We start from the raw sequence: 72,089 nt of genomic DNA, 5'->3' as shown, positions 1-72,089 counted from the left end.
ATATGCTTCGATAGATAACCTTATATGAAGATAATTTTTTTCATATTTTGGTATTTGGTAGTATAAAAAGAAATGAGTCAAAGTAAGAGTATTTCTTGATTTCCCTTATTTAGCTTAGTGTGAGATACAATTGTTTTTCATAAAATTATGAAAACAATTTTATCTTACAATAAACTAAATAAGGAAAGTCAAGAGATAGTTTTCCAACTTATTTTAAGAACGCTTACAAACATAGAAAAATAAGATAATTTTCTACAAGATTCTTATAAAAAATCATTAACTTTCCAAAAAAAAATTTATGTCAAAACAAACAAATTGTAAGAAGAGAATGGAATTGAAAATGATAACAAAAACAAGTTATTCATTTGTGGTTTTTTAATTGATATAGACATAATGCTAAAAAAAAAAGTAAGAACTAAATTTGTTAACAGCAATCGACTTTAGGGTTTTTTTAAAGATCTTCTCCCAAAATTTGTATGAAGATCAATGATAGTCCTCACAGTTGAAAATTTATAAAATTTAGTATTATTTTAGATATGATTCTCAATTTATTTTCATTCATATTTAAATAAAATAAAAATCAAAACCTTATACCATGCTCATTTTAGTTCCTATAATTAAAAATCTTAACAATTTTAAATTTTACCTAAAGAAATATTTTCAATTGTTGCACAAAAGATGAGGGAGGGGTTTAACCTATTTTTTGTTGAGTTTTGTAACTTAATTAGTTAGCACCTTCTGGTGTTTTTAAAAAAGATATTAAAGATTCAAATTCCTCTTTCTCCAACTATTGAATTATTAAAAAAATAAAAAATTTATTATCGACATAACTCATCCTAGCAAGAGTTATCTCCACCAAAGACGGTAGGTTGTCAAATAAAATATAAGTATATACAAGAAAATCTTCATGCTTGGCAAGTAAATCAACACATTAGTTAACTTCTTGGCATATGTGCTTAATTAAAATGTTGAGAAAGTCATATGATAGGGTCCTGCAACCACAAAGGAGAGGTTTCAAGAAGTGGAAAACAATTTCTTAATCATCTTTGATTTTAAAATGTTACTTATCTTTGATTTTAAATGTGCTTTATAATATGCTAAGCAACAAAATTTTTTATTTTTATAAATAGAAAAAGTATATTCCTTTAGTATCCAAGGCTTTATTTTCCCTTAATTATTAAAAAAAATGTTACAAGTCAGTTTCAAATACAATGAAAATACTAAGCAATACATATTACTTAAAAATACTTGTAATTCCTAAAGAGACAAATATTTTTAGTTAAAAAAAAAAAAAAAAACCTATTACGTAGTATGTTATAAAATTGCATTTCATAAGACGGCTATAACCTTAGATATTTTTTCATCATGAATCTGTGTTAGCGAATTTTTCACAGCCTATTATTTCGCCATTAGCTACCTAGATAATCTATGCAAAATAATAAGGGCACCAACAACCAAAATAATTGACCAAAATACCTTTGATAATTTAAAAAATTATATATGAATGTCACTGTAACTTTAAAAGGTGGTTTTAGACATTGAGGCTACTAGCAAAAAAATTATAAAAAAAAAAGGGAAAAAAAAAGTTAAGAATTTATGATGAGGATTACAAGATCAAGCCAACTTGGCTCACTCTAGAATGGACCTATTAAAAAAAAAACAAAGAGGCCTAGTTAATTTCAATGAAGAGCCTTTTATTCTAAAATAATAATATTTTGATAAAGAAAACAGAACCTTTAAAAAAAAATATCGAAGAAAACAAAAGCTCTTACGGCATCCGTAAGTTTAGAGCATTGTTAATTACACATTGGTTTAGTGTGTACGGTTTGTATGCGATATATTAATTAAAACCTTGGATTCATAATACGATTTTAACTAAGTTCTATAATTGTGTTTATTATTTTAAATTTATAAATGGAATCTTGTTTTAAACAGTGTTGTGTGTATTGTGTGCACAACAACAATTTCTCAAAAGTTTAAGTCTTTAAAAGAAGTAAAGAAAAAAAAAATTCTTATCAAAGTATTAACTATTGTATTATATTGTTTGAAAATGATATACATGAATGCACGTGGAGATGGATAGCTTAGACTTAGAGAGGAGAAGATGTACATAAATAGGAAATGAAATAAATTTTGTCACCAGAAATAGAATGGGTGAATGAATATGAATTGGGACAATTATGCGGCCTCACCGTCGTCACGTCATTACCAACTGCTTTTATAAATTCGTCTAATAACATGACAGATGGCAATAACGTGCTGTCTAATGTTGCACTTTTCAAAAAAAAAAAAAAAATTCACTTTTCAGCTTTCGCTTTTTCCATTTTTGTTAGTGGATTACTAATATTTTTTTTACAAAAATTGCATTCTATATATAAAATAAAATAAAAAAGCATGTTAACATATGTTTTTAAGATAATTACTAATAAAAAAATTTATGAAAATTTTGATACTACTTTTATAAAAAATAATTGCTTTATTATTTTTTTATAATTTTTTAAAAAAAAATAGTTCATAAACCATTAGTGTTCTTAGGCATCCGTTAATATATTTGATATAAAATTATTAATTATGTATCATATATGCTGAAGAAATGTTTAGGGTATAGCTCACTTAAGGTGTTATTTAGTCCTCACTCCTCACCTTAAATCAATGAAATTAGAGAATTAATAGAAAATTATATTTTCGTACTTATTCATTTCTTTTCACCTTCCTTCTCATTAAAGCGAGGGCATTCTTCACTTTTCTCTATTTTCTTAAAAGAATATGAAGACCTGTGTTTATTGGTGAAGACGTAAGAATGTGATGTCATAATGAGAATATTCATTTCGCATTTTTATTAATTTAATAATATATTTAATTATTACATCTAACAAATTATTCAACACTCTAACTACTATGAAAAATAGTAATTATTCAACACTCTAACTACTTTGAAAAATAGTACTTGATAATTACTTGTTATATTTGTAAGTGCACAATTGCATCTGGACCCAAAGAAGACTATGGGCTCAGGCCCAATGAGCCTTAAACAATAAAATTTGTAGAGTGTGGGCTTGAAATCTAGGTTAAAAGTACTGAGAACTTGACAACAGCCTGAGAGTTACAAACACTTGTGAATAACAATTGTTAATTGCAAATAGGCCTCCTCGGATGTAAGCCGATGACCAATTCTGTATTATTTCTCTTTCTTTCTTACAGGTTACAATCCTTAATTTCTTTTCTTTTTCTTTAGAGAGAGAGAGTAAGCGAGAGCGAGAAAGAGAGAGATTCCCCATTCTTTTGCATTCCTCCCCCTTAAATACCCCTTTTTCAGATGCCTTTTGGGACCCTGACTAGAAGTTTCTGCCCTACTGTTCAAGGGTCACTTCCTCATTAATGCGGCCAGGGAGGTAGGTGCAGAGTCTTTAATGCGGAGGTGGCAGCCTTTGCTCTAGATATTTCCTTAACACTGGTGTATCGAGAAGGTTCAGGGTTTCCCCCTTTAACCATTAGTCTTTCTAGAGTTGTGCTTTGACCTTCATAATGAAACTTTGAATTCTCTTAGGCTTGTCCGAGGAGAAGCTCGTCCTCTGCTGCACCCTTGGACCCTCGGCGTATTGGTCAATTCGTAGAGTTCAATTCTGGGGCAGGTCGGCCCTCCATGCTACAGTCCAAAGGCTCATATGCCCATTTGGGTCCTTTTACTCCCCACAATAGCCCCTCAAAACTCTATTTTTCATCATCCGAGGAGAAAAATAGGGTTTTGATCCAACGAAAACTTTCCCCACACGTTCCGTAAATAACTACGCGTGTGAAGACCGTTTCGCGTCCCAGAGGATGCCACTTGGCAGTTTCATTTTCAAAAACGCGCGCATTTATTACCGTAAGTTATACCTTGTCTCCCACGTTCAACGGTGAGATGAGCATCCAACGGTTCTTGTTACTCCATGAAAATTTGGGCGGGACAAATGTAATTTCGAGGCCGCTTCCCGCACGTCGTGATGCTTCGGGAACCTGCGCCTTCATTTATTTCTCCAGAGGCTAATCCCATCAAAACATCTGTAATCACCTTTTGTCTGCAGAAATCCGTGGAAATTTGCACAACTCGAAATTTGTAAGTTCTCATTTCTTTTCTCTTAACCCTTTCTCCTCGGACCCTGTCCTCGGCTACCCTTATAACAGTTCTCACCCTTAGAACTTAGTTTTTTTGTTTCTTTCTGATGGGAAAGTTCAAGTGTCTAGTTGATATCGCCGCTGGGATGGAAGGCTTTAGAGCCAAGTACCATATTCCCAGCGACGTAGGTTTAGAATACTGCCCGGCGGAAGCCGTGGCCGGTTCTAGGAAAACCGGAGAGGTCATCATCCCTATGGTCGCCTTTGTAGAAGGTGGGATGACCCTTCCAATGAAACCCGTAACTAGGGAATACCTCTGCAACCATCGGTTGTGTCCCGATCAGTGCACTCCAAACGTTTTTAGAGTTTTAGGTAGCGTCGACACTCTAAATGAGCAAATGGGTCTGAACCTCACCTGGCATGACGTCGTCTTTATGTACGAATGCCACAAACTCACTGGAGTAGGTTACTACATCAAATCCCGCTCCAGCGTAGTTAGGTTGATCTCCTATTTGCCCAAGTCCAATAAAGGCATGAAGGATGACTACCTCATCGTCTCTGGCAACTGGCACGACGGCCCCCACTGCCCAGTTGAGTGGGGAGATCCAGGTTCAACACCTTTAGGATTTAACTTCCCATCCCATAACTCCTTGAATCATCTAGGAATGTGCATTTGCAATTTCTTAAGCGTCTACCTTTAATTTGTTATATGTTTTGCGCCTCTGACCATGTTTATTTATTTGGATGTTTTTCTTTGCAAATAAGCAAAACGTACGCCCACGCTTGAGCCACTGCAACGTTGCAGATTTGAATAGAGTGCTACGTTCCGAGGTGTTCATTAGCAGAGACTTACAACTTAGGGCGGCCCACTTGATTCTGGGGTACAATCCCGTCTCCTCGGACTTCCAGGAGATCGAGAACGCGATAATCGCGGGTGACCGAAGGCGTAGGAAAATTAACGTAGCCAGACCCCACTTTCTGGCCGACCACGACATCCTTGACGCCCCAAACACAGTGTTGTACGCACAGGCCATAGCGGTAGTTCCCCTCGCTGTGCACCTTCAGGCAATTGCTGTCCCAGAGGAGCGGGTGTCTTCCTCGAACACGTTGGACGAGGAGATAGACCAGTTTCGGCTAGAGGACTCCCTACGACCTCGCGGAAACCCGTTTGTTATCCTTTCCGACGAGGAAGAAGAAGAAGCTGAAGCCTCTGGGATTGCTGGTCTAGTGATAGCGCGTCCAGACGACAGTTCTGTTGAAGAAGAGATGGACAAGCTGAAGGACCTTATGACTGATAGATGCGCTCGAGTGGCAAAGAAGGGAGCAAGAGGGTCCCAAGCTCCCCCTGCCTTGCCACTACCCCCTCCTCCAGCCGAGCCAAAACCTCCCATTGACGATTCTAAGAAGAAAAGAAAAGTGGATGCCGAGGGGGCTGGTGGCGAGAAGCCAAAAAAGCTGAAACAACAGCCGCCGCCGGCACAACAGCCAAAGCTGGACAAGGGTAAAGGGCACGCCCGCTCAGTTGAAAGTGGGGAGATCAGGGACGTGGCTGAGGTGCGCCAAGCACCAGCCACCTGGTCTCCTGACTTGAGGCTAGACGGTGCCCCTATTCCCTGCCACTCCAGCATCAGGGCAGTCCAACAAGGCCACGCCCACTACTTAGCCGAGGTGTTGGAGCGTCCTCTTCTGCTGCCCAGGGACATAGAGTCCTTGGAGAAGATGGGACAGCCGCAGCTGTTCCTCTCGTTAAAAAAGGGCTTAGCTCTGGTAAGTTCCATCTTACACTTATATTCTATATTTATTTGTAAGCACTTCACTGCTTTTAACCTCCTAACATATTTGCAGTCCATCCAAGAGGTTTTCGCGGCCGAGAAGTTCGTGGAGGATTCTCGGAAGCGCACTGGGATGGAGCAAGAGCTAAGACAAGAGACAGAAAGATCCCTAGGCCAGGCCTTAGCAGAGAACGGGAAGATCACGTCAGAGCTGGCTGACTTGAAAAGAGAAAGAGATGGTGACAAGGCCAGCCTGAAGACGATGGAGGGACAAGTGGAGGGGCAGCATAAGCTTCTCCGCCAAAAGGATGACGAGCTTGCCCAAGTCCAACGGGCACGCTCTGACCTAGAAAAGGAGCTTACGCGTGCAAAGGATGAAGCTCACGCCCACAAGCAAACCCTGGAGGCCGCGAAGAAGGCCAGTTATTAGGAGGGGGTGACTAGAACACAAGAAGAGCTGACAGAGGCTTTTGTGGCCTTGTGCCGAGAGTACTATCAGCTGGTCTAGGGAGAGGCCATGAATGCGGCAGGGGTTCCTCAAACTTCTGAGCTGAGGAAGCCCGAGAACATTTGGCTCCCCCTAGACATACAGGAAATTGAAGACCCTCTTGTGGCTGCCTCTCCTGCCCTTCCTCCTGTGGTGCAAGAGCTTGTCTCTGCTCCTACAGAACCTGAAGGTTCCCATAAAGAGAAGGACGAGTGCGGTGGTGCCGAGAAGGAGCAGATCCAAAGCGTGGAGCCCCTCATTCCTTCTACAGACAAAGGGAAACAAGTCTTGTCCACCTTTGAGCTGGAATTGAAGAGTACTGAGGCTGGCAGCAGCTCCCTTCAAGATCCCCCTTCCCTAGTTTAGGGCCTAGTATAGGAACTTTCTGTACTTCCCTTCTTTGTATATAATTAATGAAGAAAATTTTTATTCAACTTTCGTTCATGTTGTCTTTATTTTACTTTATTCTTTTTGTGCTTGCCATAAAAGTTTTTAATTACAAATAGTTAAAGGGAAAACAGTATAAATAAGTATAACGCCACTATGCAAACCACTATGACTTCAAAACAGCCACATAACTTAATTCAGACCTCAAATAATGTCATACTTAGACAACTCACATGACGGTTAAACCTTTGTAATCTGACATATTGCTTTCAGTAGGATGCAAGGTCCGAAGGCCATTCCTTACAAAAATTTGTTTAACACTTAAAAATGAAGAACTTGATATCCAAATTAATGAATGGTGAGATAATGATTTCCACAAAACGGGTGATAAGAATAAAAACAGTAACAAGATATTAAGAACAGTAACAAGGTTTGTGGTCCGAGGACTATACTTAATCAAGTTTCTGTTTGATTTTTAAGAATAGTAACTTCAAATGTTAATTTCCCCAAAGTAGGAGGTCCGAGGACCCGGCATAACTAAGGGTCAGTTTAACAAATGACAAGACATCAATTTCCACAAGGTTTGTGGTCCGAGGACTACACTTAACCAAGTTTCTGTTTGATTCTTAAGAATAGTAACTTCAAATGTTAATTTTCCCAAAGTAGGAGGTCCGAGGACCCGGCATAACTAAGGTTCTGTTCAACAAATGACAAGACATCAATTTCCACAAGGTTTGTGGTCCGAGGACTACACTTAACCAAGTTTCTATTTGATTCTTAAGAATAGTAACTTCAAATGTTAATTTCCCCAAAGTAGGAGGTCCGAGGACCCGGCATAACTAAGGTTCTGTTCAACAAATGACAAGACATCAATTTCCACAAGGTTTGTGGTCCGAGGACTACACTTAACCAAGTTTCTATTTGATTCTTAAGAACAGTAACTTCAAATGTTAATTTTCCCAAAGTAGGAGGTCCGAGGACTCGGCATAACTAAGGTTCTGTTCAACAAATGACAAGACATCAATTTCCACAAGGTTTATGGTCCGAGGGCTACACTTAACCAAGTTTCTGTTTGATTCTTAAGAACAGTAACTTCAAATGTTAATTTCCCCAAAGTAGGAGGTCCGAGGACCCGGCATAACTAAGGTTCTGTTCAACAAATGACAAGACATCAATTTCCACAAGGTTTGTGGTCCGAGGACTACACTTAACCAAGTTTCTGTTTGATTCTTAAGAACAGTAACTTCAAATGTTAATTTCCCCAAAGTAGGAGGTTCGAGGACCCGGCATAACTAAGGTTCTGTTCAACAAATGACAAGACATCAATTTCCACAAGGTTTGTGGTCCGAGGACTACACTTAACCAAGTTTTTATTTGATTCTTAAGAGTAGTAACTTCAAACGTCAGAGGTACTTATAACTTTGAAATGTTAACTGACAAAAGCACATTTTATTAATAATAATACCTTCTAAGATTATTTACATTCCATGGGCGTGGCACAATTCTTTCATCTAGGTCAGCTAGCCGAAATGACCCTATGCCTGCTACTGAAACAATGCAATAGGGGCCTTCCCAGTTGGGTCCTAGCTTACCCCAAGCTGGGTTCTTAGAAGTCCCTACAACTTTTCTTAGTACAAGATTATCAGGTGCAAGTGGCCTTAGCTTCACATGGGCATCATATCCCCGTTTTAGCTTCTGTTGATAGTAAGCCATTTGGACCATAGCTGCCTCGCGTCGTTCCTCAAGTAAATCAAGAACTTTCTCCAGGAGTCCATTGTTATTCTCCGGGCTAAAAGAGCTCTTCTTTAGGGTGGGAAAACCAGATTCCAGAGGTATCACCGCCTCGGCTCCATAAGTCATAGAGAATGGCGTTTCTCCCGTGGACCTGCGCGGTGTGGTCTGATACGTCCATTAAACATGAGGGAGCTTTTCTACCCATCTGCCTTTCGCATCGTCCAACCTTTTCTTAAGCCCACTGACTATGACCTTGTTGACGGCCTCGGCTTGCCCATTTTCCTAAGGATAAGCTGGGGTGGAGTATCTGTTTATGATACCCATGTCACCATTATATTGCCTAAAGGCCTTGCTGTCAAATTGAACGCCATTGTCGGAGATAAGTGTGTGTGGTATACCGAATCTAGTGACAATATTTTTCCAGACAAACTTCTTGGAATCAACATCTCTGATATTTGCTAAGGGCTCGGCCTCAACCCATTTGGTGAAATAGTCTGTTCCACAAGAAACCATCTTTTATTTCCTGCTGCTCTCGAAAATGGCCCCACTATGTCCAATCCCCACTGCGCAAAATCCAAGGACTGGAGAGAGGGTTGAGAACCCCTCCAGGTTGATGAATATTAGGGGCGAACCTCTGGCATTGATCACATTTTCTGGCATAGTCCTGAGCCTCCCTCTGCATGTTGGGCCACCAATAACCCTGAGTCAGAGCCCTATGGGCTAAGGACCTTCCCCCAGTGTGGCTTCCACAAATCCCTTCATGCAGTTCCTCGAGAAGTGCTTCCGTTGATTCAGGGTGCACACACAACAAGTACGGTCCTGAGAAGGATCGTTTGTACAGTTTTTAGTCATCGGATAACCAAAAACGTGGCGCCTTTCGACGCACCTTCTCTGCTTCAGACTTGTCCTCAGGAAGGATGTCGTTCTTAAGAAAAGATATGACCGGGTCCATCCAACTAGGTCCAAGCCTTATTAGATGGATGCGAGCCGCCTTGGCGGGGATAAGAGTTGGCTCTAGCAAATCCTCCACAAGGATAATCCTGGGCAAATCCTGAGCCGAGGACGTTGCTAACATAGCCAAAGAATCGGCGTGGGTGTTTCCACTCCTAGAGATGTGAGCTAAGACAAAGGAGTCAAATTCTGCTTGCTGACGCTTGACCTGGGCCAAATATTCTTGCATTCTTGGGTCCCTAGCCTCCATGGTCCCCATGACCTGGCCAACCACCAACTGAGAGTCTGAAAATGCATGGACTTCCTTTCCACCCATCTTATGTAACATGTTCATGCCTACCAAAACGGCTTCGTACTCAGCTTCATTATTAGTAGCCGAGAATGACAGCCTTAGAGATTTTTCGAAGATAATTCCCTCAGGGGATATCAGAACAAGTCCGACACCAGACCCTCTCTGATTAGCTGCCCCATCCACATACAGCTTCCAAGTCGAAGGCACTGCGGCTGTGATCACACCAACTGATTTTTCATCCATGTGTGCTTCTTTTAGAGTTTCTTCTAGCAATGGTTCAGTAAACTCTGCCACCAAGTCAGCAAGGACCTGGCCCTTCACCGAGGTGCGAGGCTTGTATTTAACGTCAAAAGCTCCTAAAATGGTTCCCCACTTTGCCACCCTACCAAAGTAGTTGGCGCTGCGTAACACTGCCTTGAGAGGCAATTGGGTCAAAACCACTACAGTGTGAGATTGGAAATAATGAGGAAGCTTGCGCGTGGCGTGAACTATGGCCAGAAGCGCTTTCTCCAACAGCAGATAGCGCACCTCGGCCTCATTCAAAGACTTACTAACATAGTAGACCGGTCTTTGCACCCCGCTGTCATTCCTTATAAGGACCAGGCTGACCGCGTGGACGGCCACTGCCAGATAAGCAAACAAGACCTCGTCCACCTCAGGGCGAGACAAGATGGGTGGCCGAGAAAGATATTGCTTAAGCTGCTGGAAAGCTAATACGCAGTCCTCGGTCCATTGAAACCCTTTCCACTTATTCAACAATTGGAAGAAAGGACGACATCGGTCAGCTGACCGAGAGATAAATCTATTCAATGCAACAATCATTCCGGTTAATTTCTGGATCTCTTTTGGGTTCCGAGGCGGCTGTAAATCCTAAATAGCCTTGACCTGTGCCGGGTTCACCTCTATGCCTCTGTGAGTAATCATGTATCCCAAAAACTTTCCGGACCCCACGCCAAAAGAGCACTTTGAGGCGTTAAGGCGCAGCTTGTACTTTCTTAGCACTTGGAAGGTGTCGGCTAGATCTTTGACGTGTGAAGGTATCGTTTTGCTCTTTACCACCATATCGTCTACATACACCTCAATAGTCTTCCCCAATTGCTGTTCGAACATCCTGGTCATCATTCTTTGGTAAGTAGCCCCAGCATTTTTCAACCCGAATGGCATGACCTTATAGTGGTAGTTCCCCATTGGAGTAATGAAAGCCGTCTTCTCTTGATCCTCCACCGCCAAGGGAATCTGATGGTAACCCTGGAAGGCATCCAAAAAACTCATCCGAGGATGTCCGACAGTGGCGTCCACCAGTTGATCAATACGCGACATTGGGAACGAATCCTTGGGGCAGGCCTTGTTCAAATCCGTGAAGTCCACACATACTCTCCACGTTCCATTCTTCTTTTTAACTACAACCGTGTGCGCCAGCCACTCAGGGTAGAAAACTTCTTTAATAGCCCCAGCCCTCTTAAGTTTGAGCACCTTTTCCTTTACAGCCTCGGAATGTTCTTTGGAAGAACGTCGAGGTGGCTGCCTTCTCGGAACAATGGCAAGGTTGACATTCAAACGATGGCAAATGAAGCTCGGATCTACACCTGGAGCCTCATACGGGTCCCACGCAAAAACATCAATATTGTCCTTCAGAAATTCCAATAACTCCATTTTCTCCTGGTGAGGCAAACGTATGCCGACTTGGAAGAACCTCTCCGGATCATCGGCTATCAAAAACTTCTCTAACTCCTCACAATGAGCCTCCTCTCCTGTCATCATTCCAGATGCATCAGGAGCTGTTAATTGCTATAAGTCTTTGGTGATCAAAGCCAAAGACTTAGCTTCTGTCTGGTGCAGCACTGCAGCCGATATGCATTGCCTGGCGACCGATTGGCTGCCGAGAACTTCCTCAACATATTCCCCCGAAGGGAATTTAACTTTAACATGCAAGGTAGAGGAGACAGCTCCCAGAGCGTGCAACCAAGGCCTGGCGAGGATGGCTGTGTATGGAGAGTACGCGTCAACCACAATGAAATCCACTTCAACCGTTTCTGAGTCGGATTGAACGGGCAAACGAATCTGTCCCTTCGGCACAACGGCCCTCCCTTTGAAGCTTATAAGTGGCGAGTCATAAGGAGTAAGATCTTCCAGCTTTAATCTTAACCCCTTAAATAGATTAGGGTACATGATATCTGTACCGCTGCCCTGATCTATCATAACCCTCCTCACATCATAGTTCCCTATCCTAAGCGTAACTACAAGAGCATCGTCATGGGGTTGGATAGTCCCTACCTTGTCCTCCTTGGAAAATCCCAAGACGGGCAAATTTAGCTTCAACCTCTTCAGCCTGCAGCCCGACTCCTCGGCCTGAGGATGTGAAACTGTCATCACCCTGGTGGGAGCCGAGCCGGTCCTGCCAGGTGCAGCAAAAATAACATTAATTGTTCCTAACGCCGGCCGAGATGAATTATTCCTCTGATTGTTTGAACCAGATTGACTGCCCTGTCCGCTAGGTTGGCACAGGTGCTGCTTCAGTTTTCCTTCACTGACAAGCTGCTCCAAGTGGTTCCAAAGGGTCCTACAGTTCTCAGTAGTGTGGCCCACATCCTGGTGGTACTGGCAAAAGAGGTTCTGATTCCTCTTCACAGGGTCTCCTGCCATCTTATCAGGCCATCTAAAGAAGGGCTCCTTATGAACTTTCTCCAGCAACTGATGTACTGGTTCTCGGAACACAGTGTTCACTGCCTGAGGTGCTGCCGAGCCGGACTGCCCAACGTAATCTCGCCTCGGCTTGTTATTGTGGTACCTGTCCGACCTGAAATCCCTTTTCTCCTGCGGGATAACCTTCTCCTTACCCTTTCCTTGCTGTTGGTCTTCCTCCACTCTCTTGTACTCGTCAATTCGGTCCATGAGGCGACGTACGCTGCGGACGGGCTTTTTAGTCAAAGACTTTTTCAGGTCGTGATCAGTAGGAAGACCTACCTTAAAGGTATTGAGCGCCACCTCATCAAAGTCGCCATCTATTTCATTAAACATCTCCCAGTAACGGTCAGAGTATGCTTTCAACGTCTCTCCTTCCCTCATAGTTATGGATAACAGCGAGTCCAATGGCCGAGGTACTCTGCTACACGTGATGAACCGCGAAGCGAATGCTCTAGTGAACTCTCCAAACGAACCTATAGACCCCGATTTAAGGTCGTTGAACCACCTCATAGCAACAGGTCCCAAGCTAGAGGGGAAAACTTTACACATCAGAGCCTCATTATGAGAGTGCACCGCCATCCTCTGGTTAAAGTGACTCACGTGCTCCACCGGATCAGTCCCGCCATTGTAGATGGTAAAGGTGGGTTGAGTAAACCTCTTAGGAAGTCTCCCCTTCTCTATCCTCCGTGAAAACGGAGATTTGGAGAGTTGATGCAACGCCTGGCTCATAGCATCGTTCCCTAAGCCCCTAGAAGGAAACTTCTTGCGTCTGCGAGCTGGTTGGTCGTCCTCCTCGCTAGAGGACATTGCACTGGGGGGTGAGCATGACCTTGAGCTGTAGCTACCTCCCCGTACCTCCTCTGAGGAAGGATTAGATGAGGACGGTGAAGACCTGCGTCTGGCGCGGCGTAACTTTCTTTTCAGACGACCAATCTCCCTCTGCATGGCCCTAGCACCATCCTCGTGGGTGGTGCTACCCCCGCCCTGAGTATGGCTAGCCTCGGGGTATTCTGTATGGACACTTCCCTCACGATCCCTTTGACGCTCAAGGCACTCGAAATGATCCTCCGGTTGTGATCCCTGTGACTCTGCATGGTGAGAACCTAGGCCTGCCATGGTATCTCAACCTTTTCTAGACTAGATTTCCCACAGACGGCGCCAATTGTAAGTGCACAATTGCACCTGGACCCAAAGAAGATTATGGGCTCAGACCCAATGAGCCTTAAACAATAAAATTTGTAGAGTGTGGGCTTGAAATCTAGGTTAAAGGTACTGAGAACTTGACAACAGCCTGAGAGTTACAAACACTTGTGAATAACAATTGTTAATTGCAAATAGGCCTCCTCGGATGTAAGCCGAGGACCAATTCTGTATTATTTCTCTTTCTTTCTTACAGGTTACAATCCTTAATTTCTTTTCTTTTTCTTTAGAGAGAGAGAGAGTAAGCGAGAGCGAGAAAGAGAGAGATCCCCCATTTTTTGCATTCCTCCCCTTTAAATACCCATTTTTCAGATGCCTTTTGGGACCCTGACTAGAAGTTTCTGCCCTACTGTTCAGGGGTCATTTCCCCATTAATGCGGCCAGGGAGGTAGGTGCAGAGTCTTTAATGCGGAGGTGACAGCCTTTGCTCTAGATATTTCCTTAACACTGGTGTATCGAGAAGGTTCAGGGTTTCCCCCTTTAACCATTAGTCTTTCTAGAGTTGTGCTTTGACCTTTATAATGAAGCTTTGAATTCTCTTGGGCTTGCCGAGGAGAAGCTCGTCCTCGGCTGCACCCTTAGACCCTCGGCGTATTGGCCAATTCGTAGAGTTCAATTCTGGGGCAGGTCGGCCCTCCATTCTACAGTCCAAAGGCCCATATGCCCATTTGGGTCCTTTTACTCCCCACAATATTTATGGGTTTTTCTTATTATTACTATATTTTTTTTAAGGGAGGGTTTTCCAATCTTTATGATATAAATAAATTAATAAAAAAATATAAAAGTAATGTTACAATAAATATGATCATTATGAGCTTCACTTTTGCTTAATTGACTTCATTCATTCATTTACTTTATTATAAGGGCAAATCCCCTTATTATATGACTTAGTTATTATTTTAATTGGCTTGAATTATCTTTTAGTTACGAGGGAGCAAATGCCTTGTTGCGGGAACCTGCTACAATTTCTTTCTCTTCTCCCATCTTTTCTAAGCTAAATTTTATACAAAATAAAATGAAGAACATGATCATGATCATGATCATTATTATTATTATTATTATTTTCGTACCATGTGACCTGTGTCAAAGCAAAATCGCATAATGACACATTATTTGTTTTTTCATTGATTTTTCCTTTATGCTTTTGGCGATGCATGCACAACTTCAGTTTTAATTGATAATGACTAATTGTTTGATTGTAAGACATTTAGATCTTTTGCTAGAATTAGCACAGGATTATATTCATCATTTCCAAAGACTATCATGTAATCTATACACGGTACTCACCTTGTACTGTTGTAAAATTATTGTATGGTTCTACTCTTTGTCCTTTCTCTGCATGTATGTATAAAGGCACTCCATGTATAATTCTTATACACAGATTAGCCATTTCATTAGTATCAGAGTCTAGGCTTAAAAAAAAAAAAAAACCTCATATTTTTCTAGTGTCCTTCCTCATCAATGTGATAGGTCCTGCTCCTGGTGAAATCACCTTTCGTATTCCTTGGTACTATGAAAGATGTTCACTTTTAAAAAAATATATCATATAGGAAAACAAGAATAAGGGAAGACATCAGATTATTGTTGTTTCAACCTATTTCTTGTTAAATTCCCAATTGTATGAATAGCCTCAATTGTAATTTGAGTAGTAATTTTAGAACATATGCTGCTAATATTTTCTTGAATCGTGACAATTAATACCTAGAAAATACTCCAAATCATTCTCAATCGAGAAAAGCCACATAACCACCAAGGGATTCAATACTCAGTGTTCATTATATTCATCACACACAAGGATATACCAAATATACATGCATTTTAGTAAAACTTTGCAATTATAAAACTTTTGTATAGGACAATCATAATCATAGTTATCTTTCAACTTGTCAAAAATATTTTCTTAACTATACAACACAAGCATAGCAAAATTTGGGCTAGAATACCAAATCAAATAGCAATGGAGTCATTAACTCTACCATCGTGAATTAATTTAATGGAGTCCTCAACTCTACCAATTCAAACGTTGGAGTTCTTGACTTTACCAAATCAAATACATCAATGGAGTCCTTGACTCCACTATTATGAATTAAATTAATAAAGTCTTTGACTCTCCCATTTTAAATTAAATTAATGGAGTCATTGACTCTACCATTATGAATTAATTTAATTCAGTCTTTGACTCTATAAATTAAACAAACAAATAGAGTTCTTGACTCTACCATTTTATATTAAATTAATGGAATCCTTGATTCTACTATTATGGATTAATTCAATGGAGTTCTTGACTTTACCAATTTAAATATTAGAGTCTTTGACTCTTCAACAATATTTAAAAAGTTAATGGAATCTTTGGCTCCACCACTGTAAATTATTTTATTAATGGAGTAGAGTTTCCAGTTGCTTAAAATTAATTCAAAGGAGTTATTGATTCCACCAACTAAACAACTTGGAGTTCTTGACTTCAGGAGTATAAAATAATATCATTCAATGGAGTTCTTGACTTCACAAATTTAAAATAATTTGATCCAATAGAGTTCGTGACATCCCAAATTATTTTAAATAAGAGTGGAGTTTTTAACTCCTTCAAATTAATTCAATGGAGTATTTGAGATGCTCAATTCCTCAACCAAAATTGGAACTTTGAATTCTCAAAATAAAATGATCATAAAATTAATTTGAGAGAAATTTACAATTCTCAATCTCTAAAAATGTTCATAAAAATAAAATTACTTCAAAGGAGTTTTCTTTCCCTTAATTAATTTTAGGGACTTCAATCAAAATTATCATTACTTGTTAAAAATTCCTACAAAGAAGCAAATGAAAGAAGGAGAAATTTGTTTGGACATTCAATTTCTCAAAAAGAGGGTCTTTGGATCAATTTCCATAAAAACATGGGTCCTTGACTAATCCTTGAGATTAAAATAAATTATCTCACTAAAAATAAAATCAAGTCAATACTTAATTAAATACCAAGTATTTTACTTAAATGTCTATTATTCAAAGTGGACAAAATCATATTTGAGGATTTTAAATCTAAAACCACGATTTGAGAACTATGAATTAGCTTGATTCCCACCAAGGGTACGTAAGTAACCTAAATACATTATTAGGTGCCAACACAAATAAATAAAAAGTTAAAAACATTTCATTTGAAAAGTTACTAATTTCTCTCAAACCCAAAGTAGTTTAACCAAACGAAAAAAAAAAAAATCAAGTAAAGAGCTATTGATGAAACTAAAAGGAAAGCAAGAAAGTAAGAGAGAAACTGAAAGGGAGGGAGAAAGTGTAAGAAAACAAAGTAATTCTGACAGAGAAAAAGGGCAAAATTTGCTGAACAACATCTTGATAGAAAATTATTATAAATTATTAGATAAATAGCACGTGGTTAAAAGTATTTAGTAAGTTGGACTCTTTTTTGGAACCCAAGTTTGTGAAACTCGAATTCCAACCTAAAATCGAGTTTCACAAACTCAATTTACTCTTGGATATATTTGGCCTGGATTTAAAAATAAAAAATAAAAAATACATGTAACTCGAGTTTGGTATACTCGAGTTCCTCTTATATTTTTTTTTCCCAGCTTGGAACTCGAGTTCCTTGCAACTAATTTTTTTTGGGATAATTACAGTAAACCCACCTGTGGTATGACCCGATTTCACTTTGCCTACCCGTGGTTCAATCATTTACATTTAGCCCACCTAAACTTCAATCTGTTACCCATCTGTTACCCACCTCTGTTAAAATTAGGGGTAAAAATGTATTTTATCTTCACTTTATGTCTCTCTCCTCTAAAAACAAAAAAAAAACTCAAACAAACAAGATCAGAGAGGGGGGTTTTGTAGCTTGGATTCAAGAACACACTTGCTTTTGGTATGAACAATCTTGAGCCAATCAATCCAAATAAAATTTTCATATTCGCACAAAACCTAAAAAACATTTACAAAAATCCTACAGTCAAAAGTGCTCTACTCCAATTTCACAAAAATCCTTTCAAACAATTTCAATTATTTACAAAAATCATACACGGCTTCACCTTAGTTCCCTCTCAAATCTCAAACCAAAGCAAACCCCTCTTCAAAACCCATACCCACTACACCCACAGCAAAGAAAATAAGATAGCAGAGAGAGAGAGGCGAATTGAAGTCACAGTCGGAGCCAAACTCAACGTGAAGGAACCCATAGCCAAAGCTAAAACTTGCACTACTGCAATATTCGTTTGTCATTGCTCCGTTCACCGCCACCATTGCTCCGTTCACTGCTGCTACATTGGTCTGATTCATTCGTCTTCCTCAACTAGCCGCTCACACTCACCCAAGCGCTCTATTTGGTCAACCATCTTTGTTCCTTCTCGCCGACCCATCTCTCTCCTAGTCACCCTCTTGCCAAGCCATCTTGCCCACAACGCAATCTTCAAACTCAACGGAGAGGAACGAAATTGAAATTTTCGCTGCAACCACTAACTACAATGGCATCGTTTTTGGTTGATGGTGGATTGTGGGTGATGCCGTGAGTGGGTTGGGTTTGAAGAGAGGGAGAAGTCAGAGAAATAAGGATGAAGAGGGAGAAATAATAATAAATAAATGAAGGAGTTGGGTCTGGAAGCTATTGGATTTTTTAATTTATATTTGATTTGTATTCCTCCAATTTATTCTCCTAGAAGTTATTCAGCAATCAAAAACCCTACCTTTTTTATTCTTGTTATATTTGTTTTTGCCAAAAAATGTGTTTTTCTAACGGCAAACGGAGAGGTGGGTTACGGAAGGCTAATGGAACTAGCCTCAGGTGAGCAAAGTGTAAATGATTGAACCACGAGTAGGCAAAGTGAAAACGGGCCATACCACAGGTGGATTTACTGTAATTATCATTTTTTTATAAATGAAACTCAAGTTTACTACACTCAAGTTCCAAGTGGTTTTTTTTTTAATTTTTATTTTTCAATCTACGTCAGATGAATCCAAGCGTAAATTGAGTTTCCAAACTCAATTTTGGGTTGGAACTCGAACTTGACAAACTCGAGTTCTAAAAATTGTCAAACTAACTAAATAACTTCAAACGCGTGATAGTCACCAAATTTTTCCCAAAAAATATACTATTTACCAAATTTTGCCAAGAAAAAGTTTAGAGAGGGAAAATTGAAAAATGTTAATGTATTTATAGAATCACTCCAAGATATTTAATAATTAGTTACCAAAACCCAAAACTAATATCCAAATTATGCGGAGAGTAATTACTAATTACTGATCCCAAACTGTATACACAATGACGTTGTCATAACTCATATTAGTATTCTTTACACAAAAACGGTGTCGTTGTTAAACGTGTGTCTCTAAAGTGTCTTTGAATGGAATGACATCGTCTTAATTAAATACTATTTCTATGAGTCGTCAATTGTATGAGTTGCTGGCGTACACTTATATATATTGTAAAATAATATTTTGATCCCTAACATTTACCAAAATTGTGTTTCTTATCCTTAAATTTTAAAAAGTTCATTTTTCGTATTAAAATGATTAAAAATTTTGTTTTTGTTCCTAAATTATTTAAAATGTTTTTGTTTCTTAAACTTTACCAAAAGCTTATTTTTCATCTCTATTTTTGTCTCTAAACTTTAAAAAAAAAAAAATTTAAAATTTAGGGATGAAAAACAAACTTTTAGTAAAATTTCAGGACCAAAATAATATTTTACCTTTTATTTTGAGTAATACAAGTTACTTTCGTGGTTTCACCAACCTTTTTAGTTAGTTAGTTAGTTTTTTTTTTTTAATATTTATTTTCCATTAATTTAGAGTTTTTTTTTTTAAAAAGAAATAGTTGCTTGGGAAGAGTAATTAATTCTTTTCCCCCAACTAATTCATAGAAAATGATTATAATAATAAAAAAAAAGATTCAAAAATTAATATAATCTTGGAAGACAGGGGAGTCCTATATTTTTGTTTAGTATTTCAGTTAAAAACACTTCTTGTAAGGTGGAGCAGAATGAGTGAAATAAATAAAATTTGGAATTGAAATTGGTTAAAAAAAAGATTATAGAAATCCACAAAGAAATTCATGTCAGGAAGAACTAGAAAGGGAGAAGAATGGTGCAATTAAGAAGTAGGTTTCAGTTAACTTAAGAATGGTGCATATTAACCAACTGTGACATTTATTTCTCATTAGTACCATTATAATGCATGGGGGTAGAAGCAACACAGCATCATTCACCCAAGCGTCCTTCTCTTTCTTAGCCGGCGAATCCAGTAACACAGTTTACACTAACTACATCCAAAGGAAAGGTGCTTTGAATTTCCAGGTTGAATTAGACATGATATGAACAATGCCAATGATTGAACTGGGCTACATGTGATGAAGGTAAATAAACGGAATACCCTGTGAACTCAAGTCTCACCTATATGACATGCTCAAAATGCATCTCATAAATAATATGGATTTGCATGCTATTTTCATTTGCATAAGAAAGTCGAGAGTTACTGAAAATGACTACAGCAAAAGAAACTATATAGATGTAATATTTAATCCAAATTAGCATAGTTTAGAATTGAGTTCATTCCAACACAGTGGTCATACATATGTCTGGCAATGTCATTGGCACAGGAAGCTGGGGAGTATCCAAAAGTGATGCAAAATATTTATGAAGATCTTGCAAATTGATGTGGCAAATAGAAGTTGATAATCCTCGTAGATTCTACCTACAATGTAGGCAGAAGAAACTTTAAGAATAAAGAAAAACAAATAGGAAAAATAAAAGTAAAAACACGGCAGCCCAACCAATTATTCATGTATTTTTTCAGGAAACTTTCAAAGGAAATCAAATTAAAAAGAAAGGAGGCCCTTTTATCTTGAGAAGCTCAGTCTACATTTTTATATAAACCAAGTAAACTAAACCCAGACAAATTGAAAACAGTGTTTACATTCCATAACTTAGGATCCAGAATTCATGCCTTGAAACCTTTGTCATGAAGATTAAACCAAAAACACAAAGACAAGAAAATGAATAACTTACCTTTACAACCCAAATGTCATGTTTTCCATCACCATTGGTGTAGTGTTGTTATGCATGGTACAAGATTTATGACGTAAATAATTAAAATTCATCAATCATGCACACATTTTCAACTACAACTGTGATTACATATGCTGTCAAAATAAAAGCAACTTTTTATCTCACTGTAATTACTGCAGGAAGCACTTAAATCAAATAGCAAGCTGATGAAAATCCTCCAGAGGATTAAAAAGATAAAATTGTTTGCTACAAATGTTAAAAATTGGCAACAGAGTTGATGCAACTTACAGGAAGACTCTAACAAGGAAGAGTTCATCTTCATAAATAGGTTGTTCCCCAATTGTAAAACTTGTTGTGCACCTATGTGTCATGGGGGTTTGGGGATAAAGAAGATGATGATATTTAATCAGGCTCTCTTAGGTAAGTGGCTACGGTGCTATGAAATTGAAGTTACATCATTAAGGAGACAGTTTATAAAATCTAAATATGGTGTCAATGGAGGGTACAGGTGTACAGGCATTATGGATGCCGGGGGGGGGGGGGGGGGGGTATAGTGGAGACTACTTTTAAGTTGAAACATCCCCACTTATTTTTACTAGGGAGAAACAACAAAGGCACAATGGTAGGTTATATGGAGATTCTTCAAGGTCAGTGTTCTTGGAATCCTGTGTTAAATCGAGCAATACAAGACTGGGAAGTGGAATCTGTGATCCAGTTGTTCGAGGATCTTTATGACACTAAGGTTAGTCTTGGGGAGGTAGGTGAATTGGTGTGAACGCCTTTGCCCTCTACAAGCTTTCAAATGAGGAGCTTCTATAAGGTTTTGAAAGAGGGGGAGGGGGGGAGTGCAGTGTTTCGGTGGAGAAGCATTTGGAAAGTTTGGGTTCCACTGAGAGTGGCTCTCTTTTCATGGTGTGGCTCTAGGGAGGGTCTTAACTATGAAGTGGTGTTATATGTGTAAGAAGTAGTCTATGTTGTTTGGTATCTTTAGTGTCTCCTGGGCAAGGCCTAAGTCAGTGTATGATTTGCTTGCATGTTGGAGAGGGTGGATAGGAAGGTATAGGGTTGGTGGGATTTGGCAAGCAGCTCCCTTGTGTCTCATGTGGCGTCTTTGGGGAGAGCTTAATGCTTGTTGCTTTGAGGGAATGGAGTCGAGTGTGGGGAAGTTGAAGTAGTATTATCTGCTGAAGACTCTTTATGAATGGACTTCATCATCTATGGCATTTTCTATTGAGGGGATCCGAGATTCCTTGGATTCTTTGAGATATTATTAGCTTTGTATATTCTGTCTTTTGTTTTATTTTATGCTCTTGTTGCTCCAGGTATAGACATCTAGTGTAACCTGGTTTTTGATCTTTTTTCAATATTAATATGATAAAAAGTTTGTTGCCTACAGTAAATTCTATTAAACCAAAATTATTACGTTGTTAACATATTCACAATCTTCATTATGCCTGTATACATTTATACTAACCCAAATCCTGTCTACCAAAAATAGCTTCAAGCTCAGCTAGCCCTCTAACATGTATCCCTTCCACCAAAATAGTTCAAGGTTGGCATCAAATAAAACAAAATGGGAATACATACATACATACATACATATACATATACATATACATATATATATATATATATATATATACATATATATATAGTACAAATAATTTCATGCTTGAAGCATATGGTAAGCTCATTTCAGGATTTACAGTCCATGCAAATATGTCTGGATAAAAAAACATAAAACACTATACTGAACTAAAGAATAAAATGATAAAATTAATTAATGCATCCAATCAAATTTGTTAATAATTTTGGGTCATTTCATGCTTGAAGCTTCCCATGTATCTGACGAAGACATGACAAAAAGAAGCAATATGGCGTTTTTTATACCTATAGACTTGACCGCCTAAGGCCCAAAGTAGAGTCACTCTTGAAAGGCAGAGAAATCAGATGCTGAAGCTCAAGCATCATTGTAAGAGCCACAAAAATAGCTGAAACAATTCTTTATCATCAAGAGTTAGCATTGAAAATCACAAGAAGATTGTGGCTCCAAGGCATGCTGGTATGACTCCATTATATGGGAATTCATTGAAGAAATACTGAAGGGCGCATATTTTTGTATCATATATTGTGCAACTACATTGAGGCTCTGTTTCAATCAAATAAAGTTTGACATTCTACTGGTGGAAGGGCCCTAAACAAGGTCAACCATATCACCACAACTTTTTGTTTTGAGAATGGAATACTTGTCTACAATTTTGATATCGGGCACTAGACACAAGTAAGGTTTAAATTTCACCAACAGTCAAGAAATTGGGCCTTACTATCTGATGTTTCGGCGATGATGTCTTTCTCTTTTTCCTTTTGAATTTTCCAAAGAAGTGACAAAAAGAGTAGAAAATATCATTTAATGAACCCGTTGGACTGACTTAATTTGAGGTAGGCACCTTCAAAGAGGAAGTGAAAAGAGAGGAGAGAATCTAAGAGACAAAAGTGAGAATATTGGCTTACGTTACTTGCAAGGATTATTGGAAAAAATAACCTACTAACAACTTGTAACTAACTTGGCTCCACCATTTGCAATCTTACAACTAACTAGCTAATCTTGTAACTAACTAACTAGCTACACACCTCTTGATTCTTTACAAAAATTACTATAAGATTACATGAATAACACCTAATCACCTATACACCTATACCCCTATAGTACACATTGGACTCATTACAAAATATGCAAAACTTTGGATTGTCTGACCAGAAACATGAGGCTCCTAGTATCTCAGGAGGATAAAATTTTTGGCACAATATAGGATGGGACTTCTTAAAATGTAACTATTGATTTTTTTACAGCTAATAAAATTCATTGAATTGGAACTATTGATTATCAAACCTCCTTATTTAGTGGTCAAAAGGGTCCACGAAGTGCTTCTTAAAAACAGATTATATGCAGACACCCATAAATGACTGATGTTTGCACAATGGGAAAACCATTGAAGCTAAGAAGCGAAGCAAGAAAATAACACGTATTAGTCTCCACTACACTTGGCTGCCATGGGGACCAATTGAAGACAGCTTCCTTTTATGCAAGGATTTAGGGACTATTTGAATGCTAAATCAGCAAGAATAGCAGATATTCCTGGAAATAAATGGTGAAGATTATATAGAATGGCTGCATGCTGCTAAAAGCAGATTTCTCTTAATCTTGTCCAAAAGAGATCCTTCTCCAAGCATTGGTTGGGAGGATTTTGTTTAATAAAATAAGCTTTTTATAAAAACTCCAATACTTAAGTGGTTTGTAGTCAAAGGTTAGCTACAAAAGCCAGGATTTTTTGGTTGAAAAAAGTGTGTTGTATTAAATCTGGTGCATTATATGCCAGAAAAGATGATGTTGGTGGAAAGCCTCAAAATCAGAGATTAATCAATTAAGTGGTTTAGACTTGACACAAATTTATGATTTTATTCTCTGAATGGTGGAATAGAGTTTGTATGGTTTAAAATTTAAATTTAGGGTGAAAAAATATCAACTTTGAAGCCAAAAACTTGCAGACAAATTTCAAAGGAAACAACTGTAGGAGTTATTTGAAAAGCAGCTATTTTTGGGGTTTTGGAGGAGTTTGGGTGAGGAATTTGGCCTCTTTTCCTGAGGCTTCTCCATAGGCGCTAAAGGTTTTTTTTATTTATTTATTTTATTTTTATAATAAAAAAATAAAAAAAACAGAAGTTATCTGCAGGCTGTTTTGTAACCCATGGGCATTTCAGCTGTTTGCTGATTTGTAACGCAGCTTGACTTTTTAGGCAGATTCTGTTAATCAACCTTGGGTTGCTTCTCAAAGCAGCTGAAGCTTTCTCCAAAAAGCTGTAGCTCTGAGAAAGCTCAAGCCCTCCTAAGTCCTAACCCCCTTAATGGCTGGAAATGTTTACAAAAATATATCGGATTCAGGGTTTTAAAAGATTAACAAAAAGGGTAAAGTTTGAGCTTACAATAAAGTAAGAAAACCCAAGTTTAAGGAAAAAGAAAGTCTGACCAGAATTTTAAGAGTTTTATATATGGGAACTTTAAGGGTTGATGGGGTTTAAAATTGGTTACAGTGTGCCAAGGAAAATGAAGAAGAAGAATTACAAATCCTTAAAATCAAAATAATTTAAGTTTTAGATCATGAGGGTAAGAAAAAAAAAAATGAAAATGATAAGTGATAACTAAAAGTTACCCATAAAGATTAAATATTAACTTATTAGATCATTGTCTAATTTGTTTCTTTTTCCCTAGTTTATCAACAAAATGTACAACTGGCCAAATAGAGAAGACTTAAACCAGTTGACATGGGTTTACACAAATTCAGTCAATGAGTTAGAAGGTTGTGTTATTCTGTAACAAATTTGCTAAACAGACTTGTCAATGTGGTGTTGATATGCTCCAACCAGCCCAAACTGTCACCACCCTATCTTAAGTTGAAAAGATTAAAGGTTTGACAAGAAAATAGAATGTAGGGGCTGTATATTCTTACTGTAAGAATCTTACAGACCAAAGCTTGTGCATCATAACTTACTAATGCCCCTTGGAGCCTAGAACGGTTGGTGAAACAAATTTTAAAGCCAGCAGAATGCTGTTTGAGCTGTTCTTATAAACATGTATCAAGAGGAACAAAAAGAACTACTGAACTTTGTGCTATACCATGTAGTTCTATCTTCATCCTTCAAATGTAAGCCCTCACAGGCTCACAGTTCTCTGCTAAGTTCAGAGAGAGAATTTCATTATGTTTGCGTCAGAATCTAAGAATTTTCTTGGGGGGGGGGGGGGTGGGTGGGTGTGGGTAGTGATGGCCATACCCATGGGGTAATGGATATCCAACCCTACCCGATCCAAATATTCCGGGTAATACCTGGTCATTAATGGGTAAAGCTTAACTGGGTAGGGTATGGATATTATCCGAATTATTCGGGTAGGGTATGGATAATATCCATACCCGACCCGCATTTAAAAAAAAAAAAAACCCTAGACCCCTCTCTCTCACAGTTTCACTCACACTCAGACCCAACTTCTCACGGTTTCTCTCCTCACCGTCACTCTCTCTCTCTCTCTCGTTCGACTCGGCGATCCGCAACTCGCGATCTGCGACTCTACGACTGCGAGTGGAGCTGAAATCGGCGACCAAAATCTTCATTTCGATTCCAAAATCATAATTTCAGGCAAGCCCAATTAATTTCTGAAATGGGTTTTGTTGGGATTGTCACTCTCTCTCTCTCTGTTCGACTCGGCCATGTTTCGAGCCAACGATCTCGCTTCTCTGTTTTTGTTTTTTGTGTTTTTTCTCTTTTTCATGAGATCTAATTTTGTGTTTTGCTAGTTTTTTTTGTTTGTTTGTTAGTATTATGATTGTATTTTTTTTAGGATGCATTTTTATTAGTTCGTAAATGTTGTTGTTGTTGTTGTTGTTTTTCTTAGGTTCGTTTTGTTTCTTTGGGGAAAATGTAGAAGAAAAGCTGAATCAATTCAAGCTTTTGAGTTTTGAGAAGTGATAATGTAGGACTCGAGGATTAGAAGCTTTGCGTAGTTGATCATTGTCTATTTGGCTTATTTATTGAATTTTGTGTCTTTAATTAATGATGTTCGTTCACCTTTGATCTCTTGCCAAATGCATTTTTGGAAGAATGTGATTTCCGGTATGAATATAAAGAAGGTGTAGCTCAAATAAGAATTCTGGTCCTTGCTTATTCTGGCTGTATCGTATCTGCATCAGTTAAAATCTAGAGGAAGATAGGGTAGTTTAAGTTATTAATTTTCATCTTGCCACCATTACTTGGTCAATATAAACTTGTATGAATATATTCATCGTTCAGACTTAAGAGGATAGCCCGAAAAAACATTGCTAGAAAAAGTAACTAGCACCGTATTCCCAACACAATATTAGTTGCAAAATTCAAGGAAAATCCAGATTATTATATCTATTGATGGTGATAAAGAGTATTATATGGTACATGGTGGTGGGTATGTGTATAGTTCATACCTTTAGGTTCTCCCAGTTATTTTATCATTGATGATGGATGTCTTTACATATTGAATTTGGAAATGATTTCTGTAACTTAATAAGCACACCCGTCATGGGTTCAATAAATATCTAGTATATGGAGTTACTATTATATGTTTGTGATTTGAAATCAATTTGTTGGATGTATCAATTTTTTATTGATTAGTTTTTTCTTTTTTAAGATAAAGCTATTGGTTAGTTTTCAAGTTAAAATGATTCGGGTAAGATTCGGGTAAGTTTTGGGTATGGATATTATTATAAAAAAAAAATAAATAAATGGGTTTCGGGTTTCGGGTAGGGTATGGATATCCATGGATAATAATTCGGGTAAAATTCGGGTATGGATATTAATGGATATTGATATTCGGGTATCCATGGGTAAGTTTTTCGGGTCGGGTATGGATCGGGTATACCCATACCCTACCCATGGCCATCCCTAGGTGTGGGGGGGAGAAGATTCTTTCTTCAAATATCTATTTGGTAGAGTATCAGGATAATAACACTTTCTAGGCCACCATGGTTAACAAGAGTTTCAAAATCAGCAGGCACCACAACAATTGCATAGATGAATTTCATCAGTTGAATAATGTTCTAATGAGTGTCTAGTTAAGTAGTTCACTTCCCCTTCCCCCATTATCTACCTAGTACCTATCAAAAAAGTGGCTAGTTAAGTAGTTATAGTACATGGGAGCCTTTTTCTACTTTGAGAATTGTGTTCTTACAAAACTAAATTTAGACTCATCAGTAATATGCATGAAAAAAAACTTGCGTTTTTTTTTCTCTCCCTTTTTTCCAATAGAAAGTTATGATGTTAGTAATGCTATGAAAGCAAACACATCCAAGGAAGAAAAAATACCATAGATTACTAATACAATCAAATTCTGCCAAACCAAGGAAAGCATATTTGAGTACAAATCATTGATTGAGAACACAAATCATATAAGCACTTTAAGGTGGAATCTGTATATGGCAGCACATCAAAATCTTAAATGCATTGCTGTCTAGTTTAGGGTTTGACCGAACAATTACATTTTCAGTTTTTGTATTTTAAATGCATATCAACAGTGTAAGTTAGAGAATGGTACAAAATATATATGATAAAATTTACTGAGAACTGCAATAAAAGTGAATTTATCACACTCCTACTTGTTTGGGCATAATTTACACATGGGGTTGTGTTCCCATCAAACAAATCATATCATTCTCAAGTTCTTCTTTTCAGTTAAAAGATATATCTAGAGCAGTAAAAGAAATAAGTCTGAATCTCTACAGTTTGAAAATGGATTAGTTGAAATTGTGCCTATTAGTGCACTTTATATTCACCACACACAGTAGCAGACCAAACATACTCGCATTTTTTTTCTTGGGATTAAAAGATAAACAAACATACTTGCATTTTAGTTAGCCAAAAATAAAAATAAAAAAACTTGTATTTTTGCAATTATGCAATTTTTGTATAGGAAATTTTGAAATTTTCAAGTTGTCACAAATATTTTCTTAACAATACAAGACAAGCATAGCAAAATTAGGGGTTGCAATTAGTTAGATTGCTTTATAATCCCAATTGAACACACCAAATAGAGAGTACTTATTACCTCAATGTGGCATTGAACAGGGTTTCTCCTCTTGCTATATCCCTAAGTGAAGAAAGGTTGGGAATATAAGGATGCATCAGAAAGTTACACAGTTTTTCAATCCTATGAATCTTGAAACTTGGGTTCACTGGATTGAAAGAAACCAAATTACCGCCTTGATGTGGGAATAAAACGTCACCATTGCGACACAACCCTAGGATTTGTGAAACGGGCAATAAAGGCTCTAGTTTTCCCATAATGAAGTCCATAGTGTATGTCTTAGTCCAAGATGCTTGAACACCATACTCCTTCATTACCCATACATGAAAGCAATAGGAAACATCTTTAGCACGTTCACCAATCGCAAGACAACCTTCCAACACCCCAAGACTAACAGTCCACTTTGACCGCATAGTTTGCTCAGGTGACACAAACTCAGGAGGTGGTGGAACTGGTCGAAAACACTCATCCTCCACATCAAAGGAATTTATAAATTGAGGTACACTAGGGGATCTCACAACCCAATGAATAATTCCATTGAGAAAAGTAGTATTTCTTGGCACACTGAGCACATCATCTCCAACATTAACACTCTTCCAAAGACCATTACCCTTCTCTCCAAGTGTGTACACAAGAGTCACCATGTTGTTGCTAACTTCAGCTACATATCGTTTTTTGGACAGGAGAACCACCTTGTATACTTGAGTTTTGGGACAAAAACCAAGGCAAGGACACATGGGAGAAGATGTTAGGTTGATACCAGGCCTAACTATGATGAACTCACCCGTTATAGGATTACACACATATAATTGATCCAATTTCACTTGAGACCGATACATCTTGCCTAGCAAAATCAACCCATTGCATGAATCCAACAGACTAAGTTTCACATTACATCCCATGCCTAAATGGGTTTCAGTGGCAAACTTTACTATAGAGTTACGTACATTATTTCTATTGTCAAAATGAACTGCGTAGAGATGCTGTTGACGGTTTTTGTTTGTGGGTTGGAGGATGATGCAGGGGTCTGCTCTTGTGTGATACAATTGAGCAAAACTGGGGTCAACGAGAAGATGTAGCCAAGTCTTGCAGACGCACCTACAGCTGAACAGGGTATTAAAGGGCAGTCGTGACAGAATGTCTGTCACAATATTTGGGTGGAGTTGTGAGATAATGTCAGTGCCGCCGACTTTTTCATCTGCTTTGGCCTTCTTCTTGGGCATGCTGGTTGTTGGGTCGGAATGAGATTTGCTTTTTCTTCCCATGGTGAAGGACTTTGGCACTTGCAGTAAGCAAGATGGGCATAAAAAATTTAGATAGCTGCTGCACCTAAACAATATACAGGACTTTTATCAGGTTCTTGATACAAAAAACTGAAATTTCTCTTATGCATAAACGCTTACAGCAATACATATTTTTATTTGGATAGAACTTGCCTTCTAAATACATATAACTAGTCCTGAAAATATCAACAAGTCTCTCAATTTGTAATTTTTTTAAGAAAGCATTTGCTTAAATAAAATTGCTCCTCTCATTTTTCTCTCAAATTCAACCAGTTTATAAAAAAAAAACATGTCCTACCTCTCTTACAAATTCACGACTCAAACCATTCAGCTCCAGAATGAGATTCGTGGCTTAAAGCTGCTGCTTAATACCCTCCTCCATCCGACACGCACATCTCCTCTACCTCTGCTCAGACGTTCGGTTGAAAATTGTGGGAACTGGGTGTGAACTGGCGTTTATTTATTATTATTATTTTTATATTCTCTAACTTTCTGCGTATGATGATTTTTTGTTGTTATAATTTATTAATTTACTTTTGTTTTTTTGTTTTTTTTTGGTTGGTGAGAGTTTCAACCCATTGTTCGTTCTTGATGGTAACTTTTTATCATTAGACTAAGATATCAATCAATTTTTGATGTAGACAGAGATTAAAACCCAGATCTCTTATATAACCATCAAAAAATTTACCAGTTGAGCTAACTGGAATCCACTAATTTATTAATTTACCTAAATAGAGTATTTTAATTTTATTTTAGTTGCTTTTATAATTATATTAAAATATAGTCTTTGAGATGAGTTCAAGTTACACCTAGTATAGTTTTAAAGAGTTATAACTTTTTAAGCCATTGGATTTAAGTAGATCCAAGTGTAAAAAAAAAAAAATCCTCATTATTGCAAATATTCAGATTAGAATTTCATTAATTATCCATCATTTGTTATATTTTATATCTATTTCTAAACCTAAAAAAGTGTTATATTTGACTCTCTCTCTCTCTCTCTCTACGTTTCTCTCTCTATCTCTTTCTCCTCCACCGTTGTTCCACCTCCATGGATAGATTGCTGGCAGAAGAAGGAAAAAAATAATCAAAAAATAACTGCAGAACACTGACATTAGAGGTTTGTGAGATGGAAAACAAAAATGAAAACAAAGAGAAAGAGATAGAGAAGGAAAACAAGTAAATGCAAACAAAAAGCATGAACTTGCAATAATCAATAGAAAAGTTTCAACAGATTTCAAAACGAGGAGGCCATAGAGAAACTTTTTGTTATTCCTTTGTCTCGAACTTCGTGAAGAACTCCATTCTATCTCTCCCTCATTTAAATGAAAGAAGAATTTTATGGTCTAATCTGACTAAAGCTACCTAATTGCATCAAATGCCATGGTTGCTCCTTGGAGATTTTAATGAAGTCCTTAGTGGGGAGGACAAATATGGGAGTAGAAGTATAAACATTAACAGGGTTTTAGAATTTAAGGATTGTCTTGACTATTGTAACTTTTTGGATTTGGGCTTCTCTGGCCCAAAATACACATGGTCCGATCGCAGACAAATTTCGGATCTAATTCTGGAAAGGATAGATAGGTGCTTTGCTAATCCTTCTTGGAGATTATTATACCCTGAAGCTTCGGTCACCCACTTAACCAGAGTTTATTTGGATCATTGCCCTGTCCTAATTGAGCTCAGTAAACCTTCTCCTGCGACTGGGAACAAGCATTTTAGATTCCAATCTATGTGGCTTTTGCACCTTGGGTTCCCTAGATTTGTTTAAACGGTGGAATGTTGAAGTGTTTGGGAATTTGTTCACTAGGAAGAAAAAAGTGCTTGCCAGACTTAATGGAGCTAAAAAAGCCCTTGCAAGTAACCCCAATGATTTTCTGATCCATTTAGAGAAGTAGCTTACAGAAGAATACAATCTTATTATGCTTCAGGAGGAAGAATTCTAGGCCTTAAAGTCTCGTCTAAATTGGACGATCTTTAGAGACCGTAATAACTCTTTCTTTCACACTTCTACCGTGGTGAGGAGGCATAGAAATTAAATCAGAGCTATCAAGAATAATGTGGGTGAATGGATCATTGACAAGGAAGGAGTTAAAGAGCATATTCTCTCTACTTTTAAGAAAATTTTCACCATAGAGCTGACCTATTCTACTTGATTCTCAGATGTGGAACACTTTTCTTGTAGTGTTTTATCAGAGTTGGAAAAGGAAAAGCTAAGTGAAGGGGTGACTGTGGATGAGATTAAGGCAGGAATGTGGGCACTAAAACCGTTTAAAGCTCCTGGATTTGACGGACTTCATGCTAGTTTTTTCCAGCGATTCTGGCATGAAGTTCAAGAAGTTGTTTGTAGTGAGGTTGATTTAGCCTTTCAATCAGGGACAGTTCCAAATTACCTAAATGAAACTCTTATAGCTCTTATTCCAAAATGTCAGAGTTTGGAATCATTGGGGAATTATAGACCAATCAGCCTCTGCAACTCGGTTTGGGGAATTATAGACCAATCAGCCTCTGCAACTCGGTCTATAAAGTAATCACAAAAATCATCACTACTCGATTGCGACCTTTTCTCAATAATTTGGTTTCACCCTATGAAGCATGGGTGCGTTTCTGGATTCGGGTGCAAGTGCGGGTGTGAGAGTAGACACTCGATTTTACATCCATGATTTAATCAAGGAGAATGACTTGAATGACCAATTATGTACCTCAAACATCATTCTTGCATTACATGCATCAATTGGTTATTGCATTACATACATCAACTTATTTCTTGCATTACATGCATCATGTCATTCATTACATACCACAAAAATGATCTTGAGATTCTAACGGTTGCAACGGTGTTTTCGGTTTTCAAATCGGACTATTGGATCAAAAGATATCGCATGATCAAATTTGCACGGTCAACATGCATTGCATCTAGGTAAGGTTGGCCATACATGATTAGTTTAAATTAATTATGATTGGTTAAACCATTAAAATTAATTAAATAATTCTGTGATTGGTTGATAATTAGTGTTTAAAATAGGATTGCATGCATATGAATAAAAATGATGATTGGATAACAATAAAATTGTAGATAATCTGAACTTTATCAAGATATATTTAAGGGTTTATAAGATAATTGTCCTTAAATAGCCAGAATTATCTAGAAAAGAGAAGAAAAATCATAAACGGAGGATGAAAACAAGTCTAGGTATAATGATTGGCCAAAAAACCCTAGAAAAAGAGTCCAAACAGCATCTGAACACGAAAGGGAGTTTGGGGTCCAAGAGTCAATTCGGTACTTTTAGAGTGCCGAATTCTCATATTGTGGGTTTTGGCCCGACGACCTTTGGGTGACGATAAGGCACACTCTTTTCGATCTTTTCGTAAAAGGATGTGTCCAGATTCACACCATAATCGTTTATACTTATCTTTTAGAGCCCTTTGACCTCTATGAATAGGGCCTGAACCTCATAATTTAGCACATTTTTTTTTTTTTTACGCTTTGAGAGGTATACATTTTAGACTCTCAAATTAATCATATTTTATGATCTCCTCTCTGAGTGTTGCTGCTTAAATTAGGGTTTTTAGGCTTCAAAGAGAATTGTATAAATTTCTTTGAACCCTAAAACATCCTTTCAAGAACAAAAAGTATTCACGCAAGAGGTTGTTCCTTCACCCTATCTTTTTCTTATGATTCTTGATTATAATGATGAATGTTTTTTTTTTAAATTTTTTATTATTATTATTTTTTATATATATATGAATTGTTAATCATTATGTTGTTTAGAGCATGATTGTCTTTATGCAATTGTTATAGTCTCTTTCTTGAATGTCAATAATCTGCATGTGAATAACAAGTTTTTCTTCAAAACAAAACAGATCTGCATCTTTATTAGAAGTAGATTTGAATTTTTCATAAAAATAAAACAGATCTGCATCTTTATTAGATGTAGATCTATATTTTCTTCAAAACAAAATAAATTTGCATCTTCATTAGATGTAGATCTAAATTTTTCTTAAAAACAAAATAAGTCTGCATCTTCATTAGATGGAGATCTAAATTTTTCATCAAAACAAAACAGATCTCATCTTCCTTAGATGTAGATCTAAATTTTCTTTAATCAAAACTGATGTGTATCTTCCTCAGATACAGATCTGATTTTCATTAATGCATGTAGATTTTTTGAAATAAAGAAAGAGACTATCTATTGTTGTGTTTGTGTTTGTTTTCTGTAATTCATGTTGCATGAATTTAGTTTATGAGTGAAACTCTCTTCATAAAAGAAATCTTTTTCATATTTTCAAAACATATAAAAACAGATTTGATTTTTTTTTTCTATTATCAAAAATCATTTTTTACCAACCCCTAAAACAGATCTGAATTTTTCAAAACAAAAGAAGAGACTTCGTTCATAAATAAATTTGTGTGATTTAGTTATAGTTTCACGTGATCAACATATCATTCATGACATGCATAAAATGGTATTGGTCACAAGAGTCTAGAAGACCAGACTCTATCTGGGCAGAATGGGTGGCTAACACCTTCCCATTCTGTAACCTAGCCTCTAGATTTAGGTCTTTGGCTAAGTAGATCTAGCTTTGTCTTTATTTATTTTGGGTAGAATGTAACAAAGACAAAAAGCCATGTAATTTTTGATAGTTTGTAACTAGGACCTAAGCCATGTAAATTTTCAAATTTTCAAATATGGAATTTTTTATTTAATCAATGAAGAGAATGATTCAGTCATTTATTTATTTATTTTTCTTATTTTTTTATAAAAAATAAGTGGTGACTCCACACTACTTACCCAAAAAGAAAGGTGCCTTAAAAGCACTCCAAAATCTCTCTTTTTTGAGAGGCACCCAATTTTGGCGCTCTCTCACAGTAAGACTTGGCAATTTTTGAAAAAGTAGGGTGCGGGTGCGACGATTAAAAAATTCCTAAAAATATTTTTATTTATATTTTTTAATACATTGCTAAGCATACTTTTTCACATTATATAAATGTATACCAAATTTAAGAGCAATAGTAGATAATAATTAAAACACGATGTTTATAAATTAAATATAACCCACAAGTTTGAAACTAAAACATTCTATAATGTTCGGAAATTAGAATACAACTCACAAGTTTGAAACTAAAAGAAAATAAAAGATAATCAACAAGACAATGAAAGATCACCATCATCATCATCAAGAGCAATAGCTTCACTTTGAACTTCACTTTCACTAGTAGTAACACTAGTGCTAACATTCCCAATAACCATAGCCTCCAACTCTGGCTCATTAAGTGTAAGGGTAGCATTCTCAAGAATTCCATCTCCTCCATGTATGTCACTCTCATTCCAAGAGTCTCCTGCAGTATCCCACATATTTGTTGCTGTATTTACGTACTCCTCATTGCGCCTTGACAAGAGTCGAAGATTAGAATGCACATATACCAAATCCTCAGCACGTGCAAGAGCCATTTTGTTTCTTTTTAAGGAATGAATGAATTTGTATGTGCTCCAATTCCTCTTAGCACATGAGGATGAACAAGGTTGTCCAAGAAGTTTAAGAGCAAGGGTTTGAAAAGTTGGAAATGAGGAGCCATGGTATTGCCACCAAACCTAAGGTTGTAAGGCCCACCTATCTGTCAAGACATTTGGTGAAGGAAACCTCCCTCCTGAAAATGCAGCAAACTCAACTTTTACCACCCTTAAGTCATTCTCATCTTCAAAGTATTGATCCAAACACTTGCTCCTTTCCATAGAGATTTCATGATCCTAATGTGGAGTGATGCGTTTTGGATTTTATGAAAGCCATTCAATGGAGTAATACATAGTTAAAGATTAAAAAACAAATATAGATGAAACGTGTGTTTTACTAGAAGGGGGAACTAAGGAAAATAGAAAATAAAAGTACTTACTTAGGATTTAAGGAATGAGCCAAGCAATGTAGTGGTGTACAATTTTTAGTCCATCGATTAATGAGTATATCATACACCACACCCCATCATCTTCCAAGCCTTCATGCCGATATATTGCTGCCTTCACCTTCTCTATCATTGAATCCCACATCTTAATCAAGATGAAGACAAGGCTTATCTATGTTGGCTGCTAGTAGCATATCATAAATAGGTGCTGTGAATTCAAGGATATAATAAATAGTATCCCACCAATGATCACTTAGAATCATATCTTTCACCTTTTGAGCTTTTCCAACATCATCCTCCTTATAAGAAGCCTATTGGTCACTAATAGTCATGGCTTGATGACATCTTTTTATCAACTTCAACCTTTTCAGCATTACAACAACCGAAACAAATCTAATATCAGCAACTTGGAGCAGTTTTAATGGAAAAAATTCATTAAACATTGTCAACCTCATTGAATGGTTCATGATAAAAACACGTATGAAGATGCATCATCAACAATACGTGTAATCCAACTACATTCCTCATATGTAAGTTCATTTTTTTAGTGTTTTTTGCTGCACAAATATTCTTCAAAGCTAGATTGAGATTGTGGACAACATAGGGTGTCTAAAATATTTTGGGACATTTACCTTCAATAAGAGCTCCAGCACACTTCATCACATTAGCCTTATCAGTGATAACTTAGACAACTTTTTCATTTCCAATCTCTTTTATAGCATCCTTCAACACCCCAGCAAGATAATGTTCGTCTTTCAACTCACTTGACCCATAAAATGCCTTTGTAAACATTGGACCCCCTATCTGATACAACCATAATATTAATAAGAGGCCTCCTTTGTGGATTTGACCATCCATCAGAAACTATACTTACACAATTTTCAAGCCAAGAGTCCTTAATTGGTTTCAAAAGTCTTTCAACATGAGCTCTTTCTCTTTTCAAAAGTGTTGTTCTCAAGGCATTGTATCCAGGAGGAACATAACCTGGAATGCTATGGGTAGTAGCATATGAATAGGAACTACGATAATATGGGTTCCTTGCAAAGTTAAACGGAAGTCCATTGGTGTAAAACATCCTACCAATTCTACTATCCAATTCATGTCTAGCATTATTTTGGAGTGCTCTCTCTAAAGGAGAATTTGCAACCACCTTCCTCCTCTTACTATCAATCGAATTTGTACTATCATTCCCTTCCTGTCTTTGAAGTAAGGGAATAGGCCTATGGCTTGTGGGAGGTGGGGGTAAGGGAAGTTGACTTCTCTATTCTCTCTCTAACTTATCATTCTCAATCTGATCATGCATTCGCTGCATTTCCAACCTATGGCTCGGTGTCACCTTAGGGCATGCTTTAATACCTCTATTACTAATTTTTAATAAATGAGCCTTAACCCTAGAATAAGATCCCAAAAAAACTTCACCACAATAGTTGCACTTAAAGTGTGTGTTTCCACCTGATTTAACAGTAGAACTAGATGGTTTTTCTATTTTAGTCACATTCTGCCAAAGAGGAGCTTCATCATTTGGCACTTCTTCATTAGATGAAGGTGAAGTTTCTGTGCTAGTAACTTCATCCATTGCAAATTCAATAGATTTAATTTAATCTACAAATAATTTGACAAATATATAATAACTATTAACTAAATAAAAGATCAAACCCAAGTCACAACATTACAGCTTATATAAAAAATTAGATTATAGATTCACAATGAGTAATAGTTAGAGCATGTGAGAGTATAATGAGCTTGAGATTGAAAAACTGAGATTGAAAGCTTCAATTAGTTAAATACCTGAGTTGAGAGTGGGTCGGTGAGGTGAGGTGAGGTGAGCTTGAGACTTGAGGTGAGCTTGAGACCGAGAGTCGTGCAAAGAATAGGAGAGTGAGATTGTGTCTTAGGGAGTGACTGAGTGTGTTTGTGAGAGTAGGGAGATGGAGAGCAGAGAGCCGAGAGGGGACTAGGGAGCACAGAGTGTAAGAGAGAGCTGAATTTACGGACCGAATTGACCCGAGTTGGAGCGTATTGGGAAACGAAAAAAAATTGGACACAACACCGATGCGCGGGCAGCTGCGTCGCCCGCCGCACCCCTCGTCGGGTCGTGTCGGATGCAGGTGCGGCACCCATTTTTCCGCATCAGTGCATCACAGGTTTCACCATTACAGGCTGCTTTTGTTTTAGGTAGGAGGGGTTTGGACAACATTGTTATAGCACATGTACTCATTTAGGCCGTGGATAACAAGAAAGGAAGGATGGGATTTATTGCAATTAAGGTGGACCTTGAGAAAGCATATGATAGGCTTAAGTAGAACTTCATTCACAAAGTTCTTTGAGCCTTCCATTTTCCTAATCAAATGATGAAGCTCGTTACGAGCTGCATATCCACTACAAGTATCTCTATACTTTTTAATGGCAAGACCTTGGAAAATTTTAACCCCTTTAAAGGCATCCGCCAAGGCGATCCATTATCCCCGTACATCTTCATCCTATGTATGAAGTATCTAGGAAGCCTAATCAAAAGAGAATGTATGGAAGGTGACTGGATTCCTATGAAGGCTTCAAGAGGAAATCTTAAGATTTTGCATCTCTTTTTTGCCAACGACCTAATTCTTTTTGCCAAGGCAAGTGAAGAAGGCAATGAGGTTATCAAAGATATGCTAGACAGATTTTGTGCTGAGTCGGGACAAAAAATGAGCCCTGAAAAATCTCGTCTCTACTTCTCCAGGAATGTAAGGCAGATTTGAAGGCCAAGATTTGTAGCAATCTGCAAATTCAAGCTACTAATGAATTAGGCAAATATCTGGGATTCCCTATAAGACATAAAGGAGCTAGTAGGAACCAATTCAATTTTGTGGCGAAAAGGGTCATCAACAAGCTATCGGGGTGGAAAGCTAAGCTTCTATCCTTCACAACTAGGACGATCCTAGTAAAATCTGTGATTCCTGTCATACCAAACTATGTGATGCAAGGGGCGGCTTTACCAATTCATCTTTGTGATAAATTGGATAAAATCAATAGGGATTTCCTTTAGGGATCATCTCAAGGGAAAAACAAGATGCACTTGGTAGGTTGGAATAAAATAATCAAATCCAAGGAGGAGGGAGGTTTAGGAATTCAAGTAGCAAGAGCTACAAATATTGCCCTGTTGGCTAAGTTTAATTGGCGGCTCTATCATGGAAAGGAGGCTTTGTGGGCAAAAGTCTTTATAAACAAATACTGCTCTCAGTTAAGGAGGAACTCCATTGATCCCGAAAAACTCCCATGCTTTCCAATCTAGAAAGCAGTCAATCAGGGGTTTCATGTCTTCTCTATAGGCATTGCATGGAGTGTAGGAAATAATTCTGCATTGAAGTTTTGGGTAGACAACTGGTTAAAAGGGGGAAGTTTAAGGGAGCTCATTGAAGGTCCATTACAACAGATGGAAGACAATATAACAGTAAAAGATATGTTTAGAGCTGGAGAATGGAAAGGAATGAGTTGTCCTTTCAGCTACCGACAAGTGTGAAGGAAAAAATTTCAGCTACGCCTATTCAACTATATGGAGTTAAGGAGGGCACCCTAATTTGGAGGGTAACCAAGAATGGAGAATTCTCTGCAGCTTTGGCATACAAGTTGGCAACATCTAAGGAGGATCAAGAAAGCTCCTTTTTGGGTAAATGGGTCTGCGAACTAGACACAATGCCTAAAATATCACACTTCTTATGGTTATGTCATCATAACAGTGTACCCATGAGAGAGGTCATTGCTGCAAGAGGTGTGAACTGTGAATCCACTTGTCCTTTGTGCAAAAATGGTATTGAATCTATTAGCCATTTATTAAGGGAGTGCCCTTTTGCCATAGACTTTTGGAGGAAGATTGGAGTGTCTGCCTTTTTGGTTTCCTCTTTCAACACAAACTGGTTGGAATGGTTGAAGAGTAACAGCTTGTGCAACCACCAAATCCAATCCCATGGATATCCTTGGAGGAACCTATTTCCTTTTTTTGTCTGGGGCTTATGGAAGCACAGGAACAAAGTGGTCTTTGAGAACACCACACTGAATTACTCTCTCCATAAATGTTGTATTAATCAGGCAACCGAGTGTTACTTTTGTGTAGGCAAATGTCCGACCTCAGCAACAGGGCTGCATGCAGATCAGATGGAATAAACCCAGCGTGGGCTGGCACAAGCTTAACACAGATGGAGCTTCGATAGGGAATCTAGGAAAAGCAGGAGGAGGAAGGGTCATTCGGGATCATAGAGGGAACTGGGTTCAAGGTTTTGCCCGAAACATAGGCTTCACAACAAGTGTCATAGTTGAGTTTTGGGCTTTAAGAGATGGGTTGACCATGGCTGCACAATTGGGGATTCCTTTCCTGGAAATAGAGATGGATGCAAAGATAGTAGTTGATCTTGTCCTCTCTAATTCTATTTCTAACAAAGAGTATTCTTCACTGCTGAATGATTGCGGGTCCCTACTCCACAGATTCTAGCAAGTCAAGATGTAGCATGTCTATCGGGAAGTGAATAAAGTTGCAGATGGGCTTGTGAGGAAGGGATGTCTGCAGTAAGCAGATTTTGTTGTGTTTACTAATCCCCTTCCCCTGATATTACCTCTTTTGTTATGTTTGATGCTAATGGTCTGTACACTTTAAGGCGTTCTGCCAATGTTGTAACTACTCTGGATAGTTAGTTGTTTTATGCATTCTCCTTTTAACCAAAAAAAAGGAAAAGAAAAAGAAGTGCCATGAATCTCTATTCTATGTGGCTATTGGTTCCTCTGTCATTGCAATTTATTTACGAACAATGCAAAAAGTTCTCACTGCTGCAAATTATCAGCTAAAGTTGCACTCATTTAAGATGTTGCCTTCAAAATCCTTAATCTGTACTAGTGTTAGTGGAAGGTAAGATGAAACTAGAATTCATATTTTGAATTGATTTTTTAGCAATTTGCAACTCACTTAGTTATACAAGTGGACTGTCTAAGGAAATGCTGGGACAAAATTCTCTTTGGATTTTTTTTAAAATTATTATTATTATTATTATTACTAGTAAGTTGCCCGTGCGATGCACGGATAATATTGTAATATTTTATGTAAGATAAGTTTAGAGAATGTTGTACACATATTATACCATAATTGTCATAGAATTTTGTTAGTAAGAGTTCATTATAAAAAGTAACAAAAGCTAAACAAAATAATGAAATAAAGATGAAAAAAACCTTAATAAACCAAATGCTAAAATCCTCGATTCATACATTATTGAAATTCATAGAAAAGAAAGCACACACAACACATAGATCATTATACATTCATCATTAAACCAAAACTCAACAAAAAAAAAAAAACCATTAACCCAAAACTCAATTTATTGTTGGAAAAAAGTCAATATGTATTTCTTTAATGAAATATCAAGAAACTTTCTCAAGAAATGAGCTTTGGAGTCTAAAGAATGTGGATTGAATAGTCGCGTTGTTTTTCCTCTGCAAATTCAATTGCCTTTGACTAAATCCCTTCCATCCTACCACTGCACATCCTTGGTGTGATGATCACTCCACAAGTATAAGTGCTTGTAGAGGTTTGGGGAGTAAGGGTCAGGGTTCAAGTCTCCAAGAGAGAGCTTCACACACATATATACTTAGACTTGGCTAGAGTAAAATTTCTATTTTGTATCAAAAAAAAAAAAAAAAACACCTCCACCCTAGATGATTACCGCTTGATCCCTATAATCCAATTTATGATTTACAACATGTTTAGCTTTTGTTTATTTTGAAAAGATCAGTCTACTCAAGTCATATGCTAAGATTAGACAATCTTGAAATGACAATGAATATGTGACTTTTACACTAAATAAACAATTATTGACTTCTCAGTTCTAGACTTCAAGCATCTTTTGGAAATCGATATACACAATAACGCAACCTATAACAAAAAATAGGAAAACAAAGAATCTCACGATCTTAACCCTACCGATTATAAGTGAAGAAATGAAATTTTGAAAATAACAAAAGATAGCTTGAACTCATACATGTCAAGGCCACTTAATGTGCGATGGATAGTCACTGACTACAACAAAAGATCACAAGAGCAATAGGTTTCTTCCATTGGCTTGGTGTTTTAAAAAATTGTGAGTATGAAAACAAAATTTGAGAGTAGCAGTAGTTTAGGAAATTTAACTATTAAATGTTTTTTTTTTTGAAGAGAAAGAAAGTTTTTTTAAGAGAGAAAGAAAGAGAATGGAGGCATATGGTCAAAGTTGAGAGGGGAAGGCAAAGTGTGAGAGAGAGGTTGGGGAGTCAAAAATTTAGAAAATCCTACATTAATCATTATAGCAGAGTATTGATAATGTACATAATGTGAAAACAAAAAGTTGAAAACCAAAACGTCATTTTGGAGGCAAGCTATGATTAATGCATCTACACAATCATAAAGGCAGAAACTTTTTATATAACTAACGTAAAAACCTGCCATACTAAAAAAAAAAGACTAATAGGTGAGGGAGACTTTGTTTATGAGATGTTTGTATGTAAATTCATAACTATAAAATAATAAGGATTCCCATAGAATAAAATAAAATAATAATGATTATAGTAAATAAAAGATATGGATTTGTGTAATTTAGGCAACAGAAATGTTAGAAGATTATCTATCTCGATCTCATTAGTTATTAGAATCCCTTTTTATTAAAAAAAAAACTGAAACATTTGGTATACTAAAAGACATGAAGAAGAGAGAGAGTTGTGATGTAAACTTAGTCAATTAATGAGAGAGTTGGATGATTGTAGAGAAATTTCATAGAAGGTGCCACTTGGCAAAAGCTTAGACCCTCACACAATAAGGTCTCTGCTTTTATATATATATTGATTATTATTATTATCATCATCATCTATACTACTATTGAAGGGTGTTCCTTGTTTGGACTAGATTTTTTTTGTTCGAAAATACCTCTACACCCCTAGATTTAAGTAGAGACAAAATTAAAGGATAATTTGGTAAAAATAAATGTCTAACTTTCACTAAAACATTGCCTACAAAATAGAAACACTATTCCACTAATCCACTTTTTCAAAGTAACTGTATGTTTATTTATTTTTTTTAAATAGAAAAATAAGTTAAACAACCCACGCTGTTTTTTTCCTTAAAAAAAATACCCCATCTTTATCCTAAAAGAAAACTAAAAATGAAAAAAAAAAAATACTAAACTAAATAGATATATACACTTATTTTTTTATAAGTAGATACATTTTTTACTCCCACTAAAATATTACCTAAAAAAAATTATAATAAATTCAAATTATTAACTTTTACAAAAAAGAGAGAGAGCCTCTAAGCATACGCTTACGCGCGTGCTTAGATGCTAGTTATTATTTTATAGCTTTTCTTCCTCTTTTTGATCCCTGGATTATTTTAAGTTACTCAAAATATTTATGCTAAATTGCGTATTTTAACCATGCTTGACAAATATATATGTAAAATGCCACAGAGCACTGCTTTGGGATATTAGAAGAAACTAGGATATGAATCCCGAACCTATAGCTGAGTTGGATGGACACACAGGATTAGTGGCATTTGGGCACATGGATCCATACAAAATAGTGACGGGAGGCCTTGAGGATTTTTTTCATTATATGCTTCCTATATAAAGACACTCATGTATATCCTTTTAGTGAGAAATACAATACGATTGAATTCAATATTTCTAACATGGTATCAGAGCCATTGCTCTAACATTTTCTTAGTAGTCTTGTCTTTATTGGTATTACTCTATTTCTCAACATCGCTTCTGTTGTCACAATAGCTATCGCAGCCTTTCGCCGTTGAACCTCCGGCGTCTTCTAGACATCATCCTTGGGTTCCGGACCTAGAGCAGTCGCCGTTGAGGAGTTCCACACTGCAAAGACCACTACCCTTTTTAGCATCGCTGCGACTCTTGCTTCGATCAATTTTCTGCAAGTACCACTGAGATCGTCTTGCATCGATCTACATGTTCGTGGAAGCCTCGAAGCCATCGGAGACCGCACGCGCCCCCACACGTGTCATCCGTCATTTCTACAGCTCACATGCCGTCATTTCTTCCAGGCTAACGTCATCCGTGACGTTAGTAGTGCCACGTTAGCATCCAGTCACCTGCTGACGTTAACGCTACGTCATCTTGCTGACGTCATCACCTTTGACCGAGTGGACCGTTGACTAGGCGTTGACTTTTTCTCAAAGTTGACTTATTGTAGTCCAAGTTCTCTTTACTCAGTTTTTCGTGTAGATTTCATTTTTTCAGTCTGTTTTTGCATATTGTGTCTCTAAATGGATAAAAAGGATGTTTTTCCTCCTTGCCCTATCAATACTGTATTGCAGGGGAATAAGAATTACTTATCGTGGTCTCAAGCTATGAGCAGTTTTCTTAAGGGTCACATGCTTTAGCAATATTGTACTGGTGCAATCACTATTCATGTCAAGGGGGCAAGTGAAGAAGATGCTGCCTTCCTCAATTGCATGATTGAATGGGATAGTCACAACCACATGATCCTCATATGGATTCGAAACACTTCCATTTCCTCCATCTCCAATCTGTTGCACAGCTTTGATGATGCAAAATTAGCATGGGATATGTTGGCCAAAAGATACTCCACTACTCACGGATCCATGAAATATCAGTTAGTGGTTGAATTGCATTAACTTAGGTAAGAACCAGGGTAGTCCATCAATGACTACTATGATCATCTTGGCTTCATTTGGGACCAAATTGACAATTCTGATCCAACCTGGGCATGCTCTAAAGATGCTCAACAATATGCTACTATTAGAAATGAATTTCGTCTTTATGAGTTCCTGATGTCACTCCACAAGGACTATGAGCCCATTTGAGTTCAGCTTCTTAATCACAGTCCTCCTCCCTTTCTTAATATTACTGTAAACAAGTTAGTTAGAGAAGAAGCTCGACTTGCAACCCTTCAAGCCCATAATAAGTTTAATGTTCTGGCTATTACTCCTTCTGCTCTGCCCATAGAGCAATCTTAGCAATTAGGTGATCCTCTGGCTCTAGCAATCGACGTAAGCAGACTAATAAAAAGTTCTGCAACTATTGCAAGCATCCTGGCCACACTATTGAGACTTGTTACCGTCACAACAAATCTACTGCTGCAATTGCTAATACTGAGTCTACTCCGCCAATGCCTCCTATTTCAGCCGAGTCTCAGTCTTCTGGATCCAATATCAACCTCTCACCCATTAAACTACAGGAGATAATAGCTCAGGCTGTTCGTATGGCTGGTAATGCATCTCTTTCCACTGCTTTCTCAGTTTTACCTGGTAAGTCTCAAACTTGGCTTTTTGATTTTTCCTGTTGCAATCACATGACACCTCACTCATCCTTATTCTCCAAACTTGACCTTGCACCGCATCCTCTAAATATTCATATAGATGATGGTTCTACCATGCTTGGGATAGTCTAGGTTTTGTTTCAACCTCCAACATCTCTGTTCCTGGGGTCTTCCATGTACCTGACCTATCCTATATTTTGTGCTCTGTTAGACAATTAGTTGAACTAGGATATCGCCTTACTTTTTACTATTTTGGGTGTATTATGCAGGATTCGAGGACGGGACAAGAGCTTGGGACCAGTCCTAGAGTTGGGCCTATGTTTCCCGTGGTCAATCTTCATCTTCCACCTATTGCTCCAGTGTCTGTTGCCGCTGTTGCTGCGGTTTCTTCCTTACCTTCTCTCGCACTTTGGCATTCTTGTCTTGGTCATGCACCCTCTTCTCAGGTACAACAGTTAGCTTCTAAGGGTCTATTAGGTTCTGTGTCTAAAGATAATTTTGATTGTACTTCATGCCAGTTAGGAAAACAACCAACTTTACCTTTTAATAATAGTGATTCTATTTCTAATAGTATTTTTGATTTAATTCATTCTGATGTTTGGGGATCTTCTCCTATTGTTAATATTAGTGGATCTTGATATTTTGTTGTTTTTATTGATGATTATTCTCATTATAGTTGGATATTTCCTATGAAATATTTTTCTAAAATTTTTCCAGTATACAGTAACTTTACAAAAATGGTTGAAACCCAATTCTCCGAATGTATCAAAATTTTTCGATCTGATAATGCTCTTGAATATACTCAATATGCTTTTCAAGCTCTGTTACACTCCTATGGCACAGTACATCATCTAACTTGTCCATGTACTTCTTAACAAAATGGTCGAGTTGAACGAAAATTTCGTCACATTCTTGACACTGTTTGTGCTCTTCTTCTTTCTGCCAAAGTTCCTCCCTCATTTTGGGGTGAAGCTGCTCTTCATGTTGTTCATGCTATTAACCGCATTCCAAGTACTGTCATCCATTATCAAACTCCATATGAGTGCCTCTTTGGGTCACCCCTGACTATCATCACCTTCGCTCCTTCGAATTTGCTTATTTCGTTCTTCTTTAGCCTTATGAGCACAACAAACTTGAGTCTCGGTTTAGACTTTGTTGTTTCCTTGGTTATAGCGAAACACAAAAAGGGTATCGGTGTTATGATCCTGTCTCTCATCGTCTTCGTGTTTCTCGTAATGTTGTCTTCTAGGAATACCACTTGTTTGTTGAACTCTCTCACTTTTGTTCTTCGCTAACTACCTCATCTATTTTAGAAGTCTTTCCATACGACTTTCATTTTCCTTCTCCAAGTACTCTTGACCCTCCTTTGGACTTCTTTATCCAACCTCTAGATATTTTTTATGCTTTTTTTGGACAGGTCGAAGATGAACAGGTTGATTATGAGCTACCCCAACTTGAGGCTGGGTTCCTTACTTTTGCTCAACCTGAAGATCCTCCACAAGACATTCCACCTCGTCACTCAACTCGGGTAAGATCCATTCCTACACATTTACTTGATTATCATTGTTACACTGCCCTTGCTACACTCCACAAGCCTTAGACCTATCGTGAGGCCTTCACTGACCCTTTATGGCAGATTGTAATGAAAGAGGAACTTGATGCATTAACCAAAAATCATACTTGGGATCTGGTTACTTTCCTTCCTAAACAGTCTGTGGTTGGTTGTAAGTAGATCTACAAGATTAAGACTCGCTCTGATGGGTCCATTGAGCGCTATAAGGTTTGTCTTGTTGCAAAAGGTTTTATATAGGAGTATGAGATTGATTATGAAGAGACCTTTGCTCCAGATGCTCGCATCTCATCTGTTCGTGCCCTCTTGGCTGTTGTCGCTGCTAAAAAATGGGATCTTTTTTAGATGGATGTTAAAAATACCTTCCTTAATGGGGATTTGAGTGAAAAATTTTATATGCAACCTTCTCTTGGTCTCTTTGTTGAATCAAACAAAGTTTGTTGTCTTCGTCGTGCATTGTATGGCCTTAAACAAGCTCCACGAGCTTGGTTTGCAAAGTTCAGCTCTACCATCTTTCACTTGGGTTACACTGCCAGTCCTTATGATTCTGCCTCATTCCTTTGTCGCACTGATAAAGGCACCATTTCACTTTTCCTCTATGTGGATGATATGATCATAACTGGCGATGACCTCAGTGGCATACAAGAACTCAAGGATTTTCTCAATTAGTATTTTGAGATGAAAGATCTTGGACACCTTAGCTATTTTTTAGGTCTTGAAATCACTCATTCCACAGATGGTATTTATATTACTCGAGCCAAGTATGCTTCTGACCTTTTGTTTCAAGCTGGACTCACTGACAACAAGACTGTTGACACTCCAGTTGAGCTTAATGCGCATTTGACTTCCTTGAAGGGGGGGGGGGAACCATTGTCTAATCCTTCTCTTTACAGAAGATTGGTTGGCAGCCTAGTTTATCTCGCAGTTACTTGTCCAGACATTTCCTATGCTGTTCATTAGGTATGCTAGTATTTGTCTGCTTCATGATCGACTCACTATACTGATGTTTTGCACATTCTTCGAGACTTGAAGGGCACTCTCTTTCATGACCTTTTCTACTCAGCTCAGTCTCCTCTTGTACTTTGTGCATTCTCTGATGCTGTTTGGGTAGGAGATCCCATTGATCGCAGGTCCACCATTGGCTATTGCTTTCTCCTAGGCTCTTCCTTGATTTCCTGGCGAAGTAAGAAACAAACCTTTGTGGCCTACACCAGTACTGAAGCAAAATATCGTGCCCTTGCTGATACCACATTTGAGCTCCTTTTGCTACAATGGCTTCTTAAGGACTTAGGTGTGTCCACATCCTCTGCTACTCCTCTTTATTGTGATAATCAGAGTGTCATTCATATTGCTCACAATGATATCTTCCATGAACGGACTAAACATATCGAGATTGATTGTCATTTTATCCGTTATCATCTTGTTCATAATGCTCTCAAGCTCTTCTCTGTCTCCTCCAAAGATCAACTTGCAAATATCTTCACTAAGTCACATCCTAAGGGACACCTTCATGATTTAGTTGACAACCTCAAGCTGGTCTCATATCCACCTTGAGTTTGAAGGGGGCTGTTAACGTGTATAGTGTTGTGAGCTTTAGGCCCAACTAGATTACTTGTATAGCATACATTCTTGTACTACAATCTTACTTGTACTGCACTCATATTTACTTGTACTGCACTGACATGCCTCCTATATAAAGACACTTATGTCTATTCTTTCAGTGAGAAATACAATATGATTGAATTCAATATTTCTAACAAAAGGGAAAAATAATGAAAAGTTATGCATTTGTTAGAATCTGTTGAAACTTTTCTATTGATTAATGCAAGTTCTTGCTTTCTGTTTGCATTTACTTGTTTTCCTTCTCTATCTCTTTCTCTTTGTTTTCATTTTTGTTTTCCTTTTCACAAACCTCTAATGTCAGTATTATGCAATTATTTTTTTATTATTTTTTTTCTTTCTTCTGCCGGCAATCTATCCATGGAGGTGGAATAACGGTGGAGGAGAAAGAGATAGAGAGAGGAATGTAGGGAGAGAGTAAAATATAACACTTTTTTTTTGGGGTTTAGAGACAGATATAAAATATAATAAATAATAGATAATTAATGAGATCCTAATCAGAATATTAGCATTAATGAAAGTCTTTTTTTGATCGTTGGATTTACTTAAATTGAATAGTTTAAAAAATGTGTAACTCTTTAGAGTTACACCTTGAACTCATCTCTATTTATTTAATTAATAAACCTACGGTTTAAGTAATGAATCATCGGTTGAACTGGTGAATCAATCTTTCAATTGGATTAACTATGGTTTGAATTTGGAGAATTGTTTTTTTAATTATATTAGTATAATAATTAGTTGAAATATTAATATGTTAAAAGGTTAGACATTTTTATAATTGTACTCTAATTATTTAACGTATTATAAACCCGGTTTAAAACATTAGTATTACTATTTTTGTGTATGTTCTAGTAAGTATTATTGTTTACTAAAAAAAAAAAAAAACAAGAATGTCTATCTAATCTTTGAACATTGCTAATATTACATGTTTATTTTATTTATTTTTATATTAATTATTTATTAAGTTATTGTGGCTGGACGTTCGAATGAATCCTAGTTTTCTCTACATTATACATAAAAAAACAATGCATTGTAATTTTTTTCCATGTTCTATCTCAATGTAAATTCAAACATTTTTAATAACATTATTATTACCACTTGTTTAGTTGTTGCCATTGATTTTTGTTATTTTTACACATTTGATTATAATCATGGTATTATTGTTCAATTTTAAAGACTTGTGCAAATTTTGTTAGGAATTGACAAAGAATAATAAAGACCCATAATTTTGAATATTATTGTTCTTTTGGTAACTTCATTATGCAATGTGATTTATAAAATTATTTCCAAAGTGCTGGCCAACAGATTGAAATAGGTTCTTCCAGATATTATTTCCCCTACCCAGAGTGCTTTTGTTCTGAGCAGATTGATCACAAATAATGTTTTGGTGGCGTATGAGACCATACATACCATGCATGTGAGGAAGAAGGGCGAGAAAGGGACTATGGCATTGAAGTTAGATATTAGCAAGACATATGACCGGGTTGAATGACCATTCTTATAAAATATTATGGAGAAGATGGGTTTCCCAGCAAGGTGGATAGAAAGAGTGATGTGCTGTGTCACTACTCTATCTTTTTCTATTTTGGTGAACGGAAAACCTTATGGCATGATACATCCATCTAGAGGAATACGTCAAGGGGATCCTTTGTCACCTTATCTGTTTCTTTTATGTGCAGAAGGCTTCACTGCTCTATTGGCTAAAGTTAAACTAAAAGGGCGGATTAGAGGGGTATCAATATGTAGAGGAGCTCCCAGAGTTAGTAACTTATTATTTGCAGATGATTCTTTGCTGTTCTGTCAAGCAACGCAAAAGGAGGGGGAAGTGGCAGTAGAAATTCTTCAAACCTATGAATGAGCTTCAGGCCAAAGTATTAATTTGGAAAAGTCTTCAGCTTTCTTTAGTAGCAATACTACAGATATTCAGAAACAATGGATGTTGCAGATTTTGGGGATCAAGGAGGTGGTGAAGTTTGAATCTTATTTAGGGCTGCCAACTTTGATGAGAAGGGCTAAATATCATACTTTTGCTTATTTGAAAGATAGAATATGGAAAAAACTACAAGGATGGAAATGCATGCTTTTATTTAGAACTGGCAAGGAAATTCTTATAAAGGCTGTAGCTTAATCTATACCAACATATACGACGAGTGTTTTTCTTCTTCCATTGAAATTGTGTGATGAATTGAATAATTTGTGTGCTAAGCTTTGGTGGGGTCAAGTAGGCAATGAAAGAAAAAGTCATTGGAAGAGTTAGGATAAGTTATCAACTTCTAAGATGGAGGGTGGTATGGAATTTCGGGATCTAAGAACATTGAATTTCACTATGTTGGCTAAACAAGGGTGAAGGATTATTCAACGTAATGAGTCCTTATTATTTAAGTGTTTCAAAGCGCGGTATTTCCCCCGCTCATCTTTCCTTGATGCTAAGAAATCCCCAGATTGTTCTTATGTTTGGAGGAGTTTGGTGGCTGCCTTACCTATTCTTCAAGCTGGATATTGTTGGAGGATCGGCAATGGGAGCTCGATTAGGGTGATTGGAGATAGGTGGATCCCTAATTATCCAACAAATAAAGTGTTACATCCTAATCATGATTTATTGGATGAGATGGCTGTGTCAGAGTTGATCAACCCGGAGATTCATGTGTGGAGGTCTGAGCTGATTCATTTAATCTTCCATTCAGATGATGTTGAAGCAATATGTAGAATTCAGCTTAGTAGAAGAAATGTTGATGATTCTATTATTTGGAGCTACAATAAAAATGGATATTTTTCTGTTAAGTTAGCTTATAAGGTTGCAAGGAAGATTCAAGGGGAGGATCAGGCTGAGTCATCAGATAGTAATGCTTTGTGGAATTCAGATAGTAATTCAAGGGTAAGAAGGTATGGCAAGCTTTGTGGAGTCTCAAAATTCCTAACAAAGTTAAAGCATTTGGTTGGAGGGCTTGTACTGACATTTTGCCAATAAGAGCCAATTCGGTGCGGAGAAGAGTAATACCTAATGATAAATGTCCAATATGCTTAAGGGAAGTGGAAACTACAATCCATGCAATTTGGGAGTGTGTAGTGGTGCAAGATATATGGGCAGGAAGCAGTCGAAAATTGGAATGTTTAATTGACAGGTTGGCGAGAGAGGAATTGGAGCTGTTCTGGATTCAAGCTTGGATTACATGGAACCAGTGGAACCAGGTAATGTTTGGTGGAACTCTGATGGACCCGAGGAACCTGAACAAGTGAGTTGAAGAATTTTTGACAGAATACAAGGTAGTCCAAGCACAACTGACAGTAGCATAGATGGAGCAGCATGGCAGTGCAACTTGGCAACCTCCACCATCAACAGCTTATAAATTGAATTTGGATGCAGCTATTTTTTCTTAGCTGGACAGAACCGGAGTGAGAGCAATTATTCGGAATGAGCAAGGTCAAGTTATGATGGCAATGACAGCAAGTGGACCAAAGGTGAGCTCTAGTGAGGAAGCAGAGTTGTTGTCATGTAGATGATCAATTGAATTTGCTGTGGATGCTGCGTTCACCAAGCTGATTATAGAAGGAGATAATGTAAATTTTATGCAAGCCATTTCATCTTCATGGATTAATTGTTCATTGCTAGGCTATGTGGTGGATGATATTCGTCACTTGGTTCATTGTTTAGAGTGGGCTAGAATTAGTTTTACTAGGAGGGGTGGGAATAAGGTTGCACATGCTTTGGCTCAACATGCTAGAAATTCCTTAGATAATGATGTGTATCGGATGGAGGATTCTCCTCCACCGGTTATGAAGGCCTTGATACAGGATGTTATGTTATTATGATTTTATGCATGAATGATCCATTTTCAAAACAAAAAAAAAAAAATCTTTGAAGATTGCTAATATTACATGTTTATTTATTTATTTTTTTCTATTAATTAATTATTAAGTTATTGTGGTTGGATGTTCGAATGAACCCCAGTTTTCTGTACATTATACATAAAAAAAACAAAGCATTGTAACTTTTTTTTCCATGTTCTATCTCAATGTAAATTCAAACATTTTTAATAACATTATTATTACCACTTGTTTAGTTGTTGCCATTGATTTTTGTTATTTTTACACATTTTATTATAATCATGGTATTATTGTTCAATTTTAGAGACCTATACAAATTTCGTTAGGAATTGACAAAGAAGAATAAAGACCCATAATTTTGAATATTATTGTTCTTTTGGTAACTTCTTTATGCAGAATATTTCATGGAATATTCATTATACAAAACTAAATTACTTTAGCAGATTCATTATGAAATTTCCAACATATACTTCCCTATGCAGAAATTGATTACTTTTGCATCCAAGCAACTTGTATCTTGTTGGACTCCCTAGACATTGTTTTGCAAAATTAATGTATAACAAGAGAGGTGATTGAAAACCTAAACATAGATTCAGTTAAGATGAATAAGACTAATCTAGTTGGCATAGATTTTTTTTTTCTTATAAATGTTTTGTTTGATAAAATATTATAAATAGGACTTTCAAGACAATATATAGAGTGATGGTGAACCAAAAATTGTCCAAGTCCAGGAAGGCTGTACCAGCATAAGAAGGTCGTCTAGCATGGAAGCACCTAAACGACTTCTCAACACTTGAATATTGGATATGATAATATGTTGAATTTCAATAAATTTGAATTGATTTTTTTATGCAAGAAAATATTGTTAAAGCTTGTGGTGTTTACACGTAAGACTATTTTACTTGTTGTGCAAGTAAAGTATTTTACTTGTATTATGAGTCTAGTAGCCATGGTTTAGTATATGGTTAGTTAAGGTTTAGCCTCCTATAAAACAACTAACAAACAGTTGACATAATGTGTGTGTGTGTGTGTGTGTGTATATATATAAACTCCCATAAAAAATGTTTTAGAAAAAACATTATTACCAATTTCGTTCACTAAGTATTGAAAGTTTAGGATTGTTGGTTTAATTTTATTTTGAATATGAATCGAGCTTGAACTCATCCCCAAATAAATTACATATTCAAGCTTGGGTTTATTTCTTTGTTGAACAAGCTGGCGTTTGTTTACAAGTTACTTGAATAACTTTTTTTTTCCTCTATATGATCAAACCATGACTAAATTTTTTAACCCCTTTACAAATCTATGTTAATAATCAATAACTAAATTATAGTTGAAATTATATTATTTGAGTTAATGAGAAAGAATGATTTTCATTAATGAATTTATAAAAATTAGATTCATCAACCTTTTGTTGATAAAAATTATATAATTTTATTACAAATTGATTGTTTATATTATCAATAAACTACAAATAATAATTTGATATTGTATAAACTCATTTACAAATTTACAAAATTCAATCTCAAGTCCATATAAATATTTTTTTAGAAAAGCATACATATAAACATATAATATTATATATAAACTTAAATTAGTCTCATGTTTATAAACTTATTCACGGACACATTATTATATTTGAGTGTGACTTGTTTAATAGTCAAGCATAAATTTGAGTTGTTTGGTAAACACAAGAATATAAATTTTTCCCCCCAAAATATAGCTCAAATCATTCATAAACAATTTAGTTTAGTTATGACCAAGGTATAATTTTATTTACTTTTTAATTTTACAGAAAAATATTATTGGTAATGCTTTCAAAACACTATTTTTTTTTTTCTAAAATTTCCTTGTGCTATTCTAAAAGGGATAAAGTCAAACCCGGTAACTTAAGGAAAGTCAAAATGGCATTGTACTATTTTAAAAGAGAAAAAAAAAATTAAAAAACAACTTGAAATGTCTTGTTATACCTATATTATTTAGTTATTAAGTCATAATTGCACTGTAATATTTTAAAAGATGAAAATTCAAAATCAATTTGCAAAGTCTTGTAATACCTATATTATTTAGTTATAGGCTATTTGGATCGTATCTTAATCCTTATCAATTCCAACCCAACAACCACCGTGGAGAACAAAGCCAAAGCAGTAGAAGAAGATGAACATTGGCAGGACCAAGCAATGGTACTGACTATATCTCACATCTTCCCTACAATATTGTGACTGAAATTTTGTCACGACTGCCCTTCAAAACCGTATTTAGCTGTAGGTTTGTTTGCAAGAAATGGTTCCATCTTCTCAAGGACCCCACTTTCACTCAATTGTACAGCACAAGAGCGAACCCCAACTTGATCATCCTTCAACCTAAAATCAAAGACCACCTCCTCTACCTAGTCCATCTTGACAATAAAAATCATGTGTGTAACTCCAGTGCTAGAGTAAACTTTGCCACCCATTTAGACATCGGATGTTATGTGAAACATAGCACGGTGGACTCATGCAATGGGTTGATATTGCTAGGTGAGGTGTATGGGGACTTTGTGAAATTGGATTGATTGTTTGTGTGTAATCTAATAACTGGTGAGTTCGTAATGGTTAGGCCTGACAACAACCTTACATCCTCTCTTGTGTGTCCTCACCTCGGATTTTGTCCTAAGACTCAAGTTTACAAGGTGGTTCTCTTGTCCAAAGAGTATGGAGTTGAAGTAAACATATGCTGACTCTTGTGTACACACTGAGGGTGAACGACAATGGTGTTTGGTGTGAAGGCATATGCTGATACTGATAAGGTTGAAAACACAGCTACTGGTAAACGACCTGTAGTTTAGATGAAATAGGTAAAACTACAGGTAGCATAGCGTAGTTGAGTAAGGTGGAGTTTGTTACTGTTTATGTACATGTGTCAAGGTCTGGTAGCATTGAATTAGAGTTGGTTAGGTTTGTTCCACACTCTACAGAGGTGGTTATAGTTATATACATTGGGGCTTGTATCTGAATCAAGTAAAAAAGAAGAACAGATATTCTCTTCATCAAATTCTTTCTTCAATCCTTCTCTGTTTTCGTTTTACTCTTTCTTCTTAACATTACTTTGCTTTTCATTTGGAAGAGGGTTAATGTTGGTGATGATGAGCACGGTGACAACTACAAATGTTTTTCTTAATGGGGTTGTAATATCCCCTCATGTAACTCAGTTTATATGTTCCTTTGATGTGGAGGATGAGCGTTTTCGAATGGTTCCACCACCCTTAGAGATGGAGCAGTCTATGTGGCTGAAGTGGGGATCAATCTTGGGGTGTTTTGGGGATTGTCTTGCCATTGGTGAAGATCCTAGCAACGATAGATGGTGCTTTCATAAATGGGTAATGAAGGATTATGGTTTCCAAGCATCTTGGACTAAGGCATACAATATTGAATTTGCAGCAAGGAAACCGAGGTGTGTTTTGAGCCCATTTCACAAATCCTAGGGTTATGCCACAATGGTGACATCTTGTTATCAAAAACAAAAATTTGGTTTCTTTCAGTCCAGCGGACCCAAGATTAAAGTTTTATAGGATTGAAAAATTATTTTCCTTCCAAGGTTTTCACTATATTCCCAACTTTTCTTCTCTTACGGATATAGCAAAAGGAGAACCATTGTTCAATGCGACATCGAGGTAATAAGCACATTCTATTTGGTATGTTCAATTGTGATTATAAAGCAGTTTAACTAACTACGCACTTGAATTTCTCTATGCTTGTCTTGTCCTATTAAGAAAATATTTGTGACAAGTCGAAAGATAATTTGGCTCTAATTTTCTTGAACAAAAATAAACTGCATAATTTCCAAAAATGCAAGTTTGTTTGGTCTACTCCTGTGTGTGGTACAATTTTGACTAATCAATTCTCAAACCATAAAGGTGTGAACTAATATTTTGATCAATAACATTTACCAAAATTTTGTCTTTTATCCTTAAACTTTAAAAATTTCATTTTTTGTACTAAAATGATTGAAAATTTTTTTTTTTGTCCCTAAACTATTTAAAATGTTTTTTTCTTAAACTTTATTAAAAGTTTATTTTTTATCCTTATTTTTGTCTTTAAACTATTAAAAAAAATCTCTTTACAAAATTTAAAGATGAAAGAAGAACTTTTTAAAGTTTAAAGAAGAAAAACAAACTTTTAGTAAAGTTTTAGAACCATAATAATATTTTACCTTTTATTTTGAGTATTGACTATTATCTGCTACTTTTGCGGTTTTACCAATCTTTTTAGTTAGTTAGTTTGTTATTTTTAATATTTATTTAAGAATTGATTTTTTTTTTCCATTAATTTAGAAATTTTTTTAAAGAAATAGTTGCTTGGGAGGAGTCTAATTAATTATTGCCCCCAACTAATTCATAGAAAATGATTATAATAAAAAAAAACTTAAAAAATTAGTATAATCCTGGAAGAGGAGGGACTCCTATATTTTTGTTTAGTACTTTAGTTAAAAACACTTCTTGTAAGGTGGAGCAGAATGAGTGAAATAAATAAAATTTGGAATTGAAATTGGTGGAAAAAGAGATTACAGAATTCCACAAGGATATTCATGTCAGGAAGAACTAGAAACAGAGAAGAATGGTGCAATTAAGAAGTAGATTTCAGTTAGCTTAATTAATAAAATCTTTCGTCATCAATATATCTAATGATAAAGAACAATTATTATGGAGTGGATGTCATACATTAAAATTATAGCATATCTATCCAAAGAAAAAGAAAAAGAAAAAGAAAAAGAGAGAGAGAGAAAGAGAGAGAAAAGAATGAATGAAAGTTTTAGTTAAAAACCCAGCATACGTGGCCATTGTACATAAATTTGGTCTTCTTCCTCACATGAGAAAAGCCGTGTAACCAGCAAGGGATCCGAGGGACGTAATCATCCTTTATACTTTCATCTCCCATTTGATCACACTATAATGCTAAATTACCAGACTAAGTCAACATGCATTCTTGATACAAATAAACTAAGCCGTATTGAAATTTCACAGGTAGGTTTCAAAGCGTGACTTGGCCATTGTACTTAAATTTCACTTCCTAATTTGGTCTCACCCTTTTGTGCATACCATCACACGAATAGTATACTTAACATGCATTTAATTTTTAGTGAGTATTTTCTCTAAGACCACATTCTTGAAAGTTTCTTTAATACCCATATAAGCATTTTTCTCCAACCAAGCATATACGTCACCCAGTCTTCACATGATGCATATATATTAACCAACTGTGACTTTTGTTTCTCATTATATGCATGGGGGTCGAAGCAACATAACATCTTTCACCCAAGCGTCCTTATATAGAAAGTATCTAAAACTAGATACCGAAATGGTGATTCAGTGCATATATTTTCTTTCTTAGCCGGCAAATCCGGTAACACAGTTTACTCTACAATAACTACATCCAAAGGAAAGGTGCTTTGAATTTGCAGGTTGAATTAGACATGATATGAACAATGCCAATGATTGAACTGGGCTACATGTGATGAAGGTAAATAAACGGAATAACCCGTGAACTCAAATCTCACCTATATGACTTGCTCAAAATACATCTCATAAATAATATGGATTTGCATGCTATTTTCATTTGCATAAGAAAGTCGAGAGTTACTGAAAATGGTTACAGTAAAAGAAACTATATAGATGTAATATTCAATCCAAATTAGCATAATTTAGCATTGAGTTCATGCCAACACAGTGGTCATACATATGTCTTGCAATGGCATTGGCACAGGAAGTTGGAGAGTATCCATCCATATACTGTAACAAAATGTGTTACTCCAAAAGTGATGCAAAATATTTATGAAGATCTTGCAAATTGATGTGGCAATCAGAAGTTGATAATACTTGTAGATTCTACCTACAATGTAGGCAAAAACTTTAAGAATAAAGAAAAACAAATAGGAAAAATAAAAGTAAAAACATGGCAGCGCAACCAATTATTTATGGATTTTTTCAGGAAACTTTCATAGGAAATCAAATTAAAAAAAAGGAGGCCCTTCTATCTTGAGAAGCCAAGTCTACATTTTTATATAAACCAAGTAAACTAAACCCAGACAAATTGAAAACAGTATTTACATTCCATAACTTAGGATCCAGAACTCATGCCTTGAAACCTTTGTCAAGAAGATTAAACCATAAACACAAAGACGAAAATGAATAACTTACCTTTACAACCTAATTGTCATGTTTTCCATCACCATTGGTGTAGTGTTGTTATGCATAGTACAAGATTCAAGACGTAAATAATTAAAATTCATTAATCACACATTTTCAACTACAACCGTGATTACAGATGCTGTCAAAATAAAGCAACTTTTTATCTCACTGTTATTACTGCAGAAAGCACTTAAATCAAAAACCAAGGTGATGAAAATCGTCCAGAGGATTAAAAAGATAAAATTGTTTGCTACAAATGTTAAAAATTGGCAACAGAGTTGATGCAACTTAAAGGAAGACTCTAACAAGGAAGATTTCATCTTCATAAATAGGTTGTTCCACAATTGGAATTCTTGTCGTGCACCTATGTGCCTTGGGGGTTTGGGGATAAAGAAGATGATGATATTTAATCAGGCTCTCTTAGGTAAGTGGCTATGGTGCTATGAAATTGAAGTTACATCATTACGGAGATAGTTTATAAAATCCAAATATGGCGTCAATGGAGGGTACTGGTGTACAGATGAGGTGTGGGGGCCAAATGGGGTGGGGTTGTGAAAGCATATTAGGCTTGGTTGAGATAATTTAATGTGGATTTTCTATGGTACTAAAGTGCGTTTCAGGCATTATGGATGCTGTGCCAGGGGGGGGGGAGGAGGGGGGGGTAAGAGTGGAGACTACTTTAAGGAGGGACTTCCCCAATTATTTTTACCTGGGAGAAACAATAAGGGCACAGTGGTAGGTTATATGGAGATTCTTCAAGGTAAGTGTTCTTGGAATCCTGTGTTAAATCGAGCAATACAAGACTGGGAAGTGGAATCTGTGATCCAGTTGTTAGAGGATCTTTATGACACTAAGGTTAGACTTGGGGAGGTAGGTGACTTGGTGTGAACGCCCTTGCCCTCTACAAGCTTTCAAGAGAGGAGCTTCTATAAGGTTTTGAAAGAGGGGGAGGGGGGGAGTGCAGTGTTTCCATGGAGAAGCATTTGGAAAGTTCAGGTTCCACTGAGAGTGGCTCTCTTTTCATGGTGTGGCTCTAGGGAGGGTCTTAACAATTGATAATTTAAGATGAAGGGGCATTGTTGTTATGAAGTGGTGTTAGATGTGTAAGAAGTAGTCTATGTTGTTTGGTATCGTTGGTGTCTCCTGGGCAAGGCCTAAGTCAGTGTATGATTTGCTTGCATGTTGGAGAGGGTGGACAGGAAGGTAGGGTTGGTGGGATTTGGCAAGCAGCTCCCTTGTGTCTCATGTGGTGTCTTTGGGGAGAGCTTAATGCTCGTTGCTTTGAGGGAATAGAGTCGAGTGTGGGGAAGTTGAGGTAGTATCATCTGCTGAGGACTCTTTATGAATGGACTTCATCATCTATGGCATTTTCTATTGAGGGGATCCTAGATTCCTTGGATTCTTTGAGATACTATTAGCTTTGTATATTCTGTCTTTTGTTTTATTTTATGCTCTTGTTGCCCCAGGTATAGACATCTAGTGTAACCTGGTTTTTTATCTTTTTTCAATATTAATATGATAAAAAGTTTGTTGCCTTCAGTGAATTCTATTAAACCAATATTATTACGTTGTTAACATATTCAAAATCTTCATTATGCCTGTATACATTTATACCAACCCAAATCCTGTCTACAAAAAATGGCTTCAAGCTCAGCTAGGCCTCTAACATGTATCCCTTCCACCAAAATAGTTCAAGGTTGGCATCAAATAATACAAAATGGGAATACATATATACAGTACAAATAATTTCATGCTTCAAGCATATGGTAAGCTCATTTCAGGATTTACAGTCCATGCAAATATGTCTAGATAAAAAAACATAAAACACTATACTGAACTAAAGAATAAAATGATAAGTTAATTAATGCATCCAATCAAATTTGTTCATAAATTTGGGTCATTTCATGCCTGAAGTTTCCCATGTATCAGACGAAGACATGACAAAAAGAAGCAATATGGTATTTTTTATACCTATAAATTTGACCGCCAAAGGCCCAAAGTAGAGTCACCCTTGAAAGGCAGAGAAATCAGATGCTGAAGCTCAAGCATCATTGTAAGAGCCACAAAAATAGCTGATACAATTCTTTATCATCAAGAGTTAGCATGGAAAATAACAAGAAGATTGTGTCTCCAAGGCATGCTGGTATGACTCCATTATATGGGAGTTCATTGAAGAAATACTGAAGGGCGCATATTTTTGTATCATATATTGTGCAACTACAATGAGGCTCTGTTTCAATCAAATGAAGCTTGACATTCGACTGGTGGAAGGGCCCTAAACAAGGTCAACCATATCACCACAACTTTTTGTTTTGAGAATGGAATACTTATTTACAATTTTAATATTGAGCACTAGACATAAGTAAGGTTTAAATTTCACCAATAGTCAAGAAAATTGGGCCTTGCTATCTGATGTTTTGCCGATGGCGTCTTGCTCATTTTCCTTTTGAATTTTCTAAAGAAGTGACAAAAAGAGTAGAAAATATCATGTAATGAACCTACTGGATTGACTTAATTTGAGGTAGGCACCTTCGAAGAGGAAGTGAAAAGACAGGAGAGAATCTAAGAGACAAAAGTGAGGATATTGGCTCAAGTTACTTGCAAGGATTGTTGGAAAAAATAACCAACTAACAACTTGCAACTAACTTGGCTCCACCATATGCAATCTTACAACTAACTAGCTAATCTTGTAACTAACTAACTAACTACATGCCTCTTGATTCTTTACAAAAATTACTAGAAGATTATATGAATCACCTATACACCTATACCCCTATAGTACACATTGGACTCGTTACAAAATATGCAAAACTCTGGATTGTTTGACCACAAACATGAAGCTCCTACTATCTTAGGAGGATAAATCATTTTCGATTGAGAAAGCGGCGGGCCCAGTGAGCTCTCCAATAGTGCACCAAAACGGGGCCGGAGCTTTGCCCCTTTTCAGTAGGGGAGCGAAAGGTTAGACCTTAGAAAGTCAGCGAACAGCGGTTCTTCTATGTAGGTATGGCGTTCCCCCTTGACTCTCCTAACGTCGAGCTAAGTGACTTCGTAACCTTTGCGTAGCGTAGTAGAATGAAGGCTACGCACCGACGCTCTCTTATCTATTAGCCTAAGCGTCTTCGCTAACTCGCTCGCCTACTATACTATACTCTACTATACAATACATTAGTAGGGTAGGCTAGGCTAACTCAGCCGCTTACTTCTACTAATGTAGGTCTTTAGTAGCGTTGACAAAGAAGAACAGCTGGCACAATATAGGATGGGACTTTTAAAATGTAATTATTGATTTTTTTACATGTAATAAAATTCATTGAATTGGAACTATTGATTATCAAAGCTCCTTATTTAGTGGTCAAAAGGGTCCATGAAGTGCTTCTTGAAAACAGATTATATGTAGACACCCATAAATGAGTGATGTTTGCACAAGGGGAAAACCATTGAAGCTAAGAAATGACACAAGAAAATAGCATGTATTAGTCTCCACTACACTTGGCTGCCATGGGGACCATTGTAGACAGCTTCCTTTTATGTAAGGATTTAGGGACTTTTTGAATGCTAAATCTGCAAGAATAGCTGATATTCCTGAAAATAAATGGTCAAGATTATATAGAATGGCTGCATGCTGCTAAAAGCAGATTTATCTTAATCTTGTCCAAAAGAGATCCTTCTCCAAGCATTGGTTGGGAGGATTTTGTTTAATAAAATAAGCATTTTATAAAAACTCCTATACTTTAGTGGTTTGTAGTCGAAGGTTAGCTACAAAAGCCAGGATTTTTTAGTTGAAAAAAGTCTATTGTATGAAATCTGGTGTATTGAATGCCAGAAAAGATGATGTTGGTGGAAAGCCTTAAAATCAGAGATTAATAAATTAAGTGGTTTAGACTTGACACAAATTTATGATTTTATTCTGTGAATGGTAGAAGAGAGTTTGTATGGTTTAAAATTTAAAGTTAGGGTGAAAAAAGATCAACTTTGAGGCCAAAAACTTGCAGACAAATTTCAAAGGAAACAACTGTAGGACTTCTTTGAAAGGAAGCTATTTTTGGGGTTTTGGAGGAGCATGGGTGAGGAATTTGGCCTCGTTTCCTGAGGCTTCTCCATAGGTGCTATGGGTTTTTTTTTTTTTTTTTTTAAAATAAAAAAAACAGAAGTTATCTGCAGGTTGTTTTGTAACCCATGGGCATTTCAGCTGTTTGCTGATTTGTAACGCAGCTTGACTTTTTAGGCAGATTTTGTTAATCAGCCTTGGGTTGCTTCTTAAAGCAGCTGAAGCTTTCTCCAAAAAGCTGTAGCTTTCTCCAAAAAGCTGTAGCTCTGAGAAAGCTCAAGCCCTCCTAAGTCCTAACCCCTTAATGGCTGGAAATGTTTACAAAAATATATTGGATTCAGGGTTTTAAAAGATTAACAAAAAGGGTGAGCTTACAGCAAAGTAAGAAAACCCAAGTTTAAGGAAAAAGAAAGTCTGACCAGAATTTTAAGAGTTTTATATATGGGAATTTTAAGGGTTGATGTGGTTTAAAATTGGTTATAGGGTTCCAAGGAAAAAGAAGAAGAAGAGTTACAAATCCTTAAAATCAAAATAATTTAAGTTTTAGATCATGAGGGTAAGAAAACAAAATGAAAATGATTTTTTTTTTATTGGTAATCAGAGAGCTAATATTAACGAGTAAAACATGAATAGTACAAGATGTTCATGATGATGAACAATAAGAAACAGAAGAAACAAACAGCAAAACAAAAGAAAGGGAAATCAGAAAGTTGATCTAAGGGAAAACAAGAGACAAAGAATCAGTAAAACCCCAACAACGAGACCACTCAAAAAGACTACATTGACATAAAACCTTAAACTCATCCAACGTCTTCTCCATGTTCTCAAAGGAGCGACGATTTCGTTCCAACCAAACAATTCACATTAATCACCCTAGAATCAAATTCCAAATATTTGAGTTATGCTTTCCAAGCCACTGATGCCAACAAGATAACAATTTTGCCACCAATCCTGGCATATTCCAATGAATACCAAAAGCTTGAAGCATAAAAGTCCATAAGGTATGTGTAACAGGACAATGAAGAAGAAGATGGTCTACCGACTCCCCATCACAACAACACATACAACACCGATTTCCCAAAGGGCGACCCCTAAGCATGAGATTATCCAACGTGAGAATCCGATCGTGAGCAGTTGTCCATAAGAAGAAAGCCACTCGCTTAGGAATCTTTGGTTTCCAAACACTCTTCCAAGGAAACAAAAAATTCGGAGTACCCTGAATTGCTTGGTAATAAGATCGGGTGTCAAACTTACCATTACCTTTGAGCCACCAACAAAGAGTATCCCCTCCTATCACCCTGAGGAATACGAGGTTGGATAAACTGAAGTAGAGAATAAGATGCAGCTAGCTCCCAATCTTCAAAAGCTCTAAAAACCCTTAAATCCCACACTCTAATAGTACCTCCTTTCAGAAGCTACAAAATCTCAGAGATGCAAGCATCCTTGGCAGTTGAACACACGTAGAGCTTAGGATAGAGATCTTTTAGGGTATTATCCTCAATCCATCTATCATGCCAAAAGCGGATACGAGTGCCTTCACCCACTACAAAAGACAGATGTTTAGAAAAACTCTCCCACCCTTCATGAATGCTTCTCCAAAGGCCACATCCATGAGTCTTGCACACTTTCGTACACCACCCCCTTGACCTTCACCATATTTTGTGGAGATAACTCTATGCCAAAGATGGGTAACTTCATGCCCATAACGCCACAACCATTTCCCTAATAAAGCTTGATTAAATGAGGCCACACTTCTTATCCCCAAATCACTTGATTAAATAGGTAAACACACATTTTCCCAAGCCACCAAAGGATATTTGAAACTCCCCTCAGAAGACCCCCAAAGAAAATTCCTCTGAATACTTTCCATTCTAGTAGCCACAGCTTTAGGAATAGTGAAGAGAGATAAAAAGTACGTAGGAAGACTTGAGAGAGTACTTTTTAGTAAATAGAGACGCTTCCACCCTGATAGTTTCTTCTCCATCTTCTCCAAAATAGGATTCCAAATCAAAGCTGTCTTAAAAGAAGTCCCCAACAGCATCTCCAAATATTTCATAGGCAAACTCCCCACTCTACATTGAAGAATACTAGCCAATGCAACTCAATTATTCACCTCCTCAACAGGGACAATCTCACTTTTTCCAACATTGACCTTCAAACCTGTAAAAGCCTGAAATCAAGACAACACCAACCTTATGGACAACAACTGTTCCCTAGAGGTATCACAAAATAAGATAGTGTCCTCTGCAAACAACAAATGGGAAATCTGCACACCAATAGAATTCACTGCTCCCAGATGAAAACCCTGAATAAGGTTATTCTCCTCTGTCTTCTTCAAAATTCTACTTAAAACCTCCATTATCAAGAGAAACAAAATCGGGGATAAAGGGTCTCCTTGTCTCAACCCATGAGAGCTTCCAAAAAAACTTTTAGGGGATCCATTTACCAGGACTGAAAAACATACAGATGTAACACAAGCCTTAATCCACCCCCTCCATTTCAACCCAAAACCCATCCGGTCCAACAGATAAAACAAGGCCTCCCAGTTTACATGGTCATATGTTTTTTCAATATCAAGCTTGCAAACCGCACTTGATAACTGGCTCTTCAACCTACTATCCAGACACTCATTTGCAGTGAGCGTTGAATCCAGAATCTGCCTACCACCAACAAACGAATTTTAAGTCTCAGAGATGAGTTTATCCAAAACCGCCCTCAACCTGTTAGCCAACACCTTAGACAACAACTTGTACACACTGCCCACCAAATTGATAGGGCAGAAGTCCTTAATGTTAACAGCATTACTCTTCTTAGAAATTAAAGTGAGAAAGGAAGTATTCATAGATTGTTTAAACACAGAGTGCCAATGAAAATAATCAAAAAAACCCATGACATCCTTTTCGACAACACTCCAACAATTGTGAAAGAAAGCCATGGTGAAACCATCAGGACCAGGGGCTTTATCACCCTCCATCTCGCTTAAGACCTAGATGACTTCATCCTTTGTGAATTCTTTCTCTAAGGACAGCCTCTCCTCCTCTTCAATGCATGCAAAATTTAATCCATCCATAGTAAGGCGCCCCAATTCAATTTCCTCGTATAGCCCCTATTAGAAGAGAACTAACTGAGAGTGCACATCCGACTCATCCTCATAAAGAACACCATCCACCTTGATCCTCTTAATAAGATTAGCATTTCTATGAGAGTTTGCTAATTTATGAAAGAAATGAGTATTATTATCTCACTCCACGTACAAAGCCCGAGATTTTTGTCTCTAGAAAATTTCCTCAAGAGAAGCCAATTGTTCTATGTCTTCTTTGAGTTGAATACGACGAATCTGTTCCTCATTCAAGAAACCCAGCAACTCCTCTCTCGCATCTAAACCCATCAGTTCAGTTAGCAAATTTTTCTTTCTAAAAGCCAAGTCACCAAACTCCTCCTTGTTCCACTTTTTAAATCTGCTTTCAAAGCCTTCAATTTTTTAGCCAAAATAAAACCTGGTAAACCCACAAAACTGTACCCATTCCACCATTGCTGAACTTTATCAACAAAATCCTCAACTTTCAACCATATATTTTCAAATTTAAAGGCACTACGACCACGTCAAATAGCACTAGCTTCCAACAAAAGTGGGTAGTGGTCTGAAATAACACGAGGAAGCACCCTTTGGGAAACATTCTCAAAATGTTCCTCTCAATCTAGAGAAACCAAAGCCCTATCAATTCTTGACATAGAGGGACGACTAGAATCTCTAAACCAAGTGAAGGAAGCCCCCTCTAAAGGTAATCAACTAAAGAATTACTCTCTATAAAGTCCGAGAATGCAAACATAGCAGGGTTAAACGATTCACAGCCAAGCCTTTCACTTGGGTACCTAATGATATTGAAATCGCCTACTAAACACCATGCCATGGGCCATCTGGCACGCACCTGTGACAACTCCTCCCACAAAGGAGGCCGTTGTCAATGGGGCCATACACACCTGTACAAGCCCAAACAAAGTCATCCACCACTCCTCTCAATAAGACACTAACAGAAAACTGTCCGGCAATTACAACCAATTTTTCAAAAAACCCTCTTATCCCAAATCAACAAGACCCCTCCTGAAGTCTACACAACGTCCAAAACAACCCAATCAATGAAAGGACTACCCCATAAACTCCGAAAAAAAGCAACATTAGTAGAAGATACTTTCGTTTCTTGAAAACATACAATATCACACTTCCATTCTTTTAGAAGATTCTTACAAACCTCTCTCTTCCGGGGATTGTTAACCCCCCTTACGTTCCAAGTAAGTAGTCGTAGAGTCATTTACAACTACCAACAACCCCCACAGCAGTCGTAATTAACATTAGAGATAAGCCCCTTAAGCTCCCTGAGACCTCGTGACCCTGAATTTGCAAGTCGCTTGGGCACCCCATCATCAATCACCTTGAGACACTCTTGCTCCAAAAGGCGAAACAGAGCCAAACATTGAGCTTCGTGTTTCACGATAGGGAAACCCACCATGTTACAGAAATTTTTCATCAACTGGGACACCCAGTTTGAAGGAAGCCCTGACTCTGTCGCCTGAGTTCCTTCTGCAGAGTCCTGAACCAACACCAACTTTCTGAGTTCATTGGGTTCCCACCGAGATAGGTCACACTCCAACACACAAATATCTCTCTCCGCTACCACAGCTATGGTCAGACACTTCACTAGTCTCCCACAATAGGAGATGAAGCCCAAAATCTGTCTAAAATCCCCCAACAAAATCTACTGACCTTTGTAGCGTCGTGTCATCATGGTGATTACTCCTCTGTACTTCTTCATGATCTTCCCCTGCGACAAACACATCTTCTACCCCATTACCCAGGTCTGAGAGAGGAGAAAATCGATTTTGAGCCACCCATGGATACTGACCAAGGATCGGCGACACAACTTTCAAATTCGAAGCCTCAATCGCCGTCGTCGTCGAGCTAACCACTATTTCACTGGTGAACCTAGAGTCTCGGTTGCCTAGTCCATGAGTTACCTCGGCATCGGAGACTCTGCCCATAGAAGAAACAGCCTTACCGGAGTCGAGAGCAACCGCGGCAGAGCTACTACTTGACACTGAGACTATTCCAGTCTCTGGAGCTCTTAACACTCTTGTCGGGTTGGAGGCGAGAAGCTTTGAAGCTTGATAGGGGCTAGATATCGGCGATATACCTACCGTCGAAGCCTCACGCAACTCCAATAATACTGTTGGCTCCATCGGTGGCTTAGAGCTCTTGCCCACCACCCTCACACTTTGATTACGAAGTAAACTCATGCCCAAATAACATAACAGGCCCACTATTAATGGACTTGTGAGGAGTATTTGGGTTCAACCAAGTTACCATTGGTTCGCCTCCATCTGATTTAGACACCCTTAGCGCCAAATTTGCAGAAGTCAACTCAAACGTAAACTCACGCATGGGTCTGCCATTTATAGAAGAGACTGTAACAACAGTATCACCCATCAGCACGGTATGTCCTGTAAAAGCTCTAGAAATTTCAAAATTCCTTAACTTCCGCTGGTTCCTGATTTTGAAAGATTTCTTCCCATTTTGTCCACCACCGTCCGTTGGACCGCCACCAACATCTTCATCAGATTTCCCCCCTTCCACCCAAACAAAGTTTGAACCTGATTGGAATCTATCCAATTCTTTTGTAAACAAGCACCATCCAGACCGGTTTGAGCTCGCAGGTACCATAACCCAACCATGACGAGCTCCACCATAATACACAGCTATCTCCACAAAGATACCAGCCTTATTCGATCTTCCCCGAAATTTGAAAAACTTATTATTTTCTCTATATTGTTTGCATAGATAATCCTTTCTTGGAACCCAATCACGAATTTGGGCAAAACATGAGAGAATCCATTCCAATCCCAATCCCTTATGACCCAACCAAACAGAACTTTTAATATTCCGACGCCTTTCGTGAATAGCATAAGACTCAGCCCGCCCGCCATCAAACGAGAAAGAAAAGGTTTTGGAATCTATGCGAAATGAACCATTACTGCGCTCTCTGCCCTGAGGAAAAGGTTTAGGAGCTGTGTTAGGGGGAGGCAAACTGTTAGGAAGAGGTGTGGGTGATATCGTAGTGGTTGGTCTAGGCCATAACAGTGGTTGTAAAGGCATGTCAGATGGAGGTGGGGTGTTCAGAGAAGAAGATGATGGGAACGGTGATGGAAAGAATCCAGGGAATGGAGGAGGTGGCTGGTTGAATGGCAGTGGTAGAGAGGGGAGCAGAGGAGGGAAACACAAACTCAGTCAATGTGTTAGAAGGTTGCGTTATTCTTTAACAAATTTGCTAAACAGACTTGTCAATGTGGTGTTGATATGCTCCAACCAGCCCAACCTGTCGCCACCCTATCTTAAGTTGAAAAGATTAAAGGTTTGACAAGAAAATAGAATGTAGTGGCTTTATATTCTTACAGACCAAAGCTTGTGCATCATAACCTACTAATGCCCCTTGGAGCCTAGAACGGTTGGTGAGACAAATTTTAAAGCCAGCAGAATGCTGTTTTTGAGCTATTCTCATAAACATGTATAAAGAGGAACAAAAAGAACTACTGATCTTTGTGCTATACTATGTAGTTCTATCTTCATCCTTCAAATGTAAACCCTCACAGTTCTCTGCTAAGTTTAGAGAGAGAATTTCATTATGTTTGCATCAGAATCTAAGAATTTTCGTTTGGGGGGGGGGGGGTGGGGGAGAAGATTCTTTCTTCAAATATCTATTTGGTAGAGTATCAGGATAATAAAACTTTCTAGGCCACCATGGTTGACAGTGTCCATATTTTCAGCACAAGAGTTTCAAAATCAGCAGGCACCACAACAATTGCATAGATGAATTTCATCAGTTGAATAATGTTCTAATGAGTGTCTAGTTAAGTAGTTCAGTTCCCCTCCCCCATTATCTACCTAGAACCTATCAAAAAAGTGGCTGGTTAAGTAGTTATAGTACATGGGAGTCTTTTTCTACTTTGAGAATTGTGTTCTTACAAAACTAAATTTAGACTCATCATTAATATGCATGAAAAAAAAAACTTGCATTTTTTTTTTCCTCTCCCTTTTTTCTGATAGAAAGTTATGATCTTAGTAATGCTATGAAAGCAAACACATCCAAGGAAGAAAAAATACCATAGCTTACTGATACAATCAAATTCTGCCAAACCAAGGAAAGCCTATTTGAGTACAAATCATTGATTGAGAACAAAAATCATATAAGCACTTTAAGGTGGAAGCTGAATATGGCAGCACATCAAAATCTTAAATGCATTGTTGTCTAGTTTAGGGTTTGACCAAACGATTACATTTTCAGTTTTTGTATTTTAAATGCATATCAACAGTGAAAGTTAGAGAATGGTACAAAATATATATATGATAAAATTTACTGAGAACTGCAATAAAAGTGAATTTATCATACTCCTACTTGTTTGGGCATAATCTACACATGGGGTTTTGTTCCCATCAAACAAAACATATCATTCTCAAGTTCTTCATTTCAGTTAAAAAATATATCTAGAGCAATAAAAGAAATAAGTCTGAATCTCTACAGATTGAAAATGGATTAGTTGAAATTGTGCCTATAACCTATTAGTGCACTTTATATTCACCACACACAGTAGCAGACCAAACATACTCGCATTTTTTTTTTGGGAATAAAAGATAAAAAAACATACTTGCATTTTAGTTAGCCAAAAAGAAAAATAAAAAAACTTGCATTTTTGCAAATATGCAATTTTTGTATAGGAAAATTTGAAATTTTCAAGTTGTCACAAATATTTTCTTAACAATACAAGACAAGCATAGCAAAATTAGGGGTTACAATTAGTTAGATTGATTTATAATCCCAATTGAACACACCAAATAGAGAGTACTTATTACCTCAATGTGGCATTGAACAGGGTTTCTCCTCTTGCTATATCCCGAAGTGAAGACAGGTTGGGAATATAAGGATGCATCAGAAAGTTATATAGTTTTTCAATCCTATGAATCTTGAAACTTGGGTTCAAAGGATTGAAAGAGACCAAATTCCTGCCATGATGTGTGAATAAAGTGTCACCATTGCAACAGAACCCTAGGATTTGTGAAATGGGAAAGAAAGCCAGTAGTTTTTCCACCGAGAAGTCCATAGTGTATGTCTTAGTCCAAGATGCTTGAACACCATACTCCTTCATTACCCATACGTGAAAGCGCCAGGAAACATCTTTAGCACATTCACCAATCGCAAGACAACCTTCCAACACCCCAAGATTGATCTCCCACTTTGGCCATGTAGTTTGATCAGGTGACACAAACTCAGGAGGTGGTGGAACTGGTCGAAAACACTCATCCTCCACATCAAAGGAATTTATAAATTGAGGTACACTAGGGGATCTCACAACCCAACGAATAATTCCATTGAGAAAAGTAGTATTTCTTGGCTGATGGAGCAAACCATCTCCAACATTAACACTCTTCCAAAGACCATTACCCTTCTCTCCAAGTGTGTACACAAGAGTCACCATGTTGTTGCTAACTTCAGCTTCATACTGTTTTTTGGACAAGAGAACTACCTTGTATACTTGAGTTTTGGGACAAAAGCCAAGGCAAGGACACATGGGAGAAGATGTTAGATTGATACCAGGCCTAACTATGACGAACTCACTCGTTATAGGATTACACACATATAATTGATCCAATTTCACTTGAGACCGATACATCTTGCCTAGCAAAATCAACCCATTGCATGAATCCAACAGACTAAGTTTCACATTACATCCCATACCTAAATGGGTTTCAGTGGCAAACTTTACTATAGAGTTAGGCACACAATTTCTATTGTCAAAATGAACTGCGTAGAGATGCTGTTGACGGTTTTTGTTTGTGGGTTGGAGGATGATGCAGGGGCCTGCTCTTGCGTGATACAATTGAGCGAAACTAGGGTCAACGAGAAGTTCTAGCCAAGTCTTGCAAACGCACCTACAGCTGAACAGGGTATTAAAGGGCAGTCGTAACAGAATGTCTGTCACAATATTTGGGTGAAGCTGTGAGATAATGTCAGCGCCGCCAACTTTTTCATCTTCTTTTTCTGCTTTGGCCTTCTTCTTGGGCATGCTGGTTGTTGGGTCGGAATGGGATTTGCTTTTTCTTCCCATGGTGAAGGACTTTGGCAATTGCAGTAAGCAAATTTAGATAGCTGCTGCACCTAAACAAAATACAGGACTTTTATCAGGTTCTTGATACAAAAAACTGAAATTTCTCTTATGCATAAACACTTACAGCAATACATATTTTTATTTGAATAGAACTTGCCTTCTAAATACATATAACTAGTCCTGAAAATATCAACAAGTTTCTCAATTTGTAATTTTTTTAAGAAAGCATTTGCTTAAATAAAATTGTTCCTCTCATTTTTCTCTCAAATTCAACCAGTTTATAAAAAAAAAAAAATCATGTCCTACCTCTCTTACAAAGTCACGACTCAAACCATTCAGCTGCAGAATGAGATTCGTGGCTTAAAGCTGCTGCTTAATACCCTCCTCCATCCGACCCGCACATCTCTTCTGCCTCTGCTCAGACGTTCGGTTGAAAATTGTGGGGACTGGGGGTGTGAAAAAGATCGACAGCTGATTCTCTTCTACCTCAGGCGTGATGGGTATTTATTTATTTATTTATTATTATTATTATTTTTTATATTCTCTAACTTTCTGCCTATGATGATTTTTTTGTTGTTATAATTTATTAATTTACCTCAATAGAGTATTTTAATTTTATTTTAGTTGATTTTATAATTATATTAAAATATAGTAGTATTTGAGATGGAATCAACTAATAGCTAGGATAACTCTAAAGAGTTACACATTTTTTAAGCCATTAGATTCAAGTAGATCTAATAATAAAAAAAAACTCTCATTAATGCTTATATTCTGATTAGGATCTCATTAATTATTCATCATTTATTATATTTTATATCTATCTCGAAACCTAAAAAAAGTGTTATCTCTTTCTACTCTACTGTTGTTCCACCTCAATGGATAGATTGCCGGCGGAAGAAAGAAAAATAAAATAATAAAAAAATAATTGCGAAACTCTGACATTAGAGGTTTGTGAGAAGGAAAATAAAAATGAAAACAAAGAGAAAGAGAAAGAGAAAGAGATAGAGAAGGAAAACAAGTAAATGCAAACAAAAAG

General features: G+C 37.1%; 2 protein-coding genes and 2 pseudogenes across 4 annotated transcripts; 2 read left to right on the top strand and 2 right to left on the bottom strand.

Moving 5' to 3' along the window:
- Positions 1 to 20,009: 20,009 nt before the first annotated feature.
- LOC142633098 (F-box protein At3g07870-like) lies at positions 20,010 to 29,939 on the bottom strand. Of its 2 annotated transcripts, XM_075807375.1 has the most exons (4): positions 29,783 to 29,939; positions 28,374 to 29,530; positions 28,223 to 28,264; positions 20,010 to 20,287 (listed from the first exon to the last, which is right to left on the bottom strand). In XM_075807375.1, the coding sequence occupies exons 2-3, from the start codon at positions 29,464 to 29,466 to the stop codon at positions 28,257 to 28,259; spliced, it is 1,101 nt and encodes a 366-aa protein (XP_075663490.1). In that variant the 5' UTR covers positions 29,467 to 29,530; positions 29,783 to 29,939; the 3' UTR covers positions 20,010 to 20,287; positions 28,223 to 28,256. The 2 variants fall into 2 exon arrangements, with proteins under 2 accessions (XP_075663490.1, XP_075663489.1); XM_075807374.1 differs by having other exon boundaries at positions 28,223 to 29,530; positions 29,783 to 29,937.
- Positions 29,940 to 53,844: 23,905 nt separating this feature from the next.
- Positions 53,845 to 54,461, top strand: LOC142632401 (F-box protein DOR-like; annotated as a pseudogene).
- Positions 54,462 to 54,795: 334 nt separating this feature from the next.
- LOC142632400 (uncharacterized) lies at positions 54,796 to 55,339 on the top strand (annotated as a pseudogene).
- Positions 55,340 to 57,223: 1,884 nt separating this feature from the next.
- On the bottom strand, positions 57,224 to 71,535 carry LOC142633096 (F-box/kelch-repeat protein At3g23880-like). Of its 2 annotated transcripts, none has more exons than XM_075807372.1 (3): positions 71,360 to 71,535; positions 69,801 to 71,103; positions 57,224 to 57,550 (listed from the first exon to the last, which is right to left on the bottom strand). In XM_075807372.1, the coding sequence occupies exons 2-3, from the start codon at positions 71,051 to 71,053 to the stop codon at positions 57,547 to 57,549; spliced, it is 1,257 nt and encodes a 418-aa protein (XP_075663487.1). In that variant the 5' UTR covers positions 71,054 to 71,103; positions 71,360 to 71,535; the 3' UTR covers positions 57,224 to 57,546. The 2 variants fall into 2 exon arrangements, with proteins under 2 accessions (XP_075663487.1, XP_075663486.1); XM_075807371.1 differs by having other exon boundaries at positions 57,224 to 57,450.
- Between the last annotated feature and the right edge of the window lie 554 nt (positions 71,536 to 72,089).

Source organism: Castanea sativa, chromosome 4 (assembly GCF_040712315.1).
Source record: "Castanea sativa cultivar Marrone di Chiusa Pesio chromosome 4, ASM4071231v1".
NCBI classification, from domain to species: Eukaryota; Viridiplantae; Streptophyta; class Magnoliopsida; order Fagales; family Fagaceae; genus Castanea; species Castanea sativa.
This window is presented reverse-complemented; position numbering and strand designations above follow the sequence as displayed.

Coding starts and splice junctions, on each gene's coding strand:
- LOC142633098 (XM_075807374.1), bottom strand. CDS start 29,466: ATGGGAAGAAAAAGCAAATCTCATTCCGACCCAACAACCAGCATGCCC.
- LOC142633096 (XM_075807371.1), bottom strand. CDS start 71,053: ATGGGAAGAAAAAGCAAATCCCATTCCGACCCAACAACCAGCATGCCC. Junction 57,451..69,800: donor CTGTTCAATGCCACATTGAG/GTAATAAGTACT, acceptor ATTTTGTTACAG/TATATGGATGGATACTCTCC.